At 42.5% G+C, this 71,794-nt stretch overlaps 1 protein-coding gene and 1 non-coding gene across 3 annotated transcripts; one reads left to right on the top strand and one right to left on the bottom strand.

Moving 5' to 3' along the window:
- Nucleotides 1-19,528: 19,528 nt before the first annotated feature.
- LOC114895734 lies at nt 19,529-19,632 on the bottom strand. Its single transcript, XR_003793629.1, has one exon. It is a non-coding gene; the product is annotated as a U6 spliceosomal RNA (small nuclear RNA).
- Nucleotides 19,633-20,647: 1,015 nt separating this feature from the next.
- Nucleotides 20,648-51,296, top strand: UBE2V2 (ubiquitin conjugating enzyme E2 V2). Of its 2 annotated transcripts, none has more exons than XM_029222923.1 (4): nt 20,648-20,729; nt 38,248-38,396; nt 42,950-43,075; nt 50,413-51,296. In XM_029222923.1, exons 1-4 carry the CDS (start codon nt 20,714-20,716, stop codon nt 50,557-50,559), a joined length of 438 nt encoding a protein of 145 aa, XP_029078756.1. In that variant the 5' UTR covers nt 20,648-20,713; the 3' UTR covers nt 50,560-51,296. The 2 variants fall into 2 exon arrangements, with proteins under 2 accessions (XP_029078756.1, XP_029078757.1); XM_029222924.1 differs by lacking the exon at nt 20,648-20,729 and adding an exon at nt 21,059-21,119 and having other exon boundaries at nt 50,413-51,292.
- Nucleotides 51,297-71,794: the final 20,498 nt, after the last annotated feature.

Genomic DNA, 71,794 nt, shown 5'->3' with positions numbered 1-71,794 from the left:
CCGGTGTGTGTGGACGCTGCTCGCGCTTCCAGAATTGGGCTGAGAAGGGAGACCGTTGGGGAGAGGAGTCTGAGGCCACGCGCTGAGCGGTTCCCAGCCCGAGTTGCTCAAGGTGGCTGGTTCTCAGGCCACTGACGAGCTGTGGACAGCACACACTACACCGGGGCCCACAGTGTGCAGGGCGTTGTGAGGCCAAGTTCCCTGAACCAACTGGGAAATGTCCCGGGGCCACGGCGAGAGCTGATCTTCCCCCCAAACTGCATTCTGAGTAAGGTCACAACAAGAGTGCCTTCTTGCACAATTACAAGCTAAGTGAAAGAGCACTGCTGCAGACTTCCCAGGTGGTCCAGCGGCTAAGACTCCCAGGTTCCCAATGCAGGGGGCCCGGGTTCGACCCCTGGTTGGGGAATTGGATCCCACGTGCATGCCGCACTGAAGATTCCCACACACTGCAAAGGAAGATCCCGCGTGTCGCAACTAAGACCTGGCACGGCCAAAATATATAAATACTAAACAAAAACAATAACAAACAGCATTGCTGCCATCAGGTTCTGGAGCTGCTTCCTTGACACAGTTCTGTAGATCATAGACGAGTGATACAGGAAATAAAGACAGGCTTTCACCAAAGTGAACCCTCCGCCTGCAGTCATGGCTAGAACATAGGAAGTTAAGTGACGAGTGTGCTCAGTACCCGAACCTTCTGGGGCGCTCCTATCTGTTGACTAAGATGCTTTCCCCCTGAGGTAACACAGTAGTGATATTTTTTTAAACCTTGTTATTCAATACCAACATGGAACTTATGGCTGCAAATAAAGTTTGATTTTCCGGGAATCTGAGTTGAATTAACATAATGAGGCTTCTGTTATGGTGGATCTAAACTTATTCAATTGGGCGCATTTCCGGTCACTTGTGGAATTGCGACGTGGTCTGGGGGGCTCCGAGAGCCAGGAGGGACTCATCCTGTCAGGGCAGAGCCGACAGATGCCTGTTGGGTGCCTGTAGGCAGCGGAGCAGGAGAGGAAGAGGGTGAGTCACGGGAGAGCTCTGCCCTTGGAGGCCGAGCCTCCGCACTTACCCTCAGGAGTATCGGGGCAGGAAAGATGGCACCTTCCCCGGCACCTTCCCGTTTGTAGAAGGTGGTTTGTTGGTACAGATGTGGGCTGCCCAGGCCAGATCCTGGCTCGTCTTCCTCCCAATCTTCAGTGCTTACGACTGGTACATGGTCAGTGCCCGACCATGTTCCTGTGAACAAAATAAGTAGAATGTAGGTTTTTCTTATGAGGACAATACAATTCAGCTCAATTCCTACAAATATATGTTTTAAATGTTACAGTATAATGTAATTGCATTTGAATTTTTCCCTCCAATTTTGACCCTGAAAGATACCCAGACTTGCTAGTTGGAACAGCCTTACTTGATTTACACACATACACAAGCCATTGTACTCCCAGTATCCATCATAAATATAACCAACTCCACCCGAGGAATCAAACACCAGCAAGAATGAAGAAACCCAGAAGGTAATGACTCACTCTTAGCACAAGGTTAGGAAATGTTTAGTTTAAGAAAGTGCTGTTACTTATTAAATTTGAGGTCATTTCTTAAAATGCCTCTGCAATTTAATTTTTTAAACTTTTTGAAATAAGTTTCAGGCTTACAAAAAAGTTGTAAGGTTAGTAAAATTCCCATTTACCTTTCACTCAAATTCCTTTGTTACATTTCCTCGAACCTGCTTTTATCATTATCTATAAAGCTTTTTTAATTATTTGAGACTAAGTTATAGACAGGATGCCCCTTTACTTATAAATACTTCCTAAAAACCATGTATATCCTAAAACCAGTAACCTTACTTTATATAATAACCTCAGAATAATTTCATAACGATCGAAAAATTAAGGGATTTCCCTGGCTGTCCAGTGGTTAAGAATCATGCTTCCACTGCAGAGGGCACAGGTTCGATCCCTGGTTGGGGAACTAAGATCCCGCGTGCCGCGTGGTGGCACGGCCAAAAAACATAAAATAATTTTTTTTTTAAATTAATACTGTTACCCAATCTACAGACATTCAGATTTCATCAATTGTCTCAATGATGCTCATAGCAAAACTAAAAAAATACATGCTTCTGCTTCAGGATCACAAGCCACATTTTTATTATTTATTTGTTTGCACTGGGTCTTAGTTGTGGCAGGTGGGCTCCTCAGTTGAGGCTCGAGGGCTCCTTTGTTGCAGCATGCATGTGGGATCTAGCTCCCCGACCAGGGCTCGAACCCAGGTCCCCTGCACTGGGACCGCGGAGTCTTACCCACTGCACCACCAGGGAGGCCCCACAAGTTGCCCTCCTCAGCTGCCCGCTGCTGCCTGGGCCCCTTCAGGGCTTCCTACAACACCTGCCCCATGATCTGAGCTGCGACTCTTTCCTAAAGGGGACCCTCCCTAACCACCTGCCCCAAAGAACGGAGCCAGCGGCCACCTCTGCCGCTCTTATTGTTACCCTGTTTGCTTTTCAGCACTTATCATGGTGGGAAATTGTCTCATATATGTATTTGTTTAAGAGTTTGCTGTTAGTCTGCTTCCATTAGCACAGAAGCTCCATGAAGGCAGGGACTTTTTCCAAGGCAACTACAAATTTTCCAGATAAAAAGAGAAATCTATAAAACCTCATGGGCCCCATGATCATTGCAGCATTTTTCACAGTAGCCAAGACATGGAAACAACCTATGTGTCCATTGATGGATGAATGGATAGAAAAGATGTGAAATTTTATATATATATATATATATTTATATTTATATATATGTAACTATACACACAATGGAATATTATTCATCCATAAAAAGAAAGGAAATCCTGCCATATTTGTGACAACATGGATGGACCTAGAGGGTATTATGCTAAGTGAAATAAGTCAGACAGAGAAAGACTAATGCTGTTATGATCTCACTTACATGTGGAATCTAAAAACAAAAAACCTCAGGGGTGTTTATGCTTTGGATTCTCCTCTCACTGCTCTCTATTGTTGCAAATGGCAAGTTATAAACTTTAAAATCTGCTTCCCTTTCTTCCCAGGCTTTATCAGCCTCTGCAGAGACGGAGCGATGGACTTTCTTCCCAGGCTTTATCAGCCTCTGCAGAGACGGAGCGATGGACTTCATGGAAGTTTGAAACACTTTTGCTTCCTTAGAGCAAAAACGTCTTCACTAATTTCTTTTAAATCAGGAATGAGTACCACCTCTCGTAAACGGAAAGAAGAGTTAGCTGAAGCTTTGAAAAAGCTTATTTTATCCAAGGGCAGAACGCCAGCCCTGAAATACCAGCAACTTTTTGAAGATATTCGGGGACAGTTTTACCCCTTTTTCTTGCCTAACTGTTCTATGAGCCCGCATGCCTCGCGTAGCCACGTGCCGTGTCCTCCCTTCCCAGCAGCCCCGCGGGGAAGTGCTGCTCCCATTCCACAGGCACATCTCTGCGGCCCCCGAACTGGGAGGGCTGGAGGAAGACACCGGTCCAGCTCTTTCCCCCGCGAAAGAGAATCAGCTAATGCAGCCGCCTCCCCTTTGCGGTGTCTCCTCGCGCTGAGGGCTGAAATGCAGGGCCGATCTCTGCAAGGGTAGGAGGCTGTCTGCCGGGAAGGCGCAGCCTTCTGCAGCGTCTGTTCCAGAACCACCTGGGAGCAGTGGGACAGGTGGGCCCTGCTTTGCCCCAACAGAACAGCATCAGCCTTTACATGGAAGCATCTGATTCGGCGACGTTTTCGGCTTGTAACATTCAGCAGCCCCTGACTTCTCTCCTGCTGCTCAGATGCCTGGGCTTCTGGCACAGGCTCTTCGACGTTCAGTGGGATTTCACAGGCAAAGTGTGTGATCTGATGGCTTGAAGTACTGTGAACCCTAAACACACAATCTCACAAAAAAGAAAACAGTCTTTCCTTAGTTGGAAAATTATATTGTAACATAATATTATATAACATACAGCATCTGTGCTAAGGCTTCCTATAAGCTATCTGCTGTGATTATTTCAAACAGGGTTTACAGTAAAAGATCCCTGAAAATTATTTCTACCTGATCAGATACATTCTGAACTTTTGAGGAACCTGAGGGCCAAACTCAAGCTCGGCGATGTGTATTTTAAGTGCATGAAACCTCTTCCCCCTGAACCGTGGAGCTTTGCAAAGGGCTAAAGCGCTAGAGAATAATGATTTAATTGGCAACATGCTCCTCCTCAGGACTTTGGCATTATTATAGCAAAACCACATGGGACTCAGGAATAAACTTTAATGACTGTTTCTTACAAGACTCCTGTAAATTAAAAAAGGATACAGTAAAGGCAGGCGAAGTAAAAATTATGGTCACAGCAGAAAGCTTCAGCACCAGGCACAGCCCGTCCTTGGTTACTCAGTAACCGCCGCCAAGCGTTGATAACATTGCTCCTTGTGACCCTAGCCAATCCTCCCAGCTGCTCTGTCCCAGAACCTAAACTTGCCGAATTATCCCAGCTTGCACTGTAACTCTGGAGTTTGCTGTCAAAATGCAAAATATCTAGAAGGACTTATACATCAAAACACTGTCAAATGTGAAATTTTGCTCAGAATGAATTTGTAAGTGAGAAGGGCCTTCAGAAGAAAAGATGCCAGGTTGGCGAATTATCAAGCGTGTGAAACACTCTGCTCACTTATTCTCAGTATCAGATTTCCAGATTGTAGATAATCCTACATAAACTCAACTTCTCTGGATAAAGAACAGACAGTTCCATGAAATAGGCTTTGACTGTGGGGTCCAGGTGCTTTCCAAACTGTTGATTTTACACATTAATGATTCTTTTAGAACAAGGTTAATGTCATGGTAAACTATTCTGTTGCTTAATTAGTAGCTGTTATTAAAGAAAACAGAACTTCATCCACCAAGGAAAGACTGATTCATGTTGTTGATAAGCCCATGTGTTTAAAATAATAATAATTTGCTCTTACATCTTGTGCCCTCTGCATATTAACAACTAGATATGAAGGTTGCACAGATATATCGAATTTTTTATTGAGGTCCAGTTGATTTACAATATTATGTTACCTTCAGGTGCACAACATAGTGGTTTACAATTTTTAGAGGTTATGCTCCATTTATAGTTATTATAAAATCCTGGCTATATTCCTGTGCTGTACAGTATAACGTTAGCCTATTTACTTACACATAGTAGTTTATGCCTCTAACTCCTCCATAACCCCTACCATGCCCCCCCTCACTGGTAACCACTGGTTTGTTCTCTACATCTGTGAGTCTGTTTCTTTTTTGTTATATTCACTAGTTTGTTTTACTTTTTAGAGTCATATAAATATCATACAGTATTTGTCTTTCTCTAACTTATTTCACTCAGCATAAAACCCTCCAGGTCCATCCATGTTGCTGCAAATGGCAAGGTTTCATTCTTTTTCATAGCTGAGTAATACTCAGTTGTCTGTTGAATGACACTTAGGTTGCTTCCATATCTTGGCTATTGTAAACAATGCTGTAGTGAATATTGGGGTGCATGTATCTTTTTCAATTAGTGTTTTTGTTTTCTTTTCAGGATATGTACCTGGGAGTGGAATTGCAGGCAGCTCTATGTTTAGTTTTTTGAGGCACCTCCAGACTGTTTTCCACAGCAGCTGCACCAAGTTGCACTCCTACCAACAGTGCACGGGGGCTTCTTTTCTCCACATCTTCACCAGCGCTTGGCCGTTTGTTGTCTTTTTGATGACAGCCATTCTGACAGGTGTGAGGTGGTGTCTCATTGTGGTTTTGATTGCATTTCCCTGATGATTAACCATGTTGAGCATCTTCTCATGTGCCTGTTGGCCATCTGTGTGTCTTCTTTGGAAAAATGTCTCAGGTGAACTTAAGATGAAATATACATCAAAGAGGAGCAAAATAGAATTTTTTCCACTTTGTCCAACTCCAACGCCACTTAGGAGCAGAGCTCTTTGCCCCTGAATTTCAGATAATACTACAGACGCAGACGTGCGGGCAGCAAGGCACTCTCCTTCCCTGACTCTAAGGACAGAGCAGCATCTCTTCCTGCAGAAACAGCTTCCTGTTTGTGGGACCTACCATGTGCAGTCCTTCAATGACCCCCAAAGATGCTTAGTAGGACCTTCATTCCTCAGGCTGGCAGGGGCCCGTGTCCAGCTCCCCAGCTGCTGTGGGCTGAATGTTGAGTCTCCCTAAAATTCCTACATTGAAGCTTAATGCCCAGAGTGATGGTATTAGTGGGTGGGCATATGGGAGGTGATTGCAGAGCCCCACAATGGGAGCACTGCCCTCATAACAGAGACCCGAGCGCGACCATCCCGAGAGGATACAGTCGGCTTTCTGCAACCCTGGGAGAGGGCTCTCACCAGCCCCTGAACCTGCTGGTGCCACGATCCTGGACTTCCCAGCCCCCAGAACCATGAAAGATAAGCTTCTGTCGCGTATAAGCCACCCAGTCTCTGGTACTTTATTTTGTGATAGCAGTCCAAGTGGATGAAGGCGCCAACCTTCCTTCAGCTGCCTCCCATTCACCTCTGGGTGTGTCATGCTCCCCCTCACTCGGTGCTTCTGCACAAAATGCCTTCTCTGACCAACTCCCACCTGTTCTACAAAATCAGGAACCTTCTCTGGTCCTCCCACTGCCCTGCACCCTCCTCTCTGGGACGTTTGCTCTGCAGCGCCGTGCTTTCTGTACCTGCTGCTGTGGGTCTCATCTTTCCTCCCCAGGACCCAGTGCAGGGCCTGAGTGCTTGATGGAAGTGGAATAAATACATAACTACGACTGGAATGCACTTGTAGTCCCATGAGCTCTTACTGAAATCCACTGTATGGAATATAAATAAAGCTCCTTGCTGTTGGTAAAATTTTTTAAAAGATATAATCAAGACACGGAGACAGATAAAATGACAGTGTCAAAGGTTTTAACTTACTAGTTAATCAGAGAATCAATAAGAAATTACGACTGGGTCAAGTGAAAAATGGAAGAAAATTGGTATTAATTTATAAACTGAAGCAAAATGGGACTATACACAGGGAATAATCTATGGGAATCACTGGACACAATTTGTATTTCTATGGACAAAAATCATGGCCATTATTACCAGTTTTTTACAAATTAATGAGTTGTAAAATAGCTCAAAGACAGCAAAAAGAGCAGAGAACCTGCAGAATCAGGTCACCCAGACAATGTTTCCTTCACATACACCCAGTGCGCTTCTCAGTTCATTTCAAAGTCTTTTACAATTTTTCCTTTTACTTCTTTAAGTCTGAAACTGTCAGAAGCATTAAAAAATTTCAAGTGTTGGGACTTCCCTGGTGGTCCAGTGGCTAGGACTCTGCACTCCCAATGCAGGGGGCCTGGGTGTGATCCCAGGTCAGGGAACTAGATCTCGCATGCATGCCACAACTATGAGCCTGTGTGCCACAACTACAGGCCTGCATGCCACAACTACCAGCCCACGTGCCACAACTATGAGCCCGCATGCCGCAAGTAAAAAAAAAAGAACGATCTCGCACACGGCAATGAAGATCCCACATGCCACAAATAAGACCCAGTGCAGTCAAATAAATAAATGAATTAATATTTTTTTAAAAAGTTGTTTAAAAAAAATTTCAAGTGTTGTATAAATGGCAAGAGCAGAGACAGTAATCGAAACATCTATTTCAACCATCAGAAGATACACTTAGTTCTGAAAATAGCATGTGAAAAAAGTACTCTACTTTAGATCAAGGTGGAAAAGAAAAAGGAAAGAGTGAAGTCACTGTAAGTTCAGAAGTATCTAAAATAATTAGACATATATACATACACATTACCCTTATGAAAGCCATTTATGAACTGGAAATAATCTAAAATATGTTTCATAAATCCTGCTGACATATCTTCAAGCATAAAATTATGGTTTGAATGGTAAAAAGAGGCTCTGTGCAAACCAACATGATGAGTGTCCTCAACCGTGCACGTTGAATTCTTAGACAGACAACAGGCAGGAGACGTCATTTGTGCTCAAAATTAGAGCACAGTCCAGTGACCTCACATGAGCATTCACAGCCTCCTGACTTGCCAACAAACAGACTATTCAGTTAGTTCTCGGGTTGTAAGTATTCTGTACGTGTGGTGGCTGTGTTTGCTGTCAGCCTGGTCAAGCTGGAACTGTGTTTCGTGGAATTCCGTTCCCTGGATTGTCTGGGCTGGGCTGGCCCAGGAGGCGTCTGCCGGAGACCAAGGGGCAGTAAGGGAGCAGCCGTTCCGTCAGCAGGTGCACGCCCCCCTGGGTCCAGAGCTGCCTGCTCACCTGTTGGCGGAGGAAGGTCCCTCCCCCAGGAGCAGCTGCGAGCACAGCCCCGATGGCAAGGGCACCGCCTTCCCTGCAGGTCCTGGCGACGCCCGTCTGCCCGGGCTGCTCTGCTGTCTGCTGACCTGCAGGGACACCACTGTATTTCCATCTTAAGGCTGCGTCTTCCAATCCATAAGCATGGGCTGACTTTCCATTTATGCATGTCTTCTTTAGTTTCTTTCAGCAATGTTTTCAACACTGCTCAGCGTACAAGCTTTTCTCCTCCTTGGTTAAATTTATTCCTATTTCTTATGCCATTATAAATGAAATGGTTTTCATAATTTCCATCACAAATTGTTCACTGTTCGTGTATAGAAATGCAACTGACTTTTGTGTGTTGATTTTGTATCCTGCCACTTTGCTGAATTAGGTTCTTAGTTCCAAAAGTTTTTCTGTGTGTGGAAGTTTTAGGATTTTCTACAAGATCATGTCATCAGCAAACAGAGATAATTTTATTTATTTTTTTCCAATTTGGATAAGTTTTACCCCTTTTTCTTGCCTAACTGTTCTAAAACTTCCAATAATGCATTAAATGGAAGCAGCAAAGTGAGCAACCTTATTGCTGATCTTATGGGAAAAGCTTTCAGTCTTTCACCACTGAGAATGTTGTTAGCTACAAGTTTTTCATATGTGGCCTTATGATCTTGAGGAAGTTTCCTTCTATTTCTAGTTTTTTTGAGTGTTCTTATCACGGAAGGGTGTTAAATTTTGTCAAATGCTTTCACTGCATGAATAAGGATTACAATGTGATTTTTTTCCTTCATTCTATTAATGTGGTGTATCATGTGAACAAACTTTGCATTCCTGGAATATAACCCAGTTAGTCATGGTGTATAATCCTTGTACTATGCTGCTGATTTCAGCTTATGGTATTTTGTTGAGAATTTTTGCATCAATATCCATAAGGGTTAATGGTCTGCCGTTTCCTCTTCTTGCAGTGTCTTTGTCTGGCTTTGGTATCGTGTAATGCTGACGTCACAGAATGCATTAGAAAGTGTTCCCTCCTCTTTAATTTTTGGGACGCATTTGAGAGGATCGGCATTAATTCTTTAGATGTTTGGTAAAATTCACCAGTGAAGCCATCTGATCCAGGGCTTTTCTTTGTTAGGAAATTTTTTTATTACTGATTCAATCTTCTTACTGGTTACAGGTTTTTTCAGATTTTCTATTTCTTCATAATTCAGTTTCAGGAGATTGTGTGTTTCTAGGACTCTGTCCATTTCCTCTAGGTTATCTCATTTATTAGTGTACAATTGTTCATAGCAGTCTCTTACAATCCTTTCTTATTTCTGTATAATCATTAGTTATATCCCCACTTTTATTTCTGATTTTAGTCATTTGAGTCTTCTTTTTTCCTTAGTCAGTCTAGCTAAAGTTTTGTCAGTTTTGTTTATCTTCTCAAAGAGCCATCTTCAGATTTCATTGATTTTATTGTCTTCCTAGTCTCTATTTTGTTTTCCTACACTCTAATCTTTATTGTTTTGTTCCTGTTTCTTTCCTCTGTTAGCTTTGGGCTTAGTTTGCACTTCCTTTGCTAGTCCCTTAAGCTGTATAATTGGGTTATTAACCTGAGATCTTTCTTCTTTTTAAATGTATGTGTTTACAGCTATACATTTCCCTCTTTACACCGCTTTCACCACATCCCATTAAGTTTTGCTATGCTGTATTCTTGGGAAATTAAAAAATTTCCCTTGTGATTGCTCTTTTGACACACTGGTTGTTTGAGAATGTATTGTTTAATTTCTACATATTTGTGAATTATCCAGTTTTCCTGTTAATAATTTAAGTTTCATTTCATTGTGATAAGAAAAGATACTCAGCATGATTCCAATCTTTTAAAAATTTGTTTGACTTATTTTGTGACAGACAGTCTATCCTGCAGACTGTTCCATGTGCATTTGAGAAAACCATGGGTGATGCTGTTGTTGAGTGAAGTGTCCAACTCATCCGCAGTATTGTTCAGTCTTCTATTTCTTTCCTGATCTTTTGCTTGGTGGTTGTAACCATTATCAGAAGTGGTGTACTGAAGACTCCAACTGTTATACAGAACTGTTATTTCTGCTTTTAAGACACAAAGGGGGAGCTAGTGATGTAAGCTTGATGCCCACTCAAAGAATGAGGAAGAAGGTGGTCTTCTTCCCCTCCCCACTTTTCCTTTGATGGTAAAAATGTAGCTTAGTTCTCAGGGTGGAGCCCTCTTGCCTGCCCACTTGTAGCCTTCACAAGTGTCCTATACTAGTCAGATCCACTGCTTACCTCCCACTCTGTCCCTCACTGGATTCCTTCTGCGCTGAGACATGAAGAACGTGAGCTGCATTAATTCCTGAGACCAGTTGTGTGGTTTCAGTTGGAATGAGAAGGCTGATGATTAATATTCCCCCAACATCACCCTGTTGCCTCATCACCAGTCAGAAGATGTCCATGAGCTGACCCCACACCCTGCGACCCTCACCCCTAGTGTTGCCTTAAAAACCCTTCCCTGAAAGTCCTCAGGGAGTTTGGGTCCTTTGAGCACTAGCTCCCTGTTCTCCTTGCTTGGCGCCTGCGAGTAAACACTGTACTTTCCTTCACCACAACCAGGTAGATTGGCTTTGCTGCACATCAGGTGAGCAAACCAGAGTTCGGTTCAGTAACATGAGGATTAATTTAGGCTGATTATTTTTAAAAAATATTTTTTTGGCTGTATCGGGTCTTAGTTGCAGCACGTGGGATCTTTGTCGAGGCATGCGAGATCTTTCATTGTGGCGTGCGGGTTTTCTCTCTCTAGTCGTGGTGTGCAGGCTCCAGGGCGCATGGGCTCGTAGTTGTGGTGTGCAGCCTCCAGAGCACGTGGGCTCTGTAATTTGCAGCATGCAGGCTCTCTCACTGAGGCGCGCAAGCTCAGTAGTTGTGGCGCGTGGGATTAGTTGCCCCGCAGCATGTGGGATCTTAGTTCCCTGACCAGGGATCAAATCCATGTCCCCTGTATTGGGAGGCAGATTCTTTACCACTGGACCACCAGGGAAGTCCCTAGGATGATTACTTTTAAGGCCCAAAAGACTCAGGAAGAACCTCTGGCCTTTCCCCTAACTGCCTAAAGATATAGATAGAGGAACTTGTTCTAGGAAGAGTCCTGGAAGCAGACAAATGTCCAAAATTAAGAGAATGGCTTGGGCTTCCCTGGTGGCACAGTGGTTGAGAATCTGCCTGCCAATGCAGGGGACATGGGTTCGAGCCCTGGTCTGGGAAGATCCCACATGCCGTGGAGCAGCTGGCCCCATGAGCCACAATTACTGAGCCTGCGTGTCTGGAGCCTGTGCTCCACAACAAGAGAGGCCGCGATAGTGAGAGGCCCACGCACCGCAATGAGGAGTGGCCCCCACTTGCCGCAACTAGAGAAAGCCCTCGCACAGAAACGAAGACCCAACACAGTCAAAAATAAATTAAAAAAATAAAAATTAAATTAAAAAAAAAAGAGAATGGCTTGATAATGTGATAAATATTTTAAAGCCTTTAAAATTATAATTATGAAGATTGAGTGGAAAAAGATTTTTTACTGAAAGTAGTAAATAATATATAGAATATAAGAGGAATTATAAAAATGTTTATCTGAAAGGTGTATAAGAAACTAAAAGTAGGGACTTCCCTGGTAGCACAGTGGTTAAGACTCTGCGCTCCCAATGCAGGGGGCCCGGGTTTGATCCCTGGTCAGGGAACTAGATCCTGAATGCATGCTGCAGCTAAGAGTTCGCAAGCCACAACTAAGGAGCTGGCGAGCCACAACTAAGGAGCCCGCCTGCCGCAACTAAGACCTGGCACAACCTAATTGAAAAAAAAAAAAAGAAACTAAAAGTGGATGTGTTAAAGAAGTAGTCATGAATAAATTATTACAGAATTATTAACAAAATATTTTATGTTATCTCTTTTCTTTAAAAAAGAAAAAGGGGGCTTCCCTGGTGGCGCAGTGGTTGAGAGTCCGCCTGCCGATGCAGGGGACGTGGGTTCGTGCCCCAGTCCGGGAAGATACCACATGCCGTGGAGCGGCTGGGCCTGTGAGCCATGGCTGCTGAGCCTGCGCGTCCGGTGCTCCGTAATGGGAGAGGCCACAACAGTGAGAGGCCTGCATACCACAAAAAAACAAAACAAACAAACAAAAAAAAACAGAAAAAAAAGAAAAAGGAATTTAGATATCTAGGAAATTTATGACTTTATGTCAGATCCTCCCTCTCAAGGAGTTCTATGTAACCCCGAGTCACCTCCCTACTTTTAGCATATGCAGTTCACATTATTTCAGTGGTTGTCCGTTCTTCCCAGCTATGGACTTAAAACTTCAAACATTACCAATGTTCCTCAGAATCCCCTTCATAGGAAAAAAAAAACAAGGGGGTAACAACAAATTCCATCTGTATTATCTTGGTTTTCATTATCTCCTGTTTATTTAGATTTAAGAATGTTCCAGCTGCTGAATGTGAGGAAGAAGAATGGACCCACTGAATGTGGACTTAACACCATGACAACCAGTCAGTATTCTAACAGGAGGAGGAGAATTGAGAGCGCTGACACGTTAATCTTGGCACTGTCGTGAAAACGATTACTTATGGGGTTCTGGGTTTGAACAGTCAGCTCTCAGTACACAGTGAATAATGAGTCTACTTTCACCCTACCACTTTGCCTGCCAGGACACTTCAGAAAGGATGCACTACGTCTGGGGGTGGCTGGAATGGATAGCAGAAAGTTGTAGTCCTTCCCCTGGGAGGTTGCTCTAGCAGAGCATAGCCAGCAATAATCCCTGTCCAAATCCCAGGTGATGGGATCTGATCAGCCTGACTGAGAACAGGGGAACCTCTAGAGGTACTGACAAGAGACTGCAAGAAGCAGGCAGGGATGATGTTCAGCTGAGATGTACTGGGAGGGAAAGAGGTCCAAGTAGAAGCAATGGCCAGTGACAAGACCCTGGAGTGGTTGTGAATCTTCATTGTTGGAGGGATAGTGAGGAAGCACACGGGTTGGGTATGAAAGAGTGAAGAGGAGAGGAGTAGGAGGTGAAGATGGGAGATAAGGGAGCAGGCATGGGAATAGACCATGTAGAGCCTTCCAGGCCATTGCAAGAACTTCAGCTGAGTATGACGAAAGCCACTGGAGAATTTTTATTTTAAATAGTTTTTTTTTTAAAGCAGTCTAGGTTCATAGCAAAACTGAGTGATTTCCCATATATGTCCCTCCCCCCCACACATGCATAGTGTCCCTCATTATCAACACCCCTGACCAGATGGTAAACTTGTTACAATAAACCTACACTGATTCATCATAATCACCCAAAGCCCATAGTTTATATTATGGTTCACTCTCTGTGTTGTACACTCCATGGGCTTGGACAAATGTATAATGACATGTATCCACCATTATAACATCATACAGAGTAGTTCCACTGCCCTAAAAGTCCTCTGTGCTCTGCGTACTCATCCCTCCCTCTCCCGTAACTCCTAGCAACCACTGATCTTTTTATTGTCTCCACAGTTGTGACTTTTCCAGAATGTCCTACAGTATGTAGCCTTTTTCAGATTAGCTTCCTTCACTTAATATACAGTAATATGCATTTGTTTCTTCCCTGTCTTTTCATGACTTCATAGCTCATTTTTTAAAGCACTGAATAATATTCCACTGTCTATATACTGTACATCACAGTTTATGTATCCATTCACCTACTAACATCTTGGCTGCTTCCAAGTTTTAGCAATCATGAATAAAGCTACTATAAACATTAATGTGTACGTTTCGAGTGAACATGTTTTCAACTCCTTTGGGTAAATATCAAGGAGCAAAAGTGCTGGATTATATAGGAAGAGTGTATTTAGTTTTGTAAGAAACTGCCAGACTGCTTCCAAAGTGACTGCACCAGTTTACAATTTTTATTTATGTATTTACTTACTTGGCTGCATTGGGTCCTAGTTGTGGCACGTGGGGTCTTTGTTGCTGTGTGTGGGATCTTCCTTGCTGCATGCAGGATCTTTAGTTGTGGCATGCGAACGCTCAGTTGCATCATGTGGGATCTAGTTCCCCAACCAGGGATCAAACCCCGGCCCCCTGCGATGGGAGCACGGAGTCTTAACCACTGTGCCACCAGGGAAGCCCCGGGTGCACCATTTTTCATCCTCACCAGCAACAAATGAGAATTCCTGTGGCTCCACGTCCTCACTGGCATTTGGAGCTATCAGTGCTCTGGGTTTGGCCATTCTAATAGGTGTGTAGCAATATCTCATTGCTGTTTTAGTTTGCCTTTCCCTGATGACATATGTTCAGCATCTTTTCATGTGCTATCTGCCATCAGTATTTCTTCTTTGGTGAGGTGTCTGCTAAGGTCTTTAGCTCACTTTTCAATCAGATTGTTTGTTTTCTTATTGTTGAGTTTTAAAAGTTCTTATAATTTGATGAGTCCTTTATGAGATGGGTCTTTTATAAATATTTCTCCTGTCTGTGGCTTGTCTTTTCATTCTCTTGACAGTGTTTTTTTGCAAAGCAGAAAATTTTAACTTAAGTCCAGCTTATCAGTTCTTTCATGGATGGTACCTTCAGTGTCTTACCTAAAAAGTCATTGCCAAGCCCAAGGTCATCTAGGTTTTTTCCTATGTTAACTTCTAGGAATTTTATGGTATTGCATTATATACTTCAGTCTGTGATCCATTTCAAGTTAATATTTGTGAAGGGCATAAGGTCTGTGTCTAGAATCTTTTTTTTTTTTGCACCTGGATGTTCAGTTGCTCAAGTATCATTTGTTGAAAAGACTACATTTGCTCCATTGTATTGCCTTTGCTGCCTGTCAAAGATCAGTTGACTCTATTTATATAGGTCTATTTATGGACTCTCTATTCTGTTCCATTTATCAATTCTTTCACCAATACGATTTTGTCTTGGTCACTGTAGCTTCGTAGAAAGTCTTGAATTCAAACAGGGTCAGTCCTCCAACTTTGCTCTTTTCCTTTAATATTGTGTTGGCTACCCTGGGTCTTTGGCTCTTGGTATAAACTTTAGAATCAGGATACATACTGGGATTTTGATTGGGAATCACACTGAATCTATAGATTAATTTGGAAAGAACTGACATCCTGATGATATTGAGTTTTCATATCCAAGAACATGAAATATCTCTCCATTTATTTCTTTCTTCTTTGATTTTCTTTATCAGAGTTTTGTAAGTTTACTCAGATAGATCTTATATGTAGTTAGGTTTGTAACTAAGTAATTTGGGGGGTGCTTATATTAGTACTGTTTTTAATTTCAAACTCCACTTGATCATTGCTGATACATAGGAAAGTGATAGACTTTTGTATGATAACTTGGTATCCTGCAATCTTTCTATAATTGCTTATTAGTTCCAGATTTTCTTGTTGATTCTTTCAGATTTTCTACATAGGAAATCATGTCATTGGCAAACAAATAAGTCTCGTTCTTTCTTCTCCAGTACAGTGTTGAAAAGGAGTGGTGAGAAGGGGCATCCTTGTCTTTTTCTTGATCTTAGTGGAAAATCTAGTTTGTTACCTTTATCATGTCAGCTGTTGGCTTTTTGCAGATATTCTTCATCAGGTTGAGGAAATCCCCTCTATTCCTATTTTACTGATAGCTTTTGTCATGAATGAGTGTTGGATTTTATCATATGCTTTTCTGTATCTATTGATATGATCATGTGGCTTTTGTTTATAACCTATTGATATGATGAATTACATTGATTTTTGAATGTTGAAATAGCTTTGCATCCCTGAGATAAATCCCACTTGGTTATGGTGTGTAATTCTTTTTATACATTGTTTAATTCTATTTGCTAATTTGTTTTTTGTTTGTTTTTGTGGTACGCGGGCCTCTCACTGTTGTGGCCTCTTCCATTGCGGAGCACAGGCTCTGGACACGCAGGCTCAGCGGCCATGGCTCACGGGCCCAGCCGCTCCGCGGCATGTGGGATCTTCCTGGACCGGGGCACGAACCTGTGTCCCCTGCGTCGGCAGGCGGACTCTCAACCACTGCGCCACCAGGGAAGCCCTATTTGCTAATATTTTGTTGAGGATTTTTGCATCTATGTTGAAGAGATAGATTGGTTTGTAGTTTTCTTTTCTTATAATGTCTTTGGTTTTGCTAGTAGGGTAATGCTGACCTCACAGAATGAGGTAGGAAGTATTCCCTCTGTTCTATCTTCTGAGTTTGTAGAGAATTGGTATAATTTTTTCCTTAAATGTCTGATAGAATTGACCAGTAAAATTGGTGGGCCTGGTGCTTTCTGGTTTGGAAAGTTACCGATTGTTGATTTTTCTTCTTTAGTGTATAGGTCTATAATATATAGAGAGACCTATGCGTACTATTTTGTCTGTAAGCTTTGGCAAATTGTATCTTTCAAGGAATTGGTCCATTTCATCTGGGTTGTCAAATTTGAGGCATAGATTTGTTCATAGTCTTCCTTTATTATCCTTTAATGTCAATAGGATTTGTAGTGATGTGCCCGCTTTCATTTCTGGTATTAGTAATATGTGTCTTCTCTCTGTCTTGTTAGCCTGGCTAGAGGCTTATTGATCTTTTCAAAGAACCAGCTTTTGGTTTTGTTGATTTTCTCTATGGATTTCCTGTTTTCAATTTCATTGCTTTCTACTCTTAATTTTTATTATTTCTTTACTTCTGCTTACTTTGGATTTAATTGGCTCTTTTTCTGGTTTCCTAAGGTGGAAGCTTAGATGACTGATTTCACTTCTCTCTTCTTTTCTAACATTGCATGCAATGCTCAAAATTTCCCTCTAAGTACTGCTTTCACTGTATCCCACAAATTTTGACAAGTTCTGTTTTCATTTTTTAAAAAGCTTTATAGCAATCCCGGGAATTCCCTGGCATTCCAGTGGTTAGGACTCGGTATTTTCACTGCCAGGGCCTGGGTTCAATCCCTGGTCAGGGCACTGAGATCCCACAAGCCTCACAGCGTTGCCAAAAAAAAAAAAAAAAAAAAAAGCTTTATACCAATCCCTATCAAAATACCAATGGCATTTTTCACAGAACTAGAATAATTCTAAAATTTGTATGGAATCAAAAAAAGACCCTGAAAAGCCAAAGCAATCTTGAGAAAGAAGAACAGAGCTGGAGGCATCACACTCCTAGACTTCAGACTATACTACAGAGCTACATTAATCAAAACAGTATGATGCTATCATTCAGTCCTCACCCATCAGTTGATGATGAGGCAACTAAGATCTACAGAGGGCTGCACAGTTAGATAATGAAGACAGGATTAGTCCAGGTCTAACAATTTCCATTAAATGAGCTGTGTGGAAACACCAGTGTATGCGAGTGAGGTTTCCCTTTCTCCTGGACTGTCATCTGTCTCTCTGGTTTCCTCCTCTGTCCCTAACCCAGGGTCCACAAGGTAAAGGCACTTACAAACACCACTGGTTTACCAGTAGGCTGGTGTACAGATGCTTCTGCCAAAACAGTGAGTCCAAATAAACTTTTTGACAAAACAAACACCAAAAACAGTATGAAATGAGCACAAAAACAGGCACATAGATCCATGGGACAGAATGGAGAGCCCAGAAATAAACCATGCATTTGTGGTCAATTAATCTACAACAAAGAAGGTAAGAATATAACTGATTACTGTAATTGTACATTAACTAATCTTACAAATACTGAGTAACCGTTACCATGCATCACTGACCTTCACTGACTCCCAAAATATGTGTAGACTGAATTACACACTTCTAAATGATACCGGAGACAAAGATGAAATCTCAAGAGAAATTTACAAAGTTTTCTTTTTTTAATTGAGGTATAGCTGATTTACATTATATTAGTTTCAGGTGTACAACATAGTGATTCTAAATTTGCACATTATACGCCATTTAAAGTTATTATAAAACATTGGGTGTATTCCCTGTCCTGTACAATATTTGTACCTCTTAATCCCCTCCATCTTCTCTCTCCTCCCTCCTTCTCACCACTGGTAACCACTAGTTTGTTCTCTACATGTGAGAGTCTATTTTGTTACATTAATTCTTTTGTTTCATATTTTATTTTATTTTATTTTTTTTGTGGTATGTGGGCCCCCACTGTTGTGGCCTCTCCCGTTGTGGAGCACAGGCTCCGGATGCGCAGGCTCAGCGGCCATGGCTCACGGGCCCAGCCACTCCGCAGCATGTGGGATCTTCCTGAACTGGGGCACGGACCCATGTCCCCTGCATCGGCAGGCAGACTCTCAACCACTGCGCCACCAGGGAAGCCCTGTTTCATATTTTAGATTCCACACGCAAGTGAAAACATCAGAATATTTGTCTTTCTCTGTCTCACTTCACTTAGCATAATACCCCCCAGGTCCAACCATGTAGTTGACAACGCTAAAATTTCATTCTTTTTAACGGCCGAGTAATATTCCGTTGTGTATATATATTCCACGTCTTCTTTATCCACTCATCTGCTGATGGGCACTTAGGCTGCTTCCACACCTTGGCTACTGTAAGAGAGTGTATTAGTTTCCCGCTGCTGCAGAACAAATGATGCCAAAATGTAGTGGCTGAAAACAGCAAACATGTGTTATCTCATTTTCAGGGGGTCAGGAATCAGGCAACCTTTACCTGGGGTGCTCTGCCTCAAGGACTCTAGCAGAGTGGCCCTTAAGGTGTTGGCCTGGGCCAAAGTGTCACCTGAAGACCTGAGTGGGGCGGATCTGCTTTCGAGCTCACCCCGCCATGTCTGTTGACAGGATTCAGCTCCTCAGGCTGTTGAACTGAGTGCTTCACTTCCTCAAGGTTAGTTATTGGCCAGAGGCTGATGTTCCTTGCCATGTGGGCTTCTCTGTAAGGTAGCTGTCAGGATGAGAGCTGGCTTCCCTCAGAGGGAGCAAGAGAGCAAGGTATGCAAGCTAGCAGTCGTTTTTTGCTTTCTGTTTTTTTCGGAGGCCTCACCACGCAGCTTGTGGGATGATCTTAGTTCCCCCACCCGGGATCCAACCCAGGCCCTGGGCAGTGGAAGCGCCGGGTCCTAACCCCTGGACCACCAGGGAAGCCCTTGCAATGTAGTCTTCTTAAACAAAATCTCAGAAGCAATACCCCACACTTCTATCTTATTTTATTCTTTCTTTTAAAATTGATTTTTATTGGCGTAGAGTCACTTTACAGTGTTGTTGGTTCCTTGCTGCACAGCAAAGTGAGTCAGTCATACGTACACGGATACCCACTCTTGCTCAGATTCCTGTAAGACATGGGCTGCTTCACGAATTTGCGTGCATCCTGGCAGGGGCCACGCTAATCCTCCCTGCTCCGGTCCAATCTTAGGGTATGTGCCGCCGCAGTGGGCACTGCCTTATCTTATTCACTGGAACCTGGTCAGTAAACACAGCTCCCACAAAAGGCAGAGGGATATTAAAGAGCAAGGCATGAGGCCAAGAGAGGGCCACCGGGAGCCACGGCAGAGGATTCCCATCGCAGAGAGCGAACCGAACAGCGCCTGCTCAGCGGCTTCATTTTAGGGGGTGTGGCTGGGACCAAGCACTGACACCCCCTCCACGTTCAGAACTGAGCGGAGGGCCTGTCTCCTCCCCAAGCCTCCGCACAGTGCAAGGGACGGGTAAACAGGAGTGCAGGACGGAAAGCAGCAGCCCACCCAGCAGGCCCACCGCCCGGCCACAGAACGAGCCCCACTCATGCGGGCCGGGGCGGGGAGAGGTCCGCGCGCCCCGGGGACGTCGTGGCCTCAGGGGTCGTCCCGGTCGTCCCCGCGGCCGCCCGAGCCGCGTGGGCAGCTCCGCCCTCTGGACGCAGTGATGCTCCCCAATCACTCACAAGCGGAAGGAACTTTCTAGACTCAAGCACAGACTTCTATCACGTTTCTCTCGCGTGCCTATCTCAAAAAAAAGCACGAACAAGGTGGTTTAATTCTAGCGGCTCCTTAAAACTTTTTGTCACTCCTTGAATCATTTTCGACGGAACCGTCAACGCCCCTGCCGGGTCAGGGCCTCATTTCCACAAGCACTTCGTCGAACTCCACACAGACGCCACCCTCCCCCGCGACCGAGGACGGCCCTCTGGGCGGCGCTAGCGCACCTGCTCCGACGCACGCCTATGACGTCAGAGCCGGCGCTGGCTCTCGGAGCACGTTCCCCGCCTGGAGCATTCTGGCCTCGCGCTCTTCCTCTCTGTCACGGTGACTGACTCAAGTCTGTCCCATGGGCTTAACCTGCACCCTCACACTCCGATTTGGCGGGACCGTCCCAGGAAGCCGGAAGCCGGAAGCCGGAAGCCGCGGGGCGGGTCCGCGTTGACGTGCCGGAAGCTGCGGGGCGGGAGCCTGGGGCCGGAAGCCGCGGGGCGGGCGGCGGCGCTCCCGGAGGTAGTGCGGACGTCGCGTGCGTCCGGGCGGTGCGTCGGGCTGCAGGAGAAGATGGCGGTCTCCACAGGTCAGTACCGTGCCGGGCCGCCTGCTTTTCCATCCCAGCCCGCGCTGCGCCTCTGCGCGCAGCTGGCGGCCGGCCTGGCGGTGTGGGAGAAGCCGGAGTACGGGCCCCCGGCCGCCGGACTTTCCGCGGAGCGCAGCCGGAGCAGGGAGGGTCCTGGCGGCCGTCGGGGCGGCGGTCGTGCCCGCGCGTCGGCTGCGCGCCTGGGGGCTGGGCTGGACCGGGCCGGCTGGCCCGGGGCTCTGGCGGGCGGTGCGGGAGCGAGGAGGGTAGCCCGGGCGGGCCGCGTCCACCTGGGCGCGCGAGGCCTCGCGTGAGGGTCCTGGATGGAGCGGGTCCGACCCCCTGGCTCGCCCTGACGTGGGCGGAGGACAGGGCCAGTGAAGAACTGAGGTGCAGACTAAATAGAAGCAAGGAGCTAGGTGAACACTAATCGAAGAAAAAGCGGTTTCTTAGATTAGCTGTTCCGCTCCTCTCGTACTGAATACAGTTTTGGTTTCCTCTGAGCACAGACGTTGAAATTCGGTATTAACACTAAGGTTTTAGAAATTTGACCATTACAAAATGTTAAAGGGGGACAGTTTTATTACTTAAAACGTTAAGACGTATGGTCTTTAATTTTTTCTAATCATTATTGAACCGTGGCTGTGGAATACTGTGGTTTTGTATTTCATGCCATCATTGCATAATAACACGAATTTTCAAGTCTTTGTGTACTTAAGTGGAAGGCTTCGGTGTATGTTGTGATGGGTACTTTTAAGGTAGTGCCATTCTCCCTTCATTTTAATGAAGAATTGCGTCTTTTGTATCGCATGTTTATTACGTACAGGTGTCAGGATAAGCTGTTTAACGATTTTAGCGTTGGGGAGCTATTTCGGTACACTTGGGGTCAGAGCTAGCTAGTAAAGCGTGGATGATTTAAAAAGTGACATTTTAGTGTTAAAACTTTACTGTCCTTGCTATTTGAAATCGAGTGTGCTTGTGCATTAAAATTCCATGTCTTTTTAAGAGTTGTGCTTCGTACCTGAAGGTTCTTGAAAATTTAGTAGTAAAGTGGTGTGTTTCAGTTTGATTGATAATCTTCATTTTGTGGATTTCACTTTTTTATTTAAATACGATTTTTCTCCCCTCTAACGTTGTACCTGTGAGAGAGTGTGGAAATATTTTGAAAAGACCAATGATTAGATTATGTTAATGGCAGGTGCTCCTTGTTAACCACAGTGAGTCATTTTTGGAAGTTGACTATGAATTATAAAGAAGTTGCTGAGAGATTATTAGCACGTTTATTGTACATTGGAAGCCTGTATTTTCTAGTTTATATTTCAGCATTCTAATTGTTACATTTACGCTGCTTTTAAATTTATGAGATTCGAAACCTGAGCATAATCAGAAAGAATATCTTTTAGGCAGTTAGTTGATGTTTTCTTAAATCACTGAAATTTGTTTTGAAACTGTTGTTAAAAATTGCGTTGGCGAATTTCATATACCGTTTATTCCTTTTCTGTGCTTTACAACATTGACAGTATCGTCCAGCTTGGGGAGAGAGGAGTGCAGAAGCAGTTTTGGACTATGTTTCGAAACTATTTTTAAATTATATTTTCTCTTAGTTCTACTTTTGTATTGTTTGCCTTTTGGTAGCAAGGGAGGGAAACAGTACCCGTGTATTTGTGAAATAAATGTGATAAAGCTTGAAATTTTAAAATTAGGATGTACTGTACATGTTTATTTTTGCAGTACGCGGGCCTCTCACTGCCGTGGCCTCTTCCTTTGTGGAGCACAGGCTCCAGACGCACAGGCCCAGCGGCCACAGCTCACGGGCCCAGCCGCTCCGCGGCATGTGGGATCCTCCCGGACCGGGGCACAAACCCGCGTCCCCTGCATCGGCAGGCAGACCCTCAACCACTGCGCCACCAGGGAAGTCCCATGTTTTTTTATTTAAGCCAAAATAATCTTGATAAAAATAGCTCTTTAATAGTCCAAAAAGAAAAAGACACCTGACAGATATTTTTTTAAATTTTAACTAAAGCATTATATTTTAACTTGCATTACCTAAATCATATGCTTTTAGTCTTTCTGTTACTGGAAGAAAAATTGGCAGGAAGAATTCTAACTAGACTGAGACCTCTAAGCTGACTGATATGATACTTTGCCATACCATTTGGTCCTCTTTGTTTTGCAGTTGAGTAAACTGAGGCCTGAGGAAATATAAGGTTTTATATAGTTGGTTAGCAGTAGAGTCCAGTTCAGAATCAGGTTTTTTACTCTCAGTCTAGTGCTTTTTCCATCATGAGCAATTATGAATTTGGAATAATCCTGAAATCAGGAACCTTACTTCCTTTTAGGCTTGAGAGTGGCTTTCATACTTCTCTTCCTAGCAGAATCCTTGTTTCAGACTGTCAGATGCTTCTCGTGGACAGAAATAGGGCTGTGGTGGAGACCCCACTGGCTAGGTTCCCCTTTCCCAAGAGACAGTCACCTCTGGGGGTCAAGATGATTTCATAGGACACGGCTTAAGAAACACGACTCTTTGGGATAGAAATTTGTTAGTATATTTAGTACCTGTGATTCAAAAATTTAATCACATCTCAGCACTAATAGAAGTATTAATGTTAGATTATAAAGTGTGGTAAGTCTACGTAAGCCATATAAGTGGAAAACAACCACAGTGAAGCCTAATTACCTTTTTCAGAAGTGGGAAGCATTATGTATACTGGAACAGGAACTGGGTTGGCTGTGTTTTGATTCCCCTGCTGCCCTGGTAGATTGCCATGCTAGGCGTGCAGTGAGTCTCATAAGCCTTGCTTTTCCGTCCCTTCTATGAAAAGTTTGGACTACATGATTTTGTTTGTTTTCCCCATCTTCAGGATGAAGATTTGTGGATATGGGCAGAACTTGGGAGTAGTAATAGAAGAAGAGATTTGCAGGTGTAAATCATAGAACCTGGAAATTAAACAATATAAGAGCTGAACTGTAATAGTCCAGGGTATTTCCCTCTTGAGACTTTAATAACAGGCCTGGTAGATTTGTCTATGTGAGTTAGGAACCTGGGTGCTCTTGACATATGTTTGCTCTTGATAATATCGTCAGGCAATACAACCTATCAGCAGTCCTCCCTTTGCATGGTAGTTTGGGTGGCATACTGAAACTATTCAGAGCAATCTTACTAAGTGAGAAAAATTATGATTATTCTGTGACCTTTGAAAATGTTTGCTGAAACATTGAAAATTCCTGGGGTTACAAGCATATAGGAAAAATGGAAAAAATAGTAAAACTAACATTTGTTTAGTACACTGTAGTTTAAACGTGAGAAATTAAGAACTAGAGTGTTTTTGGTTATAAAACGCTTGTCAAGAGTAGTTTGAACAATGCCTGCCTTATCTTTTTATCGTATAACTTATGTGGAACAAGTATCTTTTCTGTGCTTTGGTGAATTGTCATACTCCTAAATTTGGATCTGCTTCCAGTATTTTGTCATTTGTGCTTTCAGTGTTAGGAAATACCTCTGAGAGTTTCTTTATTGTGAAGTTTTTCACTTCCTCTGGGACACGGTCAGGTCATCCTTTTCCTACATCTCCTTTCCTCATTTATGTCAATAAGCTCACGTTCACAGAATTCCTCTGCCTGTTCTTCCGGAGTCTCTCCGATGTTCCCACAGTCAAATTTCTTCTGTGACTCTCTTTACATTTGTTCAGATTTCACTTCCCGTGTTGCCAGTTCTTGTTTCTCTGCTGGACTTTCACCTTTGTTGGCTATTTTTATGGACTGTCACTGGTAGACAAGGAGGCAACTCTATTCCATGCTTTGCTCTCTGTTAACTAAGAGATGCGCAGTGAGCCTCAGGTACACACTGAAAGCTGTGAAGTGCTGGCTGCTGGTCGGGACTGCTCGTCTGTCACTCACATGGTGACCTGTGGACTGAGGAGCTAGCAGCCACGTGTGAGCTCTGTGCGCGTACTCATTGTCTGCGTACCATGGAGACTGGAGTCTGAACCCTGTTGTTGGGGGACTGGTGTCTCACTAAACCGTGGTAACTGAAAGTCACGCGTGTGGAAACCATGAAAAGCGGAGATTGCCCATATGTGGAAACATCCACTTAGCAAGTATTTGGGGAGCTGTTTGACGCAAAACTTCAAAATGGATGTGAGGTATGTAGACTAGAACAAATGGAATGAAATCCAGTGTTCAAAAGTTTGTTTCAGGGGCTTCCCTGGTGGCGCAGTGGTTGAGAGTCCGCCTGCCGATTCAGGGGACGCGGGTTCTTGCCCCGGTCCAGGAAGACCCCACATGCCATGCCGCGGAGCCTGCGCGTCCGGAGCCTGTGCTCCGCAACGGGAGAGGCCACAACAGTGAGAGGCCCGCGTACAAAAAAGTTTGTTTCAGAAGTAGTTAACTGTTTTAAAAGAGCAGATGTATTTATAAGTAAATCTTTGAGATATTATTGTAAGATGGGACTTCAGGACTGGGTTTGGAAGTGTATTCTTGTTTACACAGTCTTTGCTGACTTGTAAGAGCAGATGTTATTTTCAGTTTAAGTTGGAACTCAGCAAAGTTTGAAACTACAGAAGGGGAGAGAGGTCCTTATGGCTTGTATAGGTCCTTATACATATATGGGAATAGTAGTGCTCATGGAAAGTACATTATGAATCATTTAGGCTCTAGGCAAAGTATATTTTATAGATGAGCGCTATCTAGATATGAAATGACTTTCACAAGATTACTTAGCTAGGTGCTGAGTCCAGAGCTAGTTTCTTGATTACAGGTTCTTTGATTCTGCTTCGGTATCACGCTGTGTTCTATAAACTTTTTGGTTGCTTCATGTAAATGGAATCATACAGCATTTGTGTTTTTCTTTGTGACTTATTTCTCAGCATAATACTCTCTAGGTCCATCCGTGTTGTCGCAAATGGCAAGATTTCATTCTTTTTTATGGCTGAATGGTATTACAGTGTATTTGTGTGTGTGTGTGCACGCACGTGTGTGCACCTTCCACATCATCTTTATCCATTCATGTATTGATGGGAACTTACGTTGCTTTCATATCTTGGCTATTGTGCATAATGCTGCAGTGAACATAAGGGTGCATATATCTTTTTGAAATAGTGCTTTTGTTCTCTTCGGATAAATAGCCAGGAGTAGAATTGCTGAATTGTATGGTAGCTCTATTTTTAATTTTTTGAGGGCCTTCCGTACTGTTTTCCATAGTGGCTGCACCAATTTACATTCCCACCAGCAGTGCACAAGGGTTCCATTTTCTCCACATTCTTGCCAACTTGTTTTTTGTTGTCTCTTTGATGACAGCAATTCTGACAGGTGTGAGGTGGTGTTTCATTGTGGTTTTGATTTGCATTTCCCTGATGATTAGTGATGTTGAGCACCGTCTTTTCACGTGCCTGTTGGCCATCTGTGTGTCTTTGGAAAGATGTCTTATTCAGATCCTCTGCCCATTTTTTAAATCAGGTTGCTTTTTTGGATGTTGAGTAGTATGAGTTCTTTGTATATTTTGGATATTAATCCCTTATCAGACGTAGTGTTTGCCAATGTCTTCTCCCATCCTGTTGGCTTCCTTTGTGTTATGTTGATAGTTTCCTCCACTGTGCCAAGCTTTTAGTTTGATGTAGTCTCATTTGCTTATTTTTGCTTTTTTTCCCCCTTGCCTGAAGAGACATCCAAAAAATTATTGCTAAGACTGATGTCAAAGAGCATACTGCCTAAGTTTTCTTCTAGAAATTTTAAGCCTTCAGGTGTTACATTTAAGTCGTTGATGGATTTTGAGTTTACTTTTGTGTGTGGTGTGAGGGAGTAGTCCGGTTTGATTCTTGTGCATGTAGCTGTCCGGTTTCCCCAGCACCATTTATTGAAGTCACTGTCTTCATTGTATGTTCTTGTCTCCTTTGTTGTAGATTAATTGCCCACATAAGTGTGGGTTCATTTCTGGTTTGCCCGTCTTAAAAAATTTGCATTATTTGTCTCTTTATTGTTGAGTTGTAAGAGTTCTTATATATTCTAGATACAAGTTCCTTATTAGATGTACGGTTTGTAAATATTTTCTCTCTGTAGGTTTTTTTGTTTTTTTGATGGTATCCTTTGAAACCCCAAAGTTTTAAATTTTGATAAAGTCCAATTTATCTATTTTTTTCTACTTTATTAAGATGAAAAGTCTGGCTTTTGGTATGTACTTCATCGTCTACCTGACTCTTTGTTTTAAAAACATCATGTTGACATATGTAAGGTCTAAGTGATGATCTGGTTATGATTATTATACAGGATTACCACATGACAGAGGGTAGGAGTCTAAGCCCTGCCTTGCCAGGTGTGAGCTTTAATGTTACATTAACAGAGTTATATAGCCAGATAGCAGGCATGCTTCAAGCAGTTTATTCTTTGTAAGTATGTAATTATGCCATAGATTTTTTTCAGTCTAGTGACTGGAATGTTACTGAAAAGTACCAACAATGCATAGCTTGGTTTACTGTTTGTTATTCATGGTAGTGTCACCTGCTAACTAAATTATCGGTTACAGCTTACTAAACAGTATTGATGTAAGTGGTTGTTTCCTGAGAGGATATACTTAAGTTATTGAAAAGTTTTAAATTTTCTCACGTGTTCACCCTGCCAGCAGTGACTTGGCGGGATACTTCCTTTGCTTCTAACTGCAGCTCCCTGGTGCCACAGGAGAGCCCCTGTACCCTGTAGGTGGTCTCTGGGAGGGAGAGAGGGAGGTGAGAGAGGGAGGTGTGCCAGTCCTCACTCCACTTGGAAGTTCCTGCTGGAGAGGAAGCAGAGTATGTTGAGGTTCACCTAGCTTTCTGCCACTCCCGAGCTTATTCTCAGGGAGGCATTCCTTCTGAGTTCTGAAGTAAACATTGCTCGCAGGTTTCCTGGAGAATATTAAGTAACTCGGTTCTCCCTGGTTAGTCTGCCTCATTGAGATGGCAGTAGTGTTCTGAGCAAAATCTCTTGAGGTAGCTTATTGCATTTGAATGCGTCCGCCTACATGGTTGTCCTCACCCATCACCACCGCCAAGATGCTGGGGAAAGGATTCTGTGTTCAGAATCGGCATCACCTGCTTCAGGACTGGCCCGTAAGTGTCGACAGAAAGGTTGAAAGTAAGCGTCTGCCATAAACGCACCACGTGTTTATTGAGTGCCTCCGATGTTGTCATTTCCTTATGGTGCAGTTTCTATGTGAGTGATTTAATAATGAGAAAACAAATGGCTCAAGTAAAATCCAGCTTTCCCCCTTTGTGTATTATAATGTTTTACTTTTAAATTTTGTTTTGAGTTTACTTTTTGAAGTGAAGCGGTACTTAAAGGATATTTTGTGTTCAAATACTTTCATTAAATAAACACATGAAGCTGCATATTTTCTCCTTGCCTGAGTTAGTATACAGCACATAGGCCGTAAGAAGAGTTGCAGAATTTTGGGAGAGTGGCTGGGGACAGAGTGGCTTTGGCTGGCACCTAAAGAGTACCCAGTAGCATGGTTCACATTCTACTCCACATAATGCAGCTTCCATACCACGGGTTCGAGGCGCTTTGCAAATCCTCTAATCCAGAGGATTTGTGTTTGAAGGTATAGTACAGATGCTTCAGATGTACGTTTGATTTGAAATTTTTTTCAGATTTATTTTCATCTGCCATATTTCATCAATTCTAAGACAAATTTTAATATCTGAAATGGATATATGGCTTCAAACAGTGATTTATTCCTATGATTTGGGGGCTGACTGTGTGGTTTTGCCGGTCTCCCTTCACCTGACGGTGGGCTGGGCCTTGTGCCCAGGTGCCTTGGTTCTAGTCCACGTGGCCACTCCAGGTGCTCTGTTTGGACTTCCTCGCATCCCAGTAGTGTCTGGGAGGTCAGAATTTGTATGGTGGTTGGCTTCCAAGAAAACCAAACAGAAGCTATAGGGCTCTGACCGCACCAGCATCGCGTTCTGTCGAAACAAGTGGCAAGGCCAGCCCAGAGTCAGAGGGCGGGGAGTAGCCCTGGCCTCTGACCAGGAGGGCGCGTGCCTGGAGACAGGAGACAGGTTGTTCACAGCTGGCTCTGAGGCCGGCTACACTCCCTGTGCTTTGTTCTTGAGGGTGGATTTCACAGACTGGAGTATAAATCAAAGTGTATAAATATTTTAAAATTCTTGTTATATTTTGTCAAATTCCCTCTTCAGCAAGGTGTAGTCGATTTCCAGTGATGTGTAAGGATGGATAAATGTAGTTTATCCACTGTCTTGCCGGCATTGTGTTTACTGTGCTTTTAATTTTATTTTTTGATGGGAGTACAGTAATGTCATTTTTTTTTTTTTAAGGCTGCATGTTTTTCTTATTTTCTCTTTTGGTTCATTTTCTTTTTTTTTTTTAACATCTTTATTGGGGTATAATTGCTTTACAATGGTGTGTTAGTTTCTGCTTTATAACAAAGTGAATCAGTTATACATATACATATGTTTCCATATCTCTTTCCTCTTGCGTCTCCCTCCCTCTGGTTCATTTTCTTGTTGGATTATCAGTTGTATTTCATATCTGTCTATGAAATACATATTATCCATTTACTACTTCAGTGTAACTGGTTATTGATGATATGGAGTTTTCATATTTTAAAAATCAACTTAAAATTTTTATACCTTATGTTTATTACTGTTTCCCTTTTGCTTTTTTTTCTTTTTTTTTTTTTTTGACTTCTTAGGATAGGGTCATGTCTGATGTTCTGAAACAGTCCTCCAAATGGAATTCAAGAATCCTAAACTTGGGAGGAGCTTTAGGAATAACGTGGTTCCGCAAGGGTTCTGAAGCTGAGGATGGAGGTGGGGCAGAGACCTGGGGACAGGATTTCTCCTTTCTCTCCAGTCCAGCCAGACCCCTCCTGAAGTAGGCTTCTATGTGCGGGTCAGTGAGCTGGGTTGGGGTGGGCTCATGTAGTTTAGTCCCGCATTTTACATCAAAGTACGCAGAGTGGAAGAAAAAGACACTTTGCCCAAAGTCACCTGTCTAGTTTTGTGGTAGAGCAAAACTGCTACTTTAGGAAACTTTCCTGTTGCTTTTGTCATCTAAGTGCCTCTCATACGCTGTGATTTCTGTGTCTTGCTGCCCTGATAGGCTGTCGATTCCATGAGGGCTGGGACTGTCAGTGTGAGATCCCACGGCCTAGCACAGTTTCTAGCTCGTGCTTGATGTTTAGTTTTGGTTATTGGAAATAAATAAAATCACAGAATTACAACAATAAAACGAACCACATTTTTCTTAGTGGAGGCATTTAACGTTTTTTTCCCTGATTGCTCTTTCATCACAGCCGATGTTGTTCTCCCCTCTGCCGTCCTGTCCTTGAAGTCTGTGCTTAAACCCCTCCCTTGGTCTTCACTGCCGCAGGTGAAGTCTGAATTTGCAAGCACGCCTGTCCTTCCAGGCAGTTTCTGGCTCTTTGCCCATTTATCCTCAACTGCTATCCCCACACATTGCCTACCATTCTTTCTCTCCTTGTTTAGGTACTGTTTCTCCTTCTCTTTTTAGACGACAGATTTTTAAACACCAGAAAAATGCATGAATACACATGCACCCACCCCCAGCTCTCTCAAACGCTAATAAATTATTCTTGCTTCAGGTTTTCTGGTTTTTGGTGTTTTTTTTTTTGCGGTACGCGGGCCTCTCACCGTTGTGGCCTCTCCCGTTGCGGAGCACAGGCTCGGGACGCGCAGGCTCAGCGGCCATGGCTCACGGGCCCAGCCGCTCCGCGGTATGTGGGATCTTCCAGGGCCGGGGCATGAACCCGTGTCCCCTGCGTCGGCAGGCGGACTCCCAACCACTGCGCCACCAGGGAAGCCCAGGTTTTCTGTTTTTTGAAGAAACGAAACATTACCAGGACCCTTCCAAGTACTAGGCCCCTTTCTCTTTGCCCACAGGTGATCACTATCCTGATTAAGGAGTATATTCCACAAACATTTTTGTACCTTTGCTAGATATGTGTGTGCTCAGGAGGAGTATAGTAAAGGTCTGTTGGTACATAGCTTTGTTTGGTTTTTTTTGGTTTATTTTTTCTTTTCAATTATGGTAAAGTGTATGTAACATACAGTTTACTGTCTTAATTGCCTCTGTCCAGTTCAGCACTATCATGTATTCACTTTGTTGTGCAGCCAATCTCCAGATCCTTTTCACCTTGTGAAACTGCAGCTGTGCACTTACTGAACAGCATGTTTGTAAAATTTTAGCATTGATTGATGCTTGTAGCTCTAATTCTTTCATTTTAATTGTAACAGTATTCTGTCATGGATTATACTATGTGATGCTTAGGTTGTTTCTAAATTTTCACGATTAGAAATCATGGTAAGTGAGCCTTCCTACCTCCAACCCTTTGCCAGGATCTCCGTGAATGTTACCAGTTTCCTCCCAGAGTTGTACCAGTTTATGCCAACCTCAGCAGTGAATGAGCCTCCATCTCTACATCTTCGTCAAACCAAGTATTGCCAGACTTAATATTTGTCAGTCTGGTGGAGAGTCATTATGGTTTAATTCATGTTTCCCCTGATTACTGTTGAGGTTGAGCACCCTTTTTATATGTTTATTGTACATCCCTGTTTCCACCCCTGTGAACCTCCTTATTCACTGTTTTGTTTTCCTCGTTGAATCATAGGATGAATTCTTTGTATATTTTGGATGCTGACATTTCCTGGTTATGTTCCTCATAACAGTTTGTGGCTCTTTTGTCAAGTTGGTTTTTAAATTTTAGTCAAGTTTATCAATCTTCTGGTTTGTGCTTTTTTAAAAGAAATCCTTTCTTATATCCCAAGGTTGGAGGAAATCATATATTTTCCTAAAGTCTTATGTTTTGCTCTTCACATTTAGGCATTTAATATGCCTAGGATTGATTTTCATGTATGCTGTGAGATAGGGATCTAATTTATTTTTCCATGTGGATAAAATTTTCTAACATGATTTACCGAACAGTTCAATCCATTCTTTCCCTATTTTTTTGTTTTGAAATAATTTCAGATTTACAGAAAAGTTACATGAACAGTATGAGGAAATCCTACCCCATGCTAATTAAGATTTTTGCATGTGCTTGCGTGTGTACTCTTTCCCCGCCCCGCCACAGACACATTTTTTTTAATGAAGCATTTGAGAATAAGTTATAGACATGTCCCTCTTCGCTGCTAAATACTTCACTGTGTATGTATTGAAGTCCAGGACGTTCTCTTACTTGACAATATAATTATCAAAATCAAGAAATTAACTTTGATACCGAACTTTTATCTCTGGGCCCTGTTCAGACTGCCAGTTTTCCGCTAATGTTCTTTAAAGCAAAATAATTACATATATATTTTTCTGGTACATGATTCAAGATTGGTCTTCTTTTAGTGTGGATTCCTGCTGACTCTTTCTTTTTTTTTTTTTTGATGTGGACCATTTTTTAAAGTTTTTATTGAATTTATTGCAGTATTGCTTCTGTTTTATGTTTTGGTTTTTTGGCCACAAGGTGTGTGGGATCCTAGCTCTGACCAGGGACCGAACCTGCACCCCCTGCTTTGGAAGGCGAAGTCTCAACCTCTGGATTGCCAGGAAAGTCCCCCTGCCGACTCTTAATGCTGCCTTTATTACATATCCTGTTTTCATACATGCATGTATCTGTTTGGAGGCTTTCTTTTTCATTAGTTTGTCGATTCTTGCACTGACTTCACATTATCTTAATTACTTTCTTTGGCTGATGGGGAAGTCTTAATATCTAGGGAAGTTATCCCCTCTGTTTTCTTTTTCTTTAAAAGTTTTCTCAAAACTCCTGCCCCTTAAGTTTTCCATAAGAATATTAGGACTCTTTGTCCTGTTCCAAGAACAGTGCTATTGGAATTTCAGTTTAAATTGTAAGAATCTGTGGATTAGTTTGAGGAGAACTTATGTATTTGCAGTGAGTTTCTCATGTAGGCAGATTGCTCTGTTTATTCAGTTTTTTGGCATTCTTTGCTTATGTTTTTTAATTTTCCCCACTGACGTCCTGAATATTTTCACCTACTCTCCCCCTGAATGGTTTCTTTTATGTTGCACCTGGAGAGTTTCTTCTTCAAGGAGACCTTCCTTGTCTGTTCTTTGGGGTTGGTTGTCCTTCCTATGTGTCCCCAGAGGATGTTTTACTTTGTGTTGTTCTGTCTCTTTAACTGTCCTCCTCTCATAGACTGTAAACTTCTTGAGGGCAAACAAAGGTTTTGGTCCTCCTGGTATCAAGTGCCTAGCATAGTAACTACATCCAGTAGTCAGAGGTTTATTGAGTGAAGGGATGAATTAATGTAGAAGTAATGGATATGATCAAATAGGTTTCCCAGTGCTTTGATGCCTAATGCATGTTCCTCTACATGTGGTGTTTTCCTAATTTTGTTTCATCCCATTAAGGAAGAAAAGAATGTTAAAACCAAACAAATATTCGAGTCTTAAATTTCTGAAAAATTAGAAAATATTATTCACAGAGAGCTTTTATAAATGCTTCTGTTAATATATAATTTTAAGCAATGCAAAATCAGAAGGTAAGTCCCTATTCCTTAGACTTGAATTTTAAAACTCTCTTTATGATGTTTTTGTTTATATAGTGAATTTCAACAATGTATATTTTGAAAAATATGTGTTTTAAGTCATACACATTCTGAAGTTTCCCTGCTTTCTTTTTTATTTTCTGAAGTATGCAGTATACAGTAATGGAAACAGTTGTACTTATGCTGAGAAATGTGAATTTCACTTTTGACTCAGCTACTGGCTTGCCATGATCCTCAGTGAGTTACTTCATGTCTTTGATCTTTGTGAAAATGTGGATATATCTGCCCATCATACCTCAAAAGATATTTCCCTTATTCAGTCAGATGACTGTATGGGAAAGTACTTTGAAAAATATAAAATGACAGTTATATTATTTCCCTGGGTAGGGAAATATTTTCCTTCGCGCACACCCAGGTGTGTGATATATGGAAAGGCTCTTTTTACCAGTGTTCAGAGCAGGATTTATTTTTGGCAGTTGCCCCCACAGCTGGTCATGATGTGTTCCTCCTCCCATCAGATTTGCAGGGCCAGGGATGTGCGTGCCATCCGGGACTGAGGGGAGGGAGTGAGAGTAATGGCGGGCAGCTTGGGCTTTGAGACTTGTTCCCTCCTCGCCTCCCCCACTCGCTCTCCATGTTTTTAGGGTGAACCTTGCAAAATCACTTTCTGTTGATCACAGAGATGCCTGAACATCAGCAGTTTCACTCATGTGGCCCAACCTAGTAGTTTAAGCCTTAATTTTCTTACTTAGTGAAATGGTGATGTTAAAACAACATAAGGTAAAATTTAATGCTTCTGCCTGTAAAGCTTTTAGCAAATGTCTGTCACATAGGAGGTGCTCAATAAATATGTCCATTTTAACTAAGTCAGCCTGCTGGGAGTTTGCGGGGACTCCGAACTCCCAGAGTGGGATGGGAAGCAAGCACTCAGATTACAAGTGGGACTGTTCAGGAGTTCCATCTTAGCAGCGTGCCTCCTCAGGTGTGTCGAAGGGTGACAGAAGCCCAAGCGCCTAAGAGAACTCTGCGGGGGCAGTTACGCAGCCTGGCCGGCCCATAAGCTGGGCGCCCCGACACTCCCTCCCCTAACCTACCACCGCCACTCTGGGCATGTAGTGCGGGGAGCCGGGGTGTTCGTGAGGACCAGCTACCTAGGGCTGGAAAGCAGATAAGATGGAAGAAATTCTTTCTGTTTGTATGGGGGTTTTCCTTTCATTTCTGTAGGTGATGATGATTCACCTGGTCAAATAGTGTGAAAGGGTGTCCAGTGAAGTCCTGCCCACCCCGTTCCCCAACGTGACTAATATTATTCGCCAGGACATTTAAAAATGGTACTTGATTATGCTTATATAGAAACATGTTTGTAAGTGAGGAAAAGAGCAAGTTACAAAATTATGAGTCATGATATCATTTGGGAAAAAACACAGAAACCATATATTACTATATATGGAAAGTAATCTGAAAAGAAATAACACTGAAATATTCATGGTTATTTATTTTTGGGTTTTCTACATCCCAGAGTGTAGAACTGGAATTCACCTGGCCCTCTTGAAAACTATACCACCTCATCTCTTTTTTTTTTTTTTTTTTTTTAGTGTTATCAGAGCTTTCTTAATTTAGATGGTTGGTTGCAAAGTGATGTTAAATTTGCTTTGCTGTCATTTCTTACGTTTGTGTGGATAGATTGACATATTTATTACTGTTTAAGGTTTTATTTGGGCTTTTTTCCTTATAACTGAAAAAGGTAAAAATATTTATGAGTTATAATTGGGAAATCCATGTTCCTAATAAACAGCATTTCAAGACTCATTCTAGTTTTTATTTGGCAGTGTTTATGCCTTTACTTTTGGTATTGTGGGAATTAAAGGTACATTATTAGGAATCGGATAGCCTTGAGATTAAAAACTGGAAGCATGTTTTCTAGGTTGTTTGCATTCAGCATTTTGCTTTTGAATAATATTATTTTGGGTCTTAGGTCTTATGAATGGAGGTTCATTGTAATGTAGTAAGGAGGAGACTAGATTAGTGGATGCCTGGAGACTTGGGTTTTTGACTTGGTTTGGTAACTAACTGGTAGTTAAGTGATTTTAGGATTATCACCTAACTTTTCCTGGTGAGAATTTTCTTTTCTCTAAAGAGTTAGGTTTTGGACTGGATGGTCTCTGAGGATTTTTTTCTTTTAATGAAGATCCCAGACTAAGGGATTAAAGTATTTAAAACTATTAAACAACAACAGTAATAACAACAACATGCACACATATACACACATAGGAAAAAGGCAAGCAGAACTAATAGAAGGTGGCTCAGACATGGCAAGAGATCCAGAGGGCAGCTTATGTACACACTGCAACTCACAGATCAACATCCCCATCTCGTGGTGTTTTCTCTTCACAGACATTAGTGCTTGGTTGAAATAAAACCAGAGTACTCTAGCCCTGAATTCAAAAATATAGCTCACTGGTGTTTGTTTTGAGTCTTATACTTTAAAAACAAAATAATCTTAGCTGCTATAATCTTTTAAATGTTAACATTGCCAATAACTGATCCATTAATCTTAGAACTGTTTCCCCAAGATGCAGCATAGAGAAATGGTGAAAAGTTTAGCAGTCACTAGGTTTATCATTTTTATGGCACTTATGTAAAAAGAAACATTACTTTTACATTGTTTACTTTGTAGTTTTGGATGCGCATAAAGCTCACCTGACTGAATTGTTTATAAAAAGGAGGCAACAAAATTCAACACAAATTTAGAATTTTTCTTTGGGAATGACTTCATAACGGTAAGGGTAATCAGGGTCCTTTAAGAAGCCTTTAAAAAGCAAGTCAGTAGCAATAGATGGTGGAGATTCTGACTGTGCAGCTGCAGGGAAGAGCAGTTGTCCCAGTGTTATGTGCATAGAAACTTAGAGCTCAGGGGACTGTTTCCTGGGTGCCAACCTTCAGGACTGTACAGAGAGCTTGAATTCTCCCAAAACGTAGATGGAGGTGAATGGAAGTTTTTTGTAATTTTATTTAATATGGACACTAAACTGGTCATAGTCAACATTTATTCTGTTTAAGATAGATACCTTGTTTAATTTTCACAGTGGTTCTTTGGAGCAGAAGCCACCGTGGTCTCCCTTTTATAGATGAGAAAACGGGGCCGCCGGGGCCCCTGTCTGGGAGGCAGCGGCACTGGGAGCTGGCCTTGGGCAGCGCCCACGATGCTGCCGGGATGGCTTGCTGTATAACCCACCGGTTAAGAGAGTGACTTTGGTCTAGAAACTGGGTTTTAATACTGGATCTGCCGCTTGTAACTGTGTGACCTTGGGTAGGTCACTTACTCTTCCAAACTTCAGTTTCTATAACTGTAAAATGAGTGCTTTTAGGATCAAATGGGATAATTTATTTAAAATAGCACACAGTGTACCCTGAACAAATGGTTATTACTAGTTATTGTAGTTGTAATAATGAGTACTCTTGTTTTTGTGATTTATAACAGCCCCATGTTTCTGTGGCCCAAGATTTTCAAGCCTTTTTTATGAAGCACAGTACATTAAGTGGCTAGTTTTTTTTTAATATAATTTATTTTATTTTTGGCTGTGTTGGGTCTTCATTGCAGTGTGCAGGCTTCTCATTGCGGTGGCTTCTCTTGTTGCGGAACACGGGCTCTAGGCGCACGGGCTTCCGTAGTTGTGGTTTGCAGGCTCAGTAGTTGTGGCGCACGGGCTTAGTCGCTCTGTGGCATGTGGGATCTTCCCGGACCATGGATCGAACCCGTGTCCCCTGCATTGGCAGGCGGATTCATAACCACTGCACCACCAGGGAAGCCCCGTGGCTAGTGTTTTTAAGTTACAGTACTTATTGGCTTTCCATTATTTGTCCAGAAGCATTACTACAAATTAGTAACTGAAAGAGATGTTTTAGTTTCAGCAAGAGAGATAAGTTATACAAAATGACAGTCGCTTTAAAAGAGACGTCACTTTTTTCCTGCCTTATGATTGTGTGTGTGCTTGCATGTGAGAGGGAGGGAGGGAGGGAGAGAGGCGGTGCTCCAGAGCCAGAAGGAGAGGGTCCTGATTTTTTTCAAGACTTGTGCAGTGGGGCTGGAGGGTGTTTCATGCTAGATGCTATTGAGAACACGGAAAACCACAGGGTCCATCCTCTGGAGAGGCCAGGCCAGTGATCCTAGGACAGGTTGTGATAAAGTGCACAAATCATGGTTGGTTCCGAGGGTTGGAGGTCAGAATGGTGGCAAAGACCAGGTTCAGTGAGAGTGAGGGAGTAGGGACTGTGAAAGGCTGGGGGTTCTAGGCAGAGAGGAACATTTCTGTGGTAAGATTTTAGGAATAAGTAGAATGAGGAGGTCTAAAGAAGTGAAGGTGTGAGAAAGGCTGTTGGATTGTGAAACTGTTGCTGGGTTGGGCCCAGATGAGAAGGACGTGTCTTAGGAAACATCCAGGAGGCTGGCTTTCCAGCCTCCAGCCTGCTGACGGGGGAGACAGGGCCCCCTGGTTATTAGGCAGCCAGCAGACTGGCTCAAGACCGAGGGTGGGGTCAGCATTCTAAAAATAGTACCTCTTAGTGCGTTTTTACAGATGGAACATAATTCTCTTCTTTGAAGATTACTGGAGAGTATACGCTAATGAAATGGAGCTTTTATGGACTTTCTGTTCACGCCTGTTTATTCGATGTCCTGTTCTTGGCTGAGGAACAGGAATCTCAGTTATGGAAAAATAATCACTTACGATGATTCCCTTATGATTGATTTATGTTAGTTTAAAACTGATTGCTTAGGAATTTATATACACGTTCTGTACTGCTGTTAATGTTTGGAACAGTGCTTTCTTTAGCGTTTTCATTTTGAAGGGTTTTTAGATTCAGCATTTTTGGGGGCAGAATGCTTTTTAAAGGGAATTTTGTCTTTTTGGGAAATAATTTTTAAAGGTTAATTTGGGAAAAGCTGAATTTGAATATGTGTAGCCCTTATAATTATGAGCTTTTTACATTTACATTGACATTCTTTTGTATAGGCGTTAAAGTTCCTCGTAATTTTCGCTTGTTGGAAGAACTTGAAGAAGGACAAAAAGGAGTAGGCGATGGTACGGTTAGCTGGGGCCTGGAAGATGATGAAGATATGACACTTACAAGGTGGACAGGCATGATTATTGGGCCACCAAGGGTCAGTGCTATAAATTACATATTTTTTCTATTAATATTTGTTACTTTAGAGTAAGCATTTTATTTTATAATATTGATATTAAAATAAATATAACTTTAACTGAAACACTTCCTCACCTTTTACTTATTTTGTATACATTTATTGATGCTTGATTTTCTGGAGGATTGGGGGGAAAAGACCGATACAATCATTGCTGCCAAAGTGTTTGCAGTTGAGTAGAGGAGAAGAAATGAACACAAATGATAGATTCTGAATATGGCAGAGAAAGTTCACTGCGGGACTTTAGAATATGTTTCTTCTAGCTGGAATAATTGAGGAAAGCTGAACAGTGGAGGAAGTTGCCTTTGGAATGAGCCTTAAAGGACTGGCTGGTAGGATTTCAGAAGGTGGTGATGGGGATGGAGAACATTCCAGATAGAGAGGAGAAAAGGTGAGGAAATGGAGGGGTATTTGGGAAGAGCAAAGAGTGTATTTTGATGTAACATGTTACTAACCTGCTGTGTGTGTCATCAGGGTTTCTAAATTGGTTTGTGTTGAGTGCACATTGCTGTTGGCCAATGACAGTTGACTCGCCATGGAAATGTTCTGGCCTCCATGTTTTCATCTATAAAATATGTAGACGAGGCTGATTCTTGCATGTTTTCTAGCATTGCTGGCAACAGACCTGTTGTTTTATTCTTCGGTCTTTCTCAAGTTTATGCCTTTCTATTTTTACTCAAAATCTTTTTCAGACTCTGGGAAATTTTTTTCTGCGTTGCATTCCTTACTCAAAGGCCCCATTTACTGCGCACCCTGCAGTGACTCTTGGAAATATGTATTGTATGTTTTTTGACTTGTTGGAAAGAACACAAATATGAAGGTTTTTTTAGTCTTTGGTTTTGTATACTGTTTGCTGCCTGTGATGGGAGCATTTCAACTGTTTTGCTGTTAGGTAGAGTTTAGATTTCCTCTTTATTTTTTCTAAAAGGAAAATGGTCAGGTAATTAGCAATGTTAACTTTAGAGAATGAATTAATGTATGTTTTGCATTTTCTGGTATTCCTTTGCAGAATTTGTGCACTCTGCTAAACTAACAAGTTCCCTCTTCCCTCCAGTGCTCTGATTTTTCCATAAGACATGTGAGGAAGGAAATAAAATCCTGATGGTTAGAATTCTTGATGTTTTATAACTTGGTATTTGTAATGAAAACCTTGATTTTCACTGCCTGTGAACAGTATCACCAGATGGTCTTTTTGGTAAAAGTAAGTGCTTATAATAATGAGCATTCTTATCTAATGAACAGCTTGAAGATTGGACAGTCTGAACTGGGTGGAGTATGCATTCGAAATGATTTACATTTGGTTTTTCTCTCGTCGCTACCTCTAAGAGACTTTAAGAGTGTTTTGGAGTTTGTGCATAAGACCCCCCATGATTTTGTGGGCTGCCCTGTAACCTAGTTCACAAGTCTCTCTCACCCGGTTGGGATCATCAGCAGGTCCCCCGAACTAGCTGTTTCCTGGTGTCACTGAACCACAGGAAGCTCCCTGGGTTGCTGTGCCCAGTGGGAGCCAAGGCTGCTGTAGGGTCGGATGGGGCTAGGCCTGCTTGCAGGGGGCGCAGAGACAGGATGCTGCCCCCTGCCGCTTTCTGCTGGGGGAGGGGTTGTCTTGGAGCCCCTTCCCCTTTCTGTGGAGCGGGAGGCACCCCTGAGAGGCCCTGTCCTTCCAGCCAGGCTTTCCAGCCAGGCTTCCCCACCTGCTGAGGCCTGGGGGGCTGGGTGAGAGTGGGCGGTCCCAGCACTCATTCAGCTGCTCAGCTGCCTTTTAATAAAACCTGCAGGGGCGGCATCTCGGCTTATTTGGTTTTTCTTTGGAAGGTGCCAGATTCAGAACAATTTTGTCCCCAGCTTTAGGGTAACAGGAGAATTCCTACCTCAGCATTCTGTTACTTGGTTAGTTGTTTCTCGGTTTTTTATATGTTTTTTATATGTTACTAAGATCCCTGGTTTTTTATGTTTTTCCACTGTTTATTTGGATTTATATAATTAGCGATTTTGTTTTTCCATATATGTTTGTGTATTAAATTTTCTAAGCAGTATTTTTTAGCATTAGATGTTTAGTAACATTTCCAAGTTTCCTTATATGTATACTTTAGAAGTTTTGAGAATTAAATGAATTAATAATTAGACAATAAGAGAGTGTGTGTAGTACATAATTAATAAACATTAGTTCCTTTTACTACTCTCTTTTCTGTCACTGTTTTGTTAGACAACAGAAAGACTTGGCTGTTAATTTAAAATTCAGGGGTGATGAAATTAATCCAAGGTACCAAAAGTTAGGATGTTTAATCATTGTAGGCTAGCTTAGATTGAGGTATAATTTGCATATAGTGAAATGCATAGATATTACCATGATTTTCGACAAATGGAGCCTGTTACCCGCACCCATGTCGAGACACAGAACATGTCTGTGCCGCCAGAAATTCCCTGTGCCCCTCCCCGCCCTGCCCCAGTCACTACTCCCTACCCCCTAGAGTAGTCTTGTGTGTTGTAGGACTTTGTGCCAGTGGAATCGTGCAGTGTGTGTGCTTAGAGGCCCGCTTCTTTTGACTTGGCATATAATGTCTCGGGATCAGCTGTGTTGTTCCATGAAGTGGGTAGTGGTGTGTTTCACAGAGATGCCACAGTGTGCTTATCGCTTCTCCTGATCACAGTACTCCCTGCCCATTACAAGTAAAGCTGCTGTGATTACAAGTCTTCTTGTGAACATAGGTTTGTTTCCATTTCTCTTGGATAAAATGTCTAGGAATGGAATTCCTACTTGGTAGGGGAGGTGTGTGCTTATTTATCTTTATAAGAAAATGCCATACTGTTTCCAAAATGGTTATACCATTCCCTACAACCAGCAAAGTATGAGAGTTCTAGTTGTTTCCATGTACTTTGAGTATTTTTAACAGTATGGAATTTCTCAGGGGCTATTTAAGAAAAATTTTTTTCCTTTTATTTCTTTTTTTATTGAAGTATAGTTTATTTACAATGTTGTGTTAGTTTCAGGTGCACAGCAAAGTGATTCAGTTATACATACATATGTATCTATTTTTTTTCAGATTCTTTTCCCTGGTAGGTTATTACAAAATATTGAGTATCGTTTTCCCTGTGCTCTATAGTAGGTCCTTGTTGGTTATCTATTCTATGTATAGTAGTGTGTATCTGTTAACCCCAAACTCCTAATTTACCCCTCCCCCTGCCACTTTCCCCTTTGGTGACCATAAGTTTGCTTTTTATGTCTGTGAGTCTGTTTCTGTTTTGTATATAAGTTCATTTGTATCATTTAAAAAAAATTATTATTATTTTTAACGCAAGTTTTCTAGAGAGGCTGCTGTGCATGTGATTGGAGAACGACAGACCAGATGATTTCCTTGACCTTTAGTCCTGTTTAAACCTCTCCAGGTCCTGGGCATATTATTAATATATGTTTGCTGTTAAACTTGGATGAGTTTTATCCAGCTGTTTCTTTTTTAAAATATTGAAATATTTAATAATATATGTATAAGATTGTTGTATACATTTTAAATTACGGTAGTTTAATAACCCAGACCTGACCTCCACTTGGGAGAACTCTTACTTAAGGGAGAGGAAGCTGTGGATCAGTTGGGGTAAGTGAAATCTATAGATGCTTAACTACTTTTTTCCCATGTTTATACAGGAATCAACAGGTATGAAATTTGTCACTTCCATTTATTTTTTTACTTTCTTGTTTTAATTGAACACTAATAAGTTTACCTAGTGAACAGAAGCCATAAGGATAAAGAGGAGTTAATTATAGGCATGAAAGTAAGCCTTGAAAAATCTAAAAGCATTAAGTCTGGTAGCTTTAAAATGGCTGTTTTATAATATGGTAATGTTCAACTTCTCGATTAAGAAACCCTGTTTATAAATGATGTGGAAAAATAAAAGTTGGGTATTGTATCTCTGAATTTAGATAATGGAATTTAATGGACAACAAAATTAATGAAGTAGTAATGTAAATGTAACTAACAAGAGGCATGAATTAATTGTTCTAGTGCTGGACAATGGTATAATATGGTGTTTATACCAGAAGATATATTGATTGCTGTATAAATGGGGTAACCATATAATTTATTGTCCAGCCAGACCCTTTTGAGAATGAAATGAAGTATTATTAATAATTAATACAGGAGCAGTAAGAATAAACAGAATTGTCCTGGAAAAATGGGAACCTTTATATATGTGTGACACAGGTCAAGCCACAATACGGACTTTTTAGTAAAATCTGAATTTAAGTGGTCTGTTTTTTCCTTTTAATTTGTTACAGGCATTGTCTGTACCACAAAAGCAAGTTCTGATCTTTTTGATATTACTTTGTAGAATTATTTAATTTTGTAAAATCTCTACTTTTAAGTGTGCTTGCTGCCTTTTTTCTAGCCATATAGATCAAATAAATTCGTAGAAAAGTAAATTCTTGATCATACAAGTGGTAATATTAAGTACCTTTATATTGTACTTTCCCTCTTGATTAGCACTTCAATATTATTATTATTATTTTTGCCTTCCAGACAAATTATGAAAACAGAATATATAGCCTGAAAGTAGAATGTGGACCTAAATACCCAGAAGCACCTCCGTCAGTTAGATTTGTAACCAAAATTAATATGAATGGAGTAAATAATTCCAGTGGAATGGTAAGTTAAAGTAGTTATTTCATTCTTACATAACCTATAAATATATAGTCAGGAGAATGTTAAAACAACAACAACAAAAGGACCTTTGTTTAGCGGAAAGTCTAAAACACTTTATCTCATGTTGTTTTTCTCTTTTGAATGGACCTTTCCTTAAGAACCTTTATGTACTAGCCTAGATAGAGGTGAGGGTTTTATTAATTGCTTCAGTAGTCATATTTCAGCTGAATCCTTATTTGGTGATAAGAAAGTCATTATTTCTCTTTGAATTAACATTTTTCTTTAGGGTTAAGGTACATTGGTGAGATTAAAAGGATGGATATTCATGAAGAGGAGGTTTTTCTTTGAGGAACAAGTATGTCTGTACGGGAATAGACAGTCGTGGTTGAGCATGGTTGTTTAAAGCAAATAAATCAAAATGATGTGCTCTGCCTGACTCACAGAAGGAAGTGAGCGGAAATAATTTCCAGTACGAGTCTTAGGTTCATACGAGTACTAGAACTTGAAGTGAAGGCTCTTGAGGTGCTGTGTTGAGAGCACCCTCACATGCAGAATACGTGTTAGGAAGCATGATAACGTGATGATAGTAGCATGAACATCATCTGTCATAGGAACAGAATGTTACCTTAACTTCTGTGTGCGCCTACTCATCCCGTCCCTGTGTTCCCTTTCCCCAGCAATGGTGATTAACACCTGGAGCATTTCTTTTGTGTTCTATCACGTTTTAGCCCAGGTGTCACATCTGTACAGCTAGCCTTCCTTCCTCTCTCCCTCTTTCCTTCTCTTCCGTCCATCATCCATCCCACACCATGAGTTTATACCATCATCTCCAGATCTGTTCCAACACTGCAGGGTGTTTTTCAGATTTCATCCTTTCTATGCTTGTAGTTCTTGCCTTCAGCGGTGAGAAACCTGCTTTCTGTTGCCCAGTGTGTTTACCTGCATGTGCTCAGTCCCCCTGTGTGAAAGCACACTTCCAGCAGCAGGCTGGGTCCTGGACACACAGCTGGCCGTCCGGCCCCCACCCCACCCCAGGGCTCCAGGTGGGCTGGCTCCTCCCTGCTGGGTGCACTGGACAAAAGCATGACCCTGACTGGAGGAGCTCTATTGGGCATCTCAGCCCTGGACCTGCTGGGCCACTCCCGTACCTCCCTGCGTGCGGTGCGTGTGGTGCACCAGCCGGTGCTGGGCCCTGAGAGTCCTCCCTTCCCTGCCTGCTAGGGCATCAGTCCATGGACATTTATTGTACAATGTGTTGATGCGTTCAGGTGTATAATCATCTTATCTTGTGGTTTCTATCTTTACACGTGTTTCTTGTTTCTTGCCTACTTTTGAAATGGCCATTCTCAATTCTTTTCATTGTTTCTGTTCTTCCAGTGGTTATTCTAGAAATTACCGCGTGCATACTTAACTATTTCTGTGTCAGTAATATTAAGAGATGTGATGGAAGCAGGATTGCGAAACAGTTTGAATTTACAGAAGGGATATTGTGTAGGGAATTTCTTTTATGACATACAACTTTGCCTTTATGAGGAAGACATTTTTGTGAAATTTCTTTACCAGGAATTTTTGTGTTTTTCACAACTGCTGGTTTGTTTTCATATTATAGACTCTGCAAATTAGGTAATTCATAGTGAGTTCTACATTGTTGTGGGAACTAGGAAATTCAGGATTAAATTTCAGACCTGCCTTACGAGCTCATCTGATCTCATTTTGGACATTATGCCTCCTTCTCTGCCTCTCCTCCTTAAACCCTCTAGCATTAAGGTCTGTTAGTCTTTGTTGAAAATGTAACTCGAGTCCGGTTTTACTTTTCTCCTTACGTTGCCACCGAGTGAATGTTAGCCATCATCTCTTGTCTGGGCCCTGCACAGCCTCTCTGATTCTCCTGCTTTACCTCCCCCAGTCTTTACAAAGCAAGCAGCAGAGGGATCTTTCTGAGGCACAGGTTGTGTCCTGTTGCTTCTGTGCTTTAAAATCCTGCAGTGGCTTCAGCCACACGGGCACACTCTCTGCCCTGGCTCCCTGGGGGCTCACGGCCCTGCACACCTTTCCTTTCACCTCAAGACCGTTGCACTTTCTGTGCTTCCAGGGTGGACATCCTTACGGACTCTTTCTTCACTTTGCTGTGTAAGTGTCACTCTCAGAGAGTTCTGTCCCGACTCCCAGTCTGAACTGTGTCTGTTTTGTTACTCTGCTACAGTCACTCTTTTATTCTTCCCCTTTGTAGCAGTTACTATAAATTATCATTTTTCTCTTTGTTTTTATTTTTGGCGTTTTTAAAAGAATTGTTTCTAACACACAGGCAGGTTTTAGAGAATGATGTAACCAACATCCTCCACTTACCCTCCTCAAATCTTAACCTTTTTGTCTTATTTGTAACAGGTCTTTTTTTAAAGAAAGACTGCATTATACAGAGTTAACTTTGTCTGTGCCTTTCCCGGTTTCCCCTTTCTCTTTCCTCAGAGGTGGCTCCATCTCAGATTTGGCATTTATCATTTCATGCATGGTTGTGTTTTTACTGTGCACGTTTGTATATGCTTCTATGTTGTATCCCTTTTGTGTGGACTCATATGTCAGTGACTTTTTTTTTTTTTTTTTTTTGCGGTACGCGGGCCTCTCACCGTTGTGGCCTCTCCCGCTGCGGAGCACAGGCTCCAGACGCTCAGGCTCAGCGGCCATGGCTCACGGGCCCAGCTGCTCTGCAGCATGTGGGATCTTCCCGGACCAGGGCACGAACCCGTGTCCCCATCGGCAGGCGGACTCTCAACCACTGCACCACCAGGGAAGCCCTGTCAGTGACTTTTGAACTTCATCCATGCTATGTCATGCAGATTAGATTGTTCCTTTTTATTGTTTAATATTCCATTTTTCATTTGCTGGAGATTTAGGTTGTTTTCAGTTTTCACTGAAAAGATTGCTACAGTGAACATTGTTATACAAGTATTCTTATACCCTAGAACACACTTCTCAGGACTGGGTGTTCGTGGGTTCTAGTAGGTTATGGATCAATATTTTTATAAAGTACAATGAAAGTGAATTACTAGCAAAAAGAAATTAAGAAGAAAATCCAAGCTCAGATTTTTCTTTTTTTTTGTGGTACGCGGGCCTCTCACTGCTGTGGCCTCTCCCGTTGCGGAGCACAGGCTCCGGACGCGCAGGCTCAGCGGCCATGGCTCACGGGGCCCAGCCGCTCCGCGGCATGTGGGATCTTCCCAGACCGGGACACAAACCTGTGTGCCCTGCATCGGCAGGCGGACTCTCAACCACTGCGCCACCAGGGAAGCCCAGGCTCAGATTTTTTAAGATAAAAGTTTCTCCGTTAAATTGCTGTAGAACTCTCTAAAGGCTACTCCGAATTTCTGTGTTTATCTTGTGGTGGACCAGTAAAAATCAGTGCAAGGCCTTGGGCTGTTCCGTGAAAGGTGCTTTCAGTGGCCCTGCTCTAGGGCGTTCACGTACAAGTAGGATGTCTGCTGAGGTGGGGTCTGGGTGAGGCTTGTCTTCAGCTTGACTGACTTCCGCCCGGGCTCTCCCAGGGTTGTCCATGTCTGTCATGCTCACTGTGTGTAAGTGCCTGGACTGTCCATCCCTACCAACGCTTCATATAGTCAGGCTGGAGTGGGGACCTGGAAGCAGAGAAATTAAGTCCTGGTTTAATTATTGGAGCGTAGGTGTTTGTATAGAGTGACTGGATTAGGCATCAGGTTTTCTTTTGATTGATATTCATTGTGGTTTGATTTGCATTCCCCTAGTTAGGCACCTTTTCACCTGCTTATTGGCCATTTTTTTTTACCCTCTTTGGAGAAATGTCTATTCAGAACCGTCTAAAACGACAAGGATTTATTGTCTCACAGTCTTTGTGGGCTGGGACTGTGGCCCAGGGCCTCTCCCAGGGCTGCAGCCCACATGCCAGCCTGTGCTGTGGTCTCTGCTGAAAGCTCAACTGAGGAAGGATGCAGCTCCGGCCTCACTCACGTAGGTGTTGGCAGTAGTCAGTTCTCAGTCAGGCTTCAGTTCCTTATACACTGTAGCCAGAGGCCGCAGAGCAGTTCACAGCACAGCAGCTGGTTTCCGTCTGCAAAGCAGGGGAGTGAAAGCAAGAAAGAGCAGGATGGAAGCTGGAGTATTTTTGTAGCTTAACGTCAGAAGTCATATCCCAGCGTTCTGTCCAGCCCACACTCCAGGGAGGGGTCACATAGGACGTGAATGTCAGGAGTTGAAGATCTTCGGGAACCATCACAAAAGCTGCTGTCTTAGTTTGACTGCTGTCACAAAAATACCATAAACTGGGGCTAGTTTGGACAGCAGAGATTATTTCTCACAGGCTAGAGGCTGGGAAGTCTGAGATCAGGGTTCCCATGTGGTTGGGTTCTGGTGAGGACCCTCATTCTGGGCTGCAGATGACTGACTTCTTGCTGGGTCTTCACAGGGAGGACAGAGCAAGTTCCAGTCTCGTTCTCTCCTAATCCCATCGTGGTGGCTCCACCCTTGGGTCCTCACCTAAACCTATTGATAATTACTTCCCAAGGTCCTCGGCTCCTGGTACCTTCCCATGGTGGTTAGGGTTTCAGCGCATGAGTTTTGGGGGACACAAACATGCAGTCCATAACAGCTGTCTACCACGATCCACTTTGCCCACATTTAATTGAGATATTTAGCCTTTATCATTAAGTTCTAAGAGTTCTTAATTTACTGAACAAGAGCCCCTTGTCAGGTATATGATTTGCATGAATTTTGTTTCATTCTGTGGGTTGTCTCTTTGTTTTCTTGACGTTTTCAACACAAAAATTAAAAAATTTTATATAGCCAATTTATTTTTTCTTTTGTTGAAAGTATTTAGTTGTTATATCTAAGAAACCATTGTCAAATCCAACGTCACAGAGATTTACTCCTGTTTTTTTCTAAGAGTTTTATTGTTTCAGCTGTTAATTTAGGCCTTTGATCCATTTTGAGTTAAGGGTCCAGCTTCATTCCTTTGCATGTGAATGTCCAGTTGTCCCAACACCATCTATTGAAGGGACTGTCCTTTCCCCATGGTTGACACACTTGTCAGAGATCTTTTGACTGTACGTGCATGGATTTACTTCTGGGTTCTCAGTTGTATTCCATTCCATTGATCTGCGTTCTCAGTCGTTTTCCATTCCATTGATCTGTATATCCATCCTTGTGTGAACACCACCTTTTGTTTTTGTTTGGTTTGGTTTGTTTGTTTGTTTTGGCCACCTGTGCGGCATGCGGGATCTTAGTTCACTGACCAGGGATCGAACCCGTGCCCCCTGCAATGGAAGTGCAATGTCTTAACCACTGGACCGCCAGGGAAGTCCCACACCCTTCTTGATTACTGTAGCTTTGTAGTAAGTGTTCTTTTTCATATTGTTTCACCTATTCTGGGTTCTTTGCATTTCCATATGAATTAAAGGATCAGCTTGTCCAGCTCTGCAAAAAAGAAAAGAAAAGAAAGGGCAGTTGAAATTTTGATAGGGATTGTGTGAAACCTGTAGATCAATTTGAGGAGGATTGTCAACGACGTTAAGTGTTCTGATCCATGTACATGGGATATCTTTGTCAACAGTTTTTTTTACAGTATTCAGTGTACATGGCCTACACTTCTGTTTCTTATCCTGTTGTAAATGGCATTGTTTCCTTGAGTTGATTTTCAGATCATTCATTGCAAGCACACAGATGAGGTTTTGTTTGTGGATCCTGTACCCTGCAGCCTTGCTCTACTCGTTTATTCCCTCCAGCAGTTGCAGTTCCTTTAATGGCTGCCTTAGGATCTGTGTACAAGGCCACGGCATCTGCGCATAGAGATGGTTTCACTTCTTTCTTTTCAAAACCTTTAATTTCACCTTCTTGCCTAGTTGCCTGGCCAGAGCCTCCAGTTCAGTGTTGAGTAGCAGTGATGGCAGCAGATGTCCTTGTCTTGTCTTATCTCAGGAGGAAAGCTTTCAGTCCTTCACCATTGAGTGTGCTGTTAGCTGTATATTTTTTGTAGGTGCTCTGTATTGGGTTGATATACCTAGTTTGTTGAGTGTTTTTATCATGAAAGGTTGTTGGATTTTGTCAAAGCTATTTTGTGTCTGTTGAGATAATCATGGTTTTTGCTCTCTGTTCTGTTAATATGGTGTATTACATTGATTGATTTTTATATATTGAACCAACCTTGCCCTACTGGGATAAATCCCACTTGGTTATGGTGCATAATCAAATTCTTTATATGTTGCTCAAGGTCAGCCATAGGTGAGAGTTTATGGCCTTCTCAGGTCTTTTGAGCCTGTACAGCCCTGCACGTGTGTCTTCTAGATTCACAGACGTGTGTTGGAACTTTTCAAAGCCTCACTGGACATCTCATTTCCCAGCTTTCCTGTGAAGTATTTGGTCACCTTCCTGCTTTCCTCTTACCACCTCCTTGCCCAGCAGAGGTGTTAAACAGTTTAAGCAATTTCTTTAATTTAAAATTTTTTTTATTTCTTATTGAAGTATATAGTTGATTTACAGTATTATATTTGTTTCAGATGTACAACATAGTGATTCAGTATTTTTATAAATTATACTACATTTAAAGTTATTACAATATAATGGTTATCTTTCCCTGTGTTGTACAGTACATCCTTGTTGCTTATTTTGTACATAGTAGTTTGTGTCTCCGAGGTGTCACACAATTGACACTGGTTATTTTTGGCAAACAGCAGGTGGAGGGGTGGGCCGGGGACTAGGTGGTCCTCCGTGGGTGAGTTCTGAGGTCAGACAAAGAGAAACCCCATGGGAGGGGTTTTCCAGGGAACTTTCAGGCAGGCCGAGAGATGGCAGGTACCTGGGGGTGAGGCTTTGAAGGAGCTCCAGCCCCATCCTGCCAGTTTCCTGCAGTGGAAGATGAATTTAGCACAGTGCGGAGAACACACGGGAGAGAGATCTGAAAGCAGAGGTCAGGGTTCGCAGTTCTTTCCTTAATCCTGGTGGAGGTCATTGCCCAGACTTTGGGTCGTGGCATTGGAAATGGAGAGAAACCTCTGACCTTATCAAGAAGGAATTGGTAAATATGTTTACGTGTAGTTATTTTATATAACATTTGTTTATTTCTGATGACCGAAGTTCCCTACACGTTTACAGAAAAGCACCACACGAAAAGGACACACTTTTTTAGGAAACACCTGTTGAAGAAGGAATATTTTCCCTAAGTATTATATGAACCAGTAGTTTCATAATGTTCGCTTTGTGAAAATAGAGCCAAGCTATGAATTTTTAAAAGTACTTCTTATCAAAGTGTGTCTAGTATATTGGTGCCAGACCCCGTTAAACTTGGCAGCTGATTTTACTCTTCTTCCCCCTCCTTTCAGGTGGATGCACGGACCATACCAGTGTTAGCAAAATGGCAAAACTCATACAGCATTAAAGTTGTACTTCAAGAGCTAAGACGTCTAATGATGTCCAAAGAAAATATGAAGCTTCCACAGCCACCAGAAGGACAAACATACAACAATTAATTTTAGTGGATTTAAAACTTGTCTTAAATCAACAACCTTCTATTCATGTCAATGTCTTGATTAAATATCACAATGCAAAATACCCACACATTAAGTAAGATAATTCCAGCTGGTAAACATGACCTGGACATCTGTAAGAGTATATTTAATATATGTACACCCATTATGTTTTCAGGTAACAGGAGGAAAATTCAGCACAGTTTTTTTTCTTGTTAAGGCACCGTCATTTAAGCATGAACCTGGAGTACTCAGAGTGGAACTCAGGTTTCCAGGTGGAAGAACAGCGAGAAGTGTCAGATGGCTGTGCAAGCAGATGTGTTTCTGAAGAGAAAGCCCAAGAAGGAAAACCCAGAATGGCGTGCTCTCGCTTAGTGAAAGAGCTTCCGTTGAAATGGTCTAAAGTGGCAGGTACAATGAATATTGTCACAAAACGTGTTCATTTTCGAAGCGGTATAGGTGCTGACTACTAGTAGTATCAAAAATACGTTCAGGATTGTTTTGATACCTGTATTTATAATAAAATTGTTGCGGGGAGGTGGACGGATTTCCGTTACAAGCTGTTCCTGGGTGTTCCATGTACCAGACGCGGTGAAGAGTTGTTTACAGTCTTTGTTGGACAAACCATGCATTTACATTTAAATGAAATCAACAAAAAGGAAATAGATATATGGATATGTGATTTTGAGATTAACGTTAGTCTTAAATTGTAAATAAAATGTGGAATGTGTCCTCAGAAACTGTGCCATTTCTGTTATATTGATGTGGTATGTGTACAGTAACTTGCTGAGGTAGCAGAAATTGGAATTATTGTAGCCTTCCCCTATACACACCTTTTTATTATTTATCCTATATTGTATACATCTTGCAAATTGGAATTTGTGGAGTATTTAACAGTACAGATTACTTAATAAGTTTAATTTCTTGTTAGGAGAAGGAGGGATCCCAGGTATTCTGTTTTGAAGTTGATTTCACCAGAAATATTGTTAAGAAAGATGTTTGAGTTCTAGCAGTTTTTTTAGAATTAGAGATTGCAAATTATCCAAACATACGTTCCAGTTTTTCTTCATGATATCTGCCCCCAGTGCTCTTAGCACTAACTGGGGTTAGTTTTGTTCACTTATCCTTTGCTTTGGCAGCTACATAATTCTGAATTGAAAGTCCACCTGTGCTCTGCTTTGACCAGAGTGATTGAGGCTTTCGGATGCCGTTTTTCATCTCAGAGCGCTTGGGTTACTATTTTGCTGAAAATACTTCTCTCTTATGGGTTCTGTTTTCTGAAGAAAATAGTAAGGGGGTCATGTAACAAGGACAGATTTCTCAACCCTGACATGTTTTTATCAAGTGCATTCAAAGTTAAAGCTCTGAGCTACCTTTTCTTGGCGAGTAATACTTTAAAGTCAGTGGCAGTTTATCTAAATTTGCTAATTTCAATATGGCTTTTTTTTTTTTTTTTTTTGCGGTACGCGGGCCTCTCACTGTTGTGGCCTCTCCCGTTGCGGAGCACAGGCTCTGGACGCGCAGGCTCAGCGGCCATGGCTCACGGGCCTAGCTGCTCCGCGGCATGTGGGATCTTCCCGGACCAGGGCACGAACCCGTGTCCCCTGCATCGGCAGGCGGACTCTCAACCACTGCGCCACCAGGGAAGCCCTCAATATGGCTTCAATTATCAAAGATGTTTAAAGTGACACGTAGAGAATGTATACATATAAATTAGTGCATGTGTAATTTATTTAAATAGGTTTGAAATGAACTATTACCTTGGCATACATTCTTAAAAATTTTAAGTGATTGAAATTAAGTGGAATTTCACTGATATCCTATGTGAGAGTGGTGGTTCCTGACAGTCTAAATCGGTCTCTGGTGACCCCTTCCCCACTGGGAGAGCGTGTCCTGTCATATGTGGGCGCTGATAACCATCTGAGTGCTGTACATTGTTTCTACAGTGGTGGGCTGAGAGCCTGGGCACCTTGACCTCTGGTCCACTCTCCTTTCCCCGCACCCGCTGTTGTGAAGGACTCCCCCCCACAGGTGTGTGTTGCCTTCGAAATTTGTTTGAAAGGCTAGCAGGTGAGACTCTAGGGGATGATCATGTGTTAATAAAGATTGCAAAAGTAAAATATTTGTCCTGTTAGGTCAGTGTTATGCTTTAATGGTTTTAATTACTAATTTTCAGAATCCCTCATTTAAAAATATTTTTTCTAGTATTTTAAAGTAATGGCATTTGTTGTTACAGGTTTATGTGTGACTTTTCAGGATTTTGGAACATAAACATTTATAAGAGGTGGTCAATGGTATTTGAGTCTTTCGGGTGTAAAATTTTTTTAGAAATTATAATTTTAAATTATCTTTTTAAAAGAATTTATCACACTTCAAATTTGAGTAGGTGCCTGGGGAGTGAATTAGTTTGACTTGCATATGGTTTATTAGTCTGGATTACTTAATACCAATTCATTAATTTAACTACTTCCCACTAAGTATATATTGTTATTGATGAATATGCATGAAATTCATATTGTTTTGAAAACTTAGAGTACATGGCTGGAAAATATCGATGTGTTTCCCACCCTGGATTTGGTGTGTGACCATGTGGGCGGCTCTGGAAGACGCATCGTGAGGTATAGACTTTGGTCAGAGCTGTGCTCACTCTTCCCGTGGGTGCACAGCCGTGCTTGCATGTACACGTTAAAGAGTGTAAATGCAGGTGATGCTGTCTAGTGTCATGAATAACAATTTGGGGAGTTACTTAAGGAATTTTTTCCCCCAGATTTTCTCGGTAAGTATATTTTTTAGACATATATGTGTAGCATTATAGTATAATTAATTGCTGGGAAGGATCTAAAAGGCACTGATTTCACTTTTCTGAGAAGTAACAATATGATTTTCCAGTAACAACTTGATTGGCTTTTGGTTGTGTTCACAAAAGGATTCCAGCTCCGAAGATTTTGGAAAGCATTTGTATTTTGTATATAAAACAGAAACATTATGAAAAGCAGTGGATGCAGCGTATTACAGGCTTGATAGGAGCGTTAGCAGTTAATTCCTACCCAGTACTGTGTTTATTGACAAGCAAAATGTATGGAAATAGAGTATCTTTTATGCTAAAATTAATATGCCTCTTTGAAGTTACTAAACAGTAGATAGAAATCTTATCATAGGTCATACTGAAAATGTTGGTTATTTTAAAAGTATAGTGGAATACTGAAAAGATACACCATAAGTATTTTCTGAAGAGAAAATTACTGAAGGTATTTGATGACACAGAAAATAAATGACAAGTCAAAACTGTCATCCTGTGAAATAAGGGAGTTTGAGGGAATCATGGAGTGAGTACATGATTTTAAAGAATCACTGGATATGAAGAGGTTGCCCATTGTGTTTACATACATCTCTAATGGGACATTCTCACCTAAAAAATTCCTAAAGGCCCTCTGCATTTCATTTTTACATGTAATCTAAAGATCAGTACAAAATTTTTTCTGCAACTTCATTTATGAAATCAGTGATAAAAGCCAGATAGATTTCACTTTCTTAACTTAGAAACGTTCCAGGAATCATCCTTTCTCCAGTGGGTAGCTGACCAGATACCATGTAAGGATTGTGCAGTGGCCCCTCTGCTCCAGATGTAGACTTACGTGTGGATTCTTTTGTCTTGTCTTAGTTGAGTACTGAGCAGCTGCTTACATCTGTCTGAGATTGTGGCAGCCAAAAGATTATACAAAAGTAAAGGCAATATCCCACCTCCAAAGGAAGACTAATCTCCGGCACTGAGAAACCAGTAGAAGTGAGCAACCCCGTGGTCAGTAACGAAGCAAATCTTTGAATTCATTGAGAGTGAAAGCTGTTCCTTGTTTGTTCAGTGCAGTTGAGTAATTAAAATATTGTTCAGAGATTATGGGGAAACACTAAACAATGGAGTGTGTGTATTCTTCCTTCATCTGATATAATAGCTTTTTTTTTTAAACAGGCTTTTAACAATAGATAATTTTACAGAGTAATCTGGAAAATTAACAGTGTAATGTAAAGTGAGGTTTCGACAGGACACCTACATTAAAATGTAGTAAAATTAGTTATAATACTTAATGTCATGTTTTTTGGGTCCAAAGACTCTTCCAATCAACAAGCATGGTAATTGTGAATGCTTTATTACACAGGGTGAGATTTTATAGCCTTTGTAGTTTGTCAGCCCTTAATTTGAGGGAACAAGGTAGATTTTCTCCACAGTGGATAACTGACAAAGAGAAATGTATTGTTTTACTGCTTCTCAAGCCACGTTGTCCAAATAAGTAGTGATTGCCAGATGTCCAGATTATATCCACTATCATAAATTATCTTTTTATTGCTGTAATTTAAAAAATCATCTTAATACTCAAGTAAAAGTAATTGAGTTCACAAGAAAAGTAAAATATCTAATTGCCTGGGTTTCTTAATCTTGAGTAACATACGGACTTCTTTAAGGAGAAAAATAATTCTTTTGGACTCAGTATTGTCTTGAATTATTTTTGTTAAGACATTGTTTAATGCATAAAATTGTATCAATGCAAATGTATAAACTTCTTAGCCCTATAAAATTATAAAGCAAATTAACACAATTACATAGTAATTAAAATGTAAAAGACTTTAATATTGAGGATGTTTTATTGAATTACTCTCTACTTGAAATGTAAATATTTTCGTCTCTTCTTGGCTTTTTGTTGTTGCCATGTCTATATTAGAGTGTGCGGCTGGACCTCAGATTTTTCTTACCTTTTTTCTCTTGACAAACTGGTACAAAAAACCTTTGTTGTGTTATCTGACCTTCATTTGGTATAAATACAGTTCCCGCATTAGGTCCCCCTCTGTTCTGTTCTGTTAACCAGAGAACTAAAATTCCTCAGTCTTGATTCAACTTTGAGACCACAGTTGTCTTAAACCCTTGATTCTTGAGAATTACTGTGATACTCACTTTGCTGTGTTTGTGGCCCTGTATAGAAATAAAAATGATTTATGATTGGTGATGGTAGGTAAACTGATATAGTAAGATCATTTTAAATTTGGGTGACACATTTTAATCCGTTAGGTTTTAAAGCTTAGTGCTAAGAGGTACTGAATACATTTATTGGTTTAGAAAATAAACTGCGGTTGAAAGTGGCTCCTTTCTCCGTTTGTGCCTCTGTACTGTCCATCGTCCTCTGGTGAATCTCCTGCACCTGTCATCTCTGTAGCTCCCTTCTATCAGCCTGTGGCCACTGCTGTTCTTACGTTCTGTTGCTCTTTGAGTGGATCCCTTTAAACCCCTTTTCCCCATCATTCTGGATGTGGTCCCCTCACATCAGCCCCAACCATGAATTTGAAGACTGCTTATGAGAGGTAGCTCGCCCGTTTGCTGTGCTCTGGCTCCTTCCTGCCTGTGCCCTTTGTTTACCACCTGTGCCCTCACTACCTGGGTCCTCTCCAACCTTCTCTATCCCTGATTTGCAGATCTTCTCCTCACCTGTCACCGTTGTCCTCCTTGACACAGTGTCCTTGTGTGTGATATTTTTGCTTCATTTGCCTCTGAGAGTTGATGTCCAAGCTGCCCATCACAGTAATAAAACTTTAATATTATTTATAAATGTATTCTAAGCATTTAATATTCTTTGAATTTAAAAATATCCCCAGAGTATATTTTTTGAAGCTAAACATCAGAATTTGGATGTTTTCTTATTTGAGACATTTAAGATTATGAGAAATACCATTTTTGAAAACAATGTATTTGTCTACAAAGAAGTGTTAGAATCATTTATTTGTATTAAAAATTATTAAAATGACTGCCAGAAACTAGGTGACTTTTTATGCGATGCAGAATTTACTGAGTTCTGCTCAGCAGGCAGGTTGGAGTGTTTTTCTCAACCCTCCCTGTGTTAAGTCCTTGTGAGACTGCTTCTTTAGGACATAAAGGTAGACAGTACCATGGAGGTGATAGGTAGGCGCCAGTTCTGTCAGCCTTGGTGATCGAGTGGGTGACAGAGTCTGTGGTCCTCCTCTGGGGCTCCTCACTGGCAGAACCCAAGCGCCGTTAGCAATGAGGTTCTAAGCCGAACCGGGTCTGTAAATTGATCAACGAAGAGCAGCAGAGAGGAAGCTGATGGAAATCCTAGGGCCCTCCACCCTGTGGCTTTGGACCACTTAGCCCTGTACCCTTCAGTTCCTTCTGAGAAGGTCATGCTTACCCCATAGAGTTGTGGTGTCATGAAACAATATGAATGGTTTTAATCACAGAATGATTAATCAGCAAGTGGTAGCTTTTAAAAATGTTATTAATCGAAGAACATTCACTTAAATTATGTCAAGATATGCATTTGCATCAGGTCTGTCCTCCTGTGTAAAGGGTGGGCTAACTTTCCAAGAGGTTATGTGAGGTCATATAGGAGGCTTCATTAAGCCGCTTTCGCTTTCTGGACGAAGTTAATTTCTGCTCCTGGTTGAAGGCAGACAGATGGGCTTCTGGGTGCTAGTGAGACCTGGCATGCCTGTCACCCCTCCCCCGTCCCAGCTGGGTGCAGTGGCCCTGGTGGATCCACCCCTGGATGGGCACCACTCCTGCCCTCCCACAGTCATGAGTGTTATCAGTGCATTTACGATTGTTTGCATTGTTGTTCTGACCAGTGCACGTTACAGGTGGTCCTGGAGGTGGTGTTGGTGTAGTTCATTCACGCACTCATCTCACACAGGTGGGGCATACATACACCTCGCTGGCCCACCAGAAACACACACCTTGACCTGAATCTCAGAGTAGCCCTGCGGAGGCTGGACAGTCCACTTTTGAGCTGACTTGGCGTGAAACGCTGCCGGGCTCCTTACGGGGGAGGTGGTGACCAACACCTCAGTTGCATCCTCTCGTGCCCCCGGGGAGGGTGCTTCCTGGAGCCGAAGCTCTGCTGCTCCCAGTGGCCCGCTGTATCCTAGCCTGGAGGTGTGGGGCCCAAGGCCAGCAGAGCCAGGAGAGGAGGTTCTGTCATACCTACCTACACGTTCCTTGTTAAGTTGAGATGTAAATGACATACCATAAAATTCACCTTTTAAACTGTTCAGCCCAGTGGTTTTTACCATATCCACAAGATTGTGCAAACATCACCACTAATTCTAGAACATTCCAGAATGATGGCTATTTGGGCTGTTTCCGTATTTTGTCTGTGATAAGTAATGCTGTTACAAACGTTTGTATATGTTTTTATGAGGACATATGTTTTCATTTCTCTTGGAATTGCCAAGTCATAAGGTAGCTGTGTGTAGTCATTTGAGGAGCTACCTGGCTGTTTTCCAAAGTAGTTGTGCCATTTTACATCTCTACCAGCAGTTCTCCACATCCTCACCAGCACATTATTGTTTGGCTGTGATTCTAGCCATCCTAGTAGGTGTAAAGTGGTATTTCGCTGCGGTTTTTCCCAGTCACTAATGATGCTGAGCATCTTTTTACAAGATCACTGGCTATTTGTGTATTTTCTTTAGAGAAATGTCTCCTTAGGTCCTTTGCCCATATAAAAAATTGGTTTATTTGTAGTTTTGTTGAGTTGTAAGAGGTCTTATATATTCTGGATATTAGACCTGTATCAGATATATGGTTTGCAAATATTTTCTCCTGTTCTCTGGTCTGTCTTTTCACGTTTTTTTAAAATTTATTTATTTACTTACTTTTGGCTGCATTTTTGGTCTTTTTTGCTGTGCGCGGGCTTTCTCTTGTTGCGGCGAGCGGGGGTTACTCTTCGTTGCAGTGTGCGGGCTTCTTGTTGCGGTGGCTTCTCTTGTTGCGGGGCACGGGCTCTAGGCTCGCAGGCTTCAGTAGTTGTGGCTCACGGGCTCCAGAGCGCAGGCTCAGTAGTTGTGACGCACGGGCTCAGTAGTTGTGGCTCGTGGCCTCTAGAGCGCAGACTCAGTAGTTGTGGCACACGAGCTTAGTTGCTCCATGGCATGTGGGATCTTCCCAGACCAGGGCTCGAACCCGTGTCCCCTGCGTTTGGCAGGCGGATTCTTAACCACTGCATCACCAGGGAAGCCCCTCTTTTCACTTTTTTTGATACTATTTCTTTGATGCACAGATTTTTAAATTTTTATGCAACGTAATTTTTCTCTTTTTTCTTTGGTTACTTGTAATTTTGATATTATGTCTAAGAAATCATTGCCTTCTCCAGGGTCATTGTGATGGTTAGTTGTGTTAGCTGGGCTAGGCTGTAGTAACCAGTTACTAAATCAAACACTAATCTGGGTCCTTTCAAGATATCTTGTAGATGTGATTAACATCTACGATCGTTGACGTTAAGTAGAGGAGCTTGCCCTCAATAATGTGACGAGACCTGATCCAGTCAATTGAAGGCCTCAAGAGCAAAAACTGAGGTTTCCTGGAGGAAAGTAAGTTCTGCTTCAAGACTGCAGTGTCAAGTCCTGCCTGAATTTCCCGCCTGCTAGCCTGTCCCCACAATCACTTAAGCCAATTCCTTAAAATAAATATCTATCTGTGTGTCTTATTCTTTCTTTATCTGCCTATCATTTATCTATGATCTCCTGTTGGTTCGTTCTGATATAGTGACAAAAATTTACACCTGTGTTTTCTTCTAAGAATTTATACTTTTAGCTTTTACATTTAGGCCTTTGATCTGTTTTGAGTTAATTTTTGTATTTTTGTATGTATAAATTTTGCACGTATATATATCCAGTCATCTCAGCACCATTTGTTGAATGGTCTTGTACACTTGTCAAAAATCAATTGACCATATTTATATATGGGTTTTTTTTTTAACATCTTTATTGGGGTATAATTGCTTTACAATGGTGTGTTAGTTTCTGCTTTATAACAAAGTGAAACAGTTATACATATACATATGTTCCCATATCTCTTCCCTCTTGCGTCTCCCTCCCTCCCACCCTCCCTATCCCACCCCTCCAGGCGGTCACAAAGCACCGAGCTGATATCCCTGTGCTATGCGGCTGCTTCCCACTAGCTATCTACCTTACGTTTGTTAGTGTGTATATGTCCATGCCTCTCTCTCGCTTTGTCACAGCTCATCCTTCCCCCTCCCCATATCCTCAAGTCCATTCTCCAGTAGGTCTGTGTCTTTATTCCTGTTTTACCCCTAGGTTCTTCATGACATTTTTTTTTTCTTAAATTCCATATATATGTGTTAGCATACGGTATTTGTCTTTCTCTTTCTGACTTACTTCACTCTGTATGACAGTCTGTAGGTCCATCCACGTCTCTGCAAATGGCCCAATTTCATTTCTTTTTGTGGCTGGTTAATATTCCATTGTATGTATGTACCACATCTTTATCCATTCCTCTGTTGATGGACATTTAGGTTGCTGTCCTGGCTATTGTAAATAGTGCTGCAGTAAACATTGGGGTTGCATGTGTCTTTGAATTATGTATGGTTTTCTTTGGTTATATGCCCAGTAGTGGGATGGCTGGGTCGTATGGTAGTTCTATTTTGAGTTTTTGAAGGAACCTTCATACTGTTCTCCATAGTGGCTGTATCAAATTACATTCCCATTTTCATCCTTTTTTTAAAAAATTTTAAAAATTTAATTTTATTTATTTGGCTGCGTCAGGTCTTAGTCGCGGCACGCGGGATCTTCGTCGTGGCATGAGAAATCTTTTGTTGCGGCGCATGGGCTTCCCCCTAGTTGTGGTGCTTGGGCTTAGTTGCCCTGCAGCATGTGGGATCTTAGTTCCCCGACCAGGGATGGAACCCGTGTCCCCTGCATTGTAAGGTGGATTCTGAACCACTGGACCACCAGGGAAGTCTCTCTTCCTTTTCTTATTAAAAAAAATATTTTTTTGGAGATCTAGATTTTACTGTGAGCAGTTATAGCGATTGTCAGGTTTTGTACCAATTATTTCTAGCAGTAACAATTCATTAAGAATTGGATAAAAGACCAGTTTGTATTTATGTTTTAACTAATCCAAGGGGGAATATTCTTGAAATGCTGTGTTATCCAGAACTGGTCCATGGGATTTTGTTCCTTCAGTCCTCAGTATACTTCTGAGCAGTGCATACTAACTTTCCATGAACTTGGTGGAGCTAATAAACTGTGGAGATCCAGTTGTTTCTAAGAGTCCAGTCAGTCTGAAAAAGCTACATACTGTATGATCCCAACTGTATGGCTTTCTGGTAAAGGCAAACAGTAAAAAGGTGAGTGGTTGCCAAGGGACTGGGGAGTGGCGGGGAGGTAGAGGGACGCCTAGGCGGAGCACAGGAGGTTTTTAGGGCAGTCATACTGTCCGTAATGGTGGAGCCACGTCATTGTGTGTTTGTCACAGGCCATGAAATGTACAACACAAAGAGTGAACCCTCCTGTGAACTTTGGACTTCAGTAAGTAATAATTAGGAGTGGTTCATCAGTTGTAGCAGATGTGCCACACTACCTAAGGCAAGATGCTAGTAATAGGAGAAACTGCAGGGAGAGAGGAAGTGCACGGGTATTGTCTGTACATAAAAATGTCCTAAGATTAGAGAAGAGAGATTGCAGGGAAAAATATCAAGTGTTTATTATAGTAAGATATAAATAATAAAACCAAACTTTCAGAGAGTAATTTTTTGAGACCCTTGTAATGTACGTGAGGTTGATGTCTGGGAACTTCGCAGGTGAAGTCAGCAGTGGTAGAGACATACGTATTTTGTGGGTGTGTTTTAATTTGTATGTGAAGGTGTGGATTTTCTGAGTCACCGAGTGCAGCAGAGCTGCACCCTTGGCCACCACAGTAGCTCCTTGGCAGGGAGCCAGTCAGGCTCGCACAGTCTGAGGCCACAGCCAGGGGTGTGGGGTCCTCTGCACACCCCCAGCTGCATGTCCCCAGAGCCCAAGGCAGGAGTCCTGTACGAACCCTGCCCCTTGGGTGTCAGGCTGCAGAGGAAGGCGTGAGGTTACTGCTGAAGCCAGAGCTGACTGGGTTCTGGAATCGGGAAGTGGCAGAGACAGTAAGAATATAGAGGCAGATAGCACGCTATACTGCTTGTCACGGTTAATAGCCTGGGCACTGTGCACTGTTGACCTTAGTGGGGAGTGAATTGGCAGTGCTCAGGGTGAAGGGCCACTTACAGAAAACCTGTTTTCTCTGTCCTGGTGGAGTTTGTAACAGCTGACAGTGACCACACTGACTTGAAAATAAGGCTGACGCAAGGCTCCCAGAGAGAAATCATCTTGACGTAACCCATCTTCATGTGTTACTTTCCAGAAAAGCTGCTCTGCTGTTTACAGGCACATGTGCTATCTTGGCCCTCTGGGAGCAAAAATTCGTTCACTTGACCAGAGGAGTTTTGCTAGTAGGCAGTTTTCTAAGAGAAATAGGACATTTGTTTATTTGTTTTACTCTTAGTTTAGCTAAATAAAAGCTGACAATTTGCAAACAGCAAAGTTGTTTCGTATCAGATACTTTATAGTTGTAAAAATGTGCAGACGTGTTCTATTACAATTGTCTGTCGTCATGTAGCACAGTAGAAATCAGGGAAGGGAGTCCAGACTGGGCAAAGCCAGTGTGTGTGTAAGAAACAAGGTGTCCTGAAAGATTAATTACAGGCCAAATTCACATCCTCAGAGCATTTAGAGGCATTCCCTTTTTGACTCTGAAGGAGCATGGGTACTAACCTAGGTACCTGGAGCCCGGCTCACTTCCTTCCTAGCTCTGAGTTTGCTGGCGGAAGATCGAGGTGGATTCAACAGGGGAGCGGGGTGGGAATATGAAAGGTGAAGCCAGCCTTCTCCAGAGTGGAATGGGCCCAGTGGGCGCCCAAAGTGTCTGGTTGACCTTGTCAAGGGTGGTGTTGCGGCTGGAAGACTGACCTTGCTGAGCAGAAGCCCACGTTGCTGGGCCCACGTACAGTCCTCACCCACTACAGTGGATGCTGCCTGCACGCACCCACTGTCTGCACTGAGGTGGGGATGGCAGGCTAGCTGACCGTTCTGTCTGCTTGGGTGTTTGGGCAATGTTCTCTGCTGGGCATTAACCTGTGATCAGTGATCTTCACGCCTTGTGCCTGCTCCCAGAGGTCCATCCACACGCCTCTCCTGACCCCTTGTCTGTGACCTCCCGTTGTGCTCCTGCCAGGCTCGTCACCGGCCAGCGGGGCCCTTTGTCACTTCCCATAATCTTTTCAACAGAAGGTTCTGGAACGATTGGTTATCCTTATGCAAAACTTCAACCCATACCTCACACCCTAGAAGAAAGTTAATTCAAAATAGATCATAGAACGTAAAACCTATCAAACTTTCAGAAGAAAAAGTAGGAGAAAATCTTTAACTTTTGGGGGGACTAGGCAAAGTTTTCTTAGATAACAAACCAAAAGCAGGATCCATAGAACAGAAGTTAAGAACTGAACTTCACTGAAATGAATAACTTATGCTTTTTGGAAGAATCTGTTAGAGAATGAAAAGACCAGCCATAGAATAGAAGAAAATATTTGCAAGTCACACATCTAATTGTGGTCCCCCAAAGATGTCTGTCCTCATCCCGCAAACTCGTGAAGATGTAATGTTACAAGGCAAAGGGGAGTCAGGTTGCAGACGGGATGAAGGTTGCTCATCAGCTGACTGTGAGATGAGGTTATCCAGGTGGGCCCAGTATGATCACAAAGGTACTGAAACGTGGGTGAGGGAGGCAACACGGTCCCTGTGACAGGAGAAGCTGGCTTTGAGGACGGAGAAGGGGCCCGAGGCCAAGTAGAGCGAGCGGCCTCTAGAAGCTGGAAAAAGTAAGAAGACGGCTCCCTTAGAGCCTGCAGGAAACCTTGATTAAGCCCTCCCGAAACCTTAATTTTAGCCAAACAGTGAGACATTTCAGGCTTCTGACCTACAGAACTGTAAGATAATAAATTTGTGTTGTTTTAAGCCCCTAAGTTTGTGGTGGTTTTGACAATAATTAGGAACTAATACACTGATATAAGACGTTAGTCCAGAAAATATATAGAACTCAAAACTTGCCAGTAAGAAAACAAACAACCCAATAAAACAAATAGGCAAAAACTGAACAGACACTTCAGTAACAAAGAAATACAGATGGAAAATAAGCACATGATAAGATGGTCAACATCATTAATCATTAGGGAAATGCAAATAAAAACCAAATTGAGATACCGCTGTACACCTATGAACGTCTTGAATTAAGATTCCCCAGGTGTTGGGGCAGATGTTGGTGAACTGGAGTTCTCATACGTTGCTGGTGGGTCTAAAATGGTGCATCTACTTCTGAAAATAGCTTGGCCGTTTCTTTAAAAGTTAAACACACATCTGCTATCTGACCTAGCGTTCCCATCCCTAGGTATGTACTCAAGACAATGAAAAGCATATGTCCATACAAAGACATGAATACTCATAGAATATTTGTAAGAGTCAAAAGCTGGAAACACCCAAATGTGTATCATCAAGTGAATGGGTGAACAAACTGTGTAACACCCATATGGTGGAATGCTATTCAGCAATAAAAAGGAATTTCAAAATAATTAGGCTGAGTGAAAGAAGACAGAGTACATATCATATGATTTTATTATATGAGGTTCTAGAAAATGCGCTAATCTATCTTGACTACAGACCGACGGTTGCCTCGTGACGGGAGCATGAAGGAACTTGGGGATGATAGACGTATTGTCTTGATTGTGGGGTGGTTTCATGTACATACATGTGAGATTTACCAACTCGAACAACTCAAATGTGTGCTGTTTAACTTTATCCTCAATAAAGCTGTGAAAAGATGCAGAAAGGTTGAAAATAAAAGGAGGAAGACAATGCAAACAGTATACAAAGACAACTTGCTGAAGATAAAGCAACCTGATCACTAGGAAACATCAACATCCTACATTTATACCCAGTTAAGCATAGCCTTGAAATAGGCACAGAAAAAAATTACAGAAAATTATAGCTCTTTACGAAAACAAAAAAAAGACGTTCACGCTAACATATATCTCTCCCTGCAACTGATAGCACAGGCCATTAAGTTTATGGAAGATTTGAACATGACTAGCAAATGACCTAAAGGGCAAATGTAGAAAAGTGCACCCACCAACTGCAGGATAAACACTCCTTGGAAGCACCTCTTTGCCACTGAGTGTGCTCTTCGAGCACCGTGGAAATCATAACAAAATGATAGCCAGAAAACGATGAGATAAGACACTAGGTAATACTTGTGTAAATAACTGATGGGTGAATGGAAAAATCACAATGGAAATTGGAGATATTTTGAATTGAGTGATGACTAAAATACTACAAGTTAAAATCTGAGGGATGAAGCAAAAATATTGCTAAGAAGAAAATATAGATCTAAAACATTTAAATTATGAACAGGTGAAATTTGATCATCTCAGCATTCATCTCAAGAAGTCATAGAAAGCAAAATTAAACTCAAGGAAAGCGGAAGGGAGGAAATAAAGATAAAAATAGAAGTCAATAAATGAGAAAATAGAACCAGCAAATCTAAGTTTGGTTCATTGTTAAGATGTCTAAAATTGGCAAGTCCTCATGAAGACATAAAAGGGAAGGCACAAATAATATTAGAAATCAAAAAGAAGAAATCACCAGAGATCATGTGGATAAAGATGATAAGGGATTTATGAACAACTTTATGCCAAGAAATTTGAAAACAAAAAATTTCTTTAAAAAAACCTTGATATCTACCTCACATTACAGAAGATTTAAATATGAAAGCCACGCAAATCTTGGGATAGGAAATGATTTCTTAAACGTTTCACAAAAAAACACCATCCTTAAGGTAAGAGATTGATAAATTTTATCTATTATGATTCTGGTTTATTAAAAGATACCATTAAGAAAATGAAAAGCCTGGCCATCATCAAAAAGTCCACAAATAATAAATGCTGGAGGGGGTGTGGAGTAAAGGGAACCCTCCTACAATGTTGGTGGGAATGTAAATGCCACTATGGAAAACACTATGGCAGTTCCTCAAAAACTAAAAACAGAACTACCATATGAACCAGCAGTCCCCACTCCTGGGCATATATCTAGAAAAGACGAAAATGCTAATTTGAAAAGATACAGGCACCCCAATGTTCATAGCAGCACTAAATAAATAGCCAAGACATTGAAGCAACCCAAGTGTCCTTCGACAGATGAACGGACAAAGGAGATGTAGCTAAATAAATAAATAAATAGAATAGAATATAACTGCCATAAAAAAGAATGAATTATTGCCATTTGCAGCAACATGGATGGACCTAGAGATTACCATACCAAGTGAAGTCAGAGAAAGACAAATATATGTGGAATCTAAAAAATAATACAAATGAATTTATTTACAAAACAGAAACAGACTCACAGACATAAAAATCAAATTTATGGTTACCAAAGGAGAAGGGCAGGAGAAGGATAAATTAGGAGTTTGGGATCAACAGATACACACTACTATATAAAATAGATAAAAAGGATTTACTGTATAGCAGGGAACTATATTCAGTATCTTTTAATAGCCTGTAATGGAAAAGAATCAAAAAATATATATATATAACCAAGTGTACTATGTTGTACACCCGAAACACAATATAGTAAATGAGCTACACTTCAGTTAAAAAAAAAAAAGGCAAACTGAGTAGATGTTTGCATTGCAAATACTTAGAAAAAGAACTCAAATCTATAAGTAAAAATCCTATCAAATCAGTAAGAAAAAGACAACCCAATAGAAAAATGGGTATTAATCAACAAGTCACAAAAGAGGACATCCAAATGGCCAAGAAAGTTATGAAAAGGTGCTTAACGAGTTATCACTGATACTTCCAGAGTGGTCAGAATTAAAAAGGGTGAGGTTGCAAAGCTCCCAGAAGTCTTACCTGCTGAGGGCAGAAGCATGAACAGTCCCACTGGAAACTGCTTGGCATCATCTATTGAAGTCAAGGCTACACCTACCCCAAGTCCCAGTCACTCATTCCTAAATATAAACCCAACAGCCAGGGAACAGGAAGCGGGGGAGGCATGCATGGCGGCTGAGCCCTGGGCAGAAAACACCCTGTGGTACTTTCCTCCAAACTGTGCTCGGCACACACAAGAACGTGGATGAAGATACAAAACTGTCGAATGAGAGAAGCAGGCCAGGAGTTCACATACTGTGTGATTCTATTTATGTTGTTCAAAAAATAAACAAAACCAAAGCTGACCTGTATTGTTTGACTTGTGATTATGTGGTAAAACTAAAGAAAAGCATGAATCTGGTTGTCATGTAGGTCAAGAGATGGTCATTGTGAACGGAGAAGTGATAATTCACTGAGCTGTAATGTTTGTTTTGTGTACTTTCTATGATTTTGATGTTTCACGATAGAAAAGGCTTTTTGAAAAAGCCTCCAAAGGGTTTTACTCAATTAAGAATTTACTTAATTCTGCACAGGTGCAGACTTAGTTGAGTGCTGCGTCTACGATGGCAAGTGTGCCACCTGTCCTGGTGGGCGAGGGATGGGGTGTGGTCACTGTCATGGGACGGTTTTCCCTAGGAGGCCACGGAGGCTGAGCAGGGGTCGTCGCTGGGAGCTCGAGGGGGTGCAGGTGCGAGGCCGAGCCCTCACTGCCGCCTGCATGTATTCAGCAGGCGTTCACGAGAGGCTGCGGATACAGGTGGTGCCGTGGCGCCGAGCGAGGGGCAGGCAGGTGCGGCAGAGGGTCTTGGGCATTTCCTGACCCTGTCCCCGGCCGGGTCGGCCGCTGTGCCTCAGCGCGACCCAGGCTGGGAGGGGAGGCACACGTCGGGTCTAGGCCCAGACGATGCTCCAGAAGAGTGGCCAGGAGGTGGGGGCCGGCTGCTCCAGTGCCTGTGACCTGAAGTTTGATTGAGGGGACGCTGATCAGGGTGACTCCCAGTGGCTTAGACCAGGGTCCAGAGGAAGCGTCGTGCTGAGAGCCGGCTCTGCCGGTGTTCTCCAGGCTTGTGCGACCTAAAGGTCTTGAGCTGCTTCCGCAGATGCTTTGCAGTCAGGTGGCCTGCCGAGAGGTTTTATTTCTTCCAAATAGGGACAAACACAAAGTGAAGTCAGTGCTTTTGGGTATGGGGGTAAGGAGGACACAGATAATTGAATGCAAAACAGGGATCGCTACGTGTATTAACTCCCACGGCTTAAGGGGATCTCAGGAAATAAAAGGGTTTTTTACTACTATTCTTCCAAGGAAAGAATTTGTAGTAATTTAATCATGTTCTGAAATGTTAATTTGAACCCACTCATCAGACGTCAAACTCATTTTAACAAATCCATTTATTAAATATTAGTACGTGGTTTCTAAACACCATTCTATACTTAGAAAATAAAAACAAAACACGGGCTCCTTAGAGATGCAGAGAAGATCCTTTCTTGTTGTGTTTACATACTTTTAAAGCCACATAAGTGTATTTAAAAGCCTACTATCGTGCGTTATTTGCTTTTCCATGTCAGACCGTACTGGTGCAGCCCGTTCTGTAAGGGGCTCAATGCTCTCAACACACATTCAGGTCGAGTTTTCATTCTGTCCATTGCTGGCAAAGCTGCAAAGAGTAAATCCGTGCAGGTACCTTCACGCGCGTGTGTGGCTGTGGAAGGGGCTTCCGTGGAAGTTCATGTCTCAGGATGGACCTGAGTCCCTCACGAGTGGGGGCTTTGGGCTCCTCTTCATGGCCGTCACCCTGGGGGTTTCTTCTGGGTATTCCCCTGTTTTTTTCTTTTTTAATCCTTTGCGTGTGTGTGTGTGTGTGTGTGTGTGTGTATGTGTGTGTGTGTGTGTGTGTGTGTCTTTTTTTCATAGTGATTTGTGGGAACTGTTTATAAACTTATGGCTGGTAATCCACTGGTTTGACGGCCCTCCCTCTGCTGGCATCTGGTTGTCCACCAGACCTTAGCTGTCTGTCCAGCCCAGCATTTTTCTCTGACCTCCTGGTCCCACTGTCGCCCAGGTTACCCCTCACACGGAGGATGAAGTGGGTGGTAGCTCTCCGGTTCCCACTTCCCAGGGCTGGCCCTTCCAGCCAAGGAGCTCTGTTCTCACACGGTTAGTTTGGTCACATTGTGGCTAAATGTTGGGGTGAGGAATAAATCCTGCTTTGACTTGAATGCGGACTCCTTTGTGGGAGGCCTGTGTCTGACGTGTCTCAGGCTCCGCGAGCCGGGGAAGATGGGTCAGGTGATGCGTGTTGTCTTCGCTTTCCACGGGGGCCCCGTCCAGGAGGACCCCCAGCCCCTGAACTCTGTCCAGGATCGGGTTTCATCTCCTTGAGGACCAGGGTCCCTGGGCCTGGAAGCAGAGCAGGACTCGGGCTGTCGAGGGTGGATCCACAGACTCACCAACAGCCCTTTCTCCCTCTCCACGCGGCCTCTGAGTTCAGGATTAACGCGCATGCCCGTGCTCTCTGCGGACACCTGTCCCCGCCTGCTGGGCGCCTGGGGCACCGGTGATGCCCCCACCTGAGGCCCGAGACCCCCTGCCCCACGCTATACCTTCTGAGGAAAATGTTGTCCTTTTTAGAATTCATAAACACCATTTTGGTCTCTCTTTGCTTTTTAATGGGGGTTACAAGAAATATGGCGTAAAGCTGGGAGTGCCGCAGGGTTAGGCCTGGCGCAGGGGTCCCGGTGCCTGTGGACACTGGGCCCTGGGGACCGGGAGGGGCCTTCCCGCTCGCGCACCTGCCACCTGAGCCCGGGGGGTGACAGCTCTCGGGCAGGGGGACCCCGTTTAGTGCTGTGACTTGGAGAGCCTGACTCATCCCCCGGCGTCCCCGGGAGGAGCAAGGACACGGCAAGGTCACGCTGTCTTCACCACCGCCCCTGGGGCTCAGGAGTTGGAATCCGAGCTGGGGGAGGTCTTGGGCCCAGGTTTCCCGTCATGGTGACCGGTCCCTGGGCTGAAGGCCGAGCCGAGGTCACGAGGATGGCCCCGCGGGGAGGGCGGTGACTAGGAATCAGCTGCAATGGGGGCGAGGGTTTCCGAAGCTCTCAGGGCACCTGTTCCCACATCCAGACTCTTTCTGCGTTTACTCTCAGGCTTGTGTGGAGCCGACAGAAACACGAGGCCTCAGGAACAGGCTTCAAAACATGACATGAATGAAACATGCCTTGTTTTAACAACTCTCTTAGTTCTTGTCATTGTAAATATTTGAGGGAACTGTTTTTTCAAACTGAGTTTCATCACATTTGGAAGCGGATTTCTTCTGTGTGTTAGGGGACTCTTAGGATCAAGCTGCTTTGAGAATGTGGAGGAGAAAGGTGATCTGCTGGAGTGGTGGGATGGTGAGTTGAAAGTTACTGTCATTCATGTTGGTTTTATTAGGGCAGGACTAATAAGACTGACGGCTTGAGAAATTGCATTTTTCTTCTGTTTTAAAGGCAAGCGCTTTGTCTTGGCTGTATCAGGTGAGGATGTAAATCATCCCCCATAGTCTCCCTAACCCCCATTCTCCACATCATCTGTAACATTTTTATTTAATACTTAACAAAATATATCTAAATAGAAAAATGTCACTTTCATCGCATAACAAGTACCTTGAGACTTTTTCTCTTAGGTTACATTTGGTATTAATGTTTGTTAAGTTCTATTTGTCTCTTAATATGAAGTTGTGCTGTACTGGAATGTATTCCATAGAGGGGGTAGGATTTTCAGCAATAATTTAACCCTTTTGTTTTTTCTTTTTTTTAAAGAAGGATATTTATTTATTTTTGCTGTGTTGGGTCTTCGTTTCTGTGTTTGTTTCTCTGGTTGTGGCAAGCGGGGGCCACTCTTCATTGCGGTGCGCGGGCCTCACTATCGCGGCCTCTCTTGTTGCGGAGCACAGGCTCCAGACGCGCAGGCTCAGTAGTTGTGGCTCACGGGCCAAGTTGCTACGCGGCATGTGGGATCCTCCCAGACTAGGGCTCGAACCCGTGTCCCCTGCATCAGCAGGCAGATTCTCAACCACTGCGCCACCAGGGAAGCCCCTAACCCTTTTCTTAAGGCTTGTATGACATTGTTTTAACTGACAGATTGATTTTTGTATCAGAAAAGTGACAATATTGATGTGCTTTTAAAATACTTTATATATGATTTTAAAAATCAAACTCATTATTTTCCAAATTACCACAGGAAAGAACACTTTGTGATCGGACTCAGTCAATGCTTGGATTTCAGGAAATTTTTTTGAGTTGGAGGAGAGGTATTTGTGTTTTGTTGACGTGGACATTTCTTTGAAATATTTTACTGTATTTGACAAACTCATACATTGTAAAGTTATCCATCCTCTGCAAACACCCAGTTTCCCCAAAGGGTTTTACCAGAATGTTCCCACTTCCCAGCATGAGAATACGTGGGAGGGGACGAGCAGAGAACATTTTATATCGAGGAATGATTTTCTTCATTGTTTTATTCCTGAACGTGAGGCTTTTCTCTGTGATACCTACACCCTCCCAGGCTCCACAGGGCTGTCTGGGTGTCAGTGCAGGATAGAACCCTGTGCCCGGACGCACGTCCAGCTCTGTCCTGTGTCCACTGGACCAGGAAAGAAAGCGGGGACACGCAGAGCACTGCTGGGCAGTGGGGGCGATGTGGACCCTCAGACTCTGCAGCCCTTTCCGCCCACCAGTGCCCTTGGCTGAAGGAGGCTCCCCATGGCCTCGATGTAAGTGGAATAGAAGCTAGTCTTTGTCTGTCTGAAGATTCTGAGGTTGAGTGTTAAATTCCTGGGTAAAAATGATGGAGACTGTTCTACAGGAAAGCGTGTCTACACATCAGCGGCAGCAGCAGCGACAGCGCAGGAGTTGGGATCCTCTTCATCCTTCACTGGGTCACGTGAAGGGGGAGCAGCTTAGACATCGCGAACAGCACTCCCGTTTCTCGGATGAGGAAGGACAGTCCTGCGTTTCGCAGATACAATGTTTTAAATGAATTATTCCCTTTTAGGGGAATGTCGGGTGGCTGGAGCCCTTTGCCCTTAAACAAGGCCATGGGCCCCTCTGCCGACACCCCGCCCTCCCTGCCCCCGAGCCTCAAGGAACAGGCCTCCCTGTCCGGCTGCTCTCCTTGCTAAGGCCTCCACGTCTGGATTCTGACCCTCCGTCTAGGGAGACAGCTTTTCTAGAACAGCAGGGTGTTGACAGTCGAGTTCTCACAGAGCAAGCGTCCTCTGGACACCAAGGGTCCTGTGAGCAGTTCTAGTCTGTGGACTTGGTCCCCAAGGCTGCAGGCACTGCTGGGAAGTGCCCACGACCTCCGGGGACCCCTCGTAGGCCCAGTTCTGTGCCCTGGATTGAGACTGGGAAAGAGTCCAGAGCCACGTTAGAGAACTTTCGATTCTTCTCTAAGT

The sequence above is a fragment of the Monodon monoceros genome, unplaced genomic scaffold (genome assembly GCF_005190385.1).
Source record: "Monodon monoceros isolate NGI ecotype Baffin Bay Population unplaced genomic scaffold, NGI_Narwhal_1 Super_Scaffold_14, whole genome shotgun sequence".
Taxonomy (NCBI): domain Eukaryota; kingdom Metazoa; phylum Chordata; class Mammalia; order Artiodactyla; family Monodontidae; genus Monodon; species Monodon monoceros.
Note: the sequence above shows the minus strand (reverse complement) of the source record. Positions and strands in the feature narration are given on the sequence as shown.

Excerpts from the sequence above, each read along its gene's own strand:
- UBE2V2 (XM_029222923.1), top strand. Across the intron at positions 38,397-42,949 it reads TGATTATTGGGCCACCAAGG|ACAAATTATGAAAACAGAAT; the intron begins GTCAGTGCTATA and ends TTTGCCTTCCAG. Across the intron at positions 43,076-50,412 it reads TAAATAATTCCAGTGGAATG|GTGGATGCACGGACCATACC; the intron begins GTAAGTTAAAGT and ends CCCTCCTTTCAG.